This window comes from Wolffia australiana, chromosome 2 (assembly GCF_029677425.1).
Source record: "Wolffia australiana isolate 7733 chromosome 2, ASM2967742v1".
NCBI lineage: Eukaryota > Viridiplantae > Streptophyta > Magnoliopsida > Alismatales > Araceae > Wolffia > Wolffia australiana.
Genome location: NC_135836.1, coordinates 17,366,214 through 17,420,854, shown reverse-complemented (window position 1 = coordinate 17,420,854; position 54,641 = coordinate 17,366,214). Strand labels below are relative to the sequence as shown.

Here is a 54,641-nt window from a genome sequence, read left to right as displayed (position 1 = left end):
GGATTCTCTTTGGTTCCCACTTCCACTTTGAGCTCGAGGAAGCCCATCAGTGATCGGTGCCAATGGACAATCTTTAGTCTAGAAATGCACAAAAAAATTCTTATAAATGGAAGTTTGATCTATGATGAATTTACTACGACTAGATCGAGGATCCATAACTAATGATAGCCGTGTGTTTGGAGGTGTTGTCTTTCGAACTGGTGTGCTGATACTTGCCTTGAGCCATCACCACAGTGCACCAATGATTCCTCTACCACCAAGTCGACATCAGTAATGGTGTGAGATATTCCACAGTAATCTTTACTTTTGACAACACCTTCTATTACCTCCAAAGTCCATCTAAAATGTTTGATGTCACCAATTACGTTCCATGGGGGCTGGCTTTGGATAATTTCTTCATATTCATGGGCTTTTGGCTTTCGTCTCCGATATGACACCATCACTCTAACATTCTGATTTTGAATAATGGTCCATTCAAGATGAAGTAATAATCTCCTGGGTTTTGAAGACTGTTGTAATAAATATTGTTGCTCCTATGCTGCTCATTTCTTTGGGAAAAAAACATCTAGGATGAGAGGCCCTCGATGTACAAAGATCTTTCTAACATTTATCCTACCTTAAATTCTATGAGAAGATATTTTGAGTGCAAAATTTTTCATATGGACTCCAAGATTATTTTAGATGTCTTCGTTGTCTTCTAACTCCATTGGAATTATAAAAGCCTATTCAACAGATTTGAACATGTAGACATGACATTGGATGGAGCTTTTGGTGGCAGTATTTTGGCAGGAATTGATCCCTGCATTCATACTCAGATGTGTATTTCTTAATAAACTGAGTTTATTGACTCTCAATCAAACCTTTTCTTGAGCTCTTTAAGTGGCCTTAAAGCAGGATATTATTCAACTACCTTAATGATTTGGATTCCCAGGTGATGGTTGTCAATAGAAACAGGAGGGAGAGGTATGATCAAGATAATGGCAGTGACAGTGGTCCCATATTCATGTGTGATATTGGTTCACATACTCGTCATGGTCATGACAAGCATCCACTTCCACCATGTGGGCACCATGGCACCATGGCCCTAGTTTAACTGCACTACTATAAGTTTAGGAAAACTATTGATTAGGCTCATGAAACCATAACTATCACTGCTTCCCTGCTAATAAATTACAATAACTATCCCATGCATGGAGTATGAATGATTGCATCAGTTCCAAAATGGGGATTACCATCAACTCAAGTAACCATTCCACCTCCGAGTACTAAGATTTACATGATTACTCTTCCCCAACCTCATGGGTCATTGAGTTAGGGGCTTCAACCCGCATGTCAGAAATATCATCTAAATTTTTTTACAGATTTGAAGCCATTTAAACTAAATCTCCAATTGTAATTTTAATCTCCTATTTTTAACCTGGTGCAATATGTGTCCCCTTACATAATGGATATTATGCGGCCATCAAGCCAAATCACACCACCATGTTTTATTAAAGTTAATTGAATAAAATATTAGTTAATTATTATTCTAGTGTGATGTTTATAATGAAGTCCATGAATACATGCAATGATCTAGTGAATTATGATGAGATCATAATACATTGATTGATAGTTCTTTAAACATGTATTCTAAATATTTCTATTTTGTAGATAGTAGAGATGGGCATCAAATTATCTGGATAGAATTGTAGTAACTGCTCCTACTTCTATGATAAGTATAGTTAATTTTGTGGCTATTATTGTGTCGACACTAAGGACAGATAGTGGATGTGCTCTTTGGAGAAAGAGTTCACTGAATCGATTTGAAGAATCCCAGAACGGTATTATACCTAAACGTCAATCAGGTTGATTCATATCACAGTTGTATAAGTGGTCCATTGACCTGATACACCAAGGAGATCTTGTCGAAGGAGAATTACATTATGATTATGACTTACAAGCCTCTAATCATGGGATTGAAAAAGCCATAGCTCGGATGTAGGAAGAAGCTCACAGAGATGATTGTGTGGTTAAGATGGGATCATCCACCCATGGCATAAGAGGAGATTGAGTCAAGGAAGACGATGCAGTAAATCCCTGGCCACGGTAGTGAGGATATTGGAGAAGGCATTCTCCAATGATCCCCATTACACATCAGTGCTAATCGAACGATGGATTGTAGGGTTTGAAGATAAATCATACCATAAGTCATTCGAGAGTCTCTCCCGAATGATGGATTATAAATATATGATAATTGATGATGATAAAGGTTCCATGGGAAAGTTCAAACACTGCTCGGTATCTTTTAGAGCACAAGGTATAGCTTGGCACCACACGGGGTGGAAACTTAACATATCAATTGGGTTAAAGCAACCCTTAGTTAGTTAATCTATATGTTGATATAGTTAATTAATAAGTTTGGTCAATAATTATTATTGGGCCGATATAGTTATTAAATAGAGGATCACACGCAGAAGATCATAGGGGCATTGGCGAATATATTTTACTTAATGAGTTTTTTAGAAAACCTTAAGTCAAATATAAACAGGAAAAGGGGAACCCATTTCAAGCACCCAAGCTAGCCAGAATTAGGAGCCCCCCTCCCCCTTCTCCACTTTGATCTCTTCTCCACTCAATGAAGGAGAGTGTCTTCATGGTGAGAATATCTTCAAGATTTTTAAGGAGAGTTGAAGAAGAAGTGAAGATCTAAGAGCAGCATTATCCCGTGGATACTCCTAGAGGTCGGGTACATGAACAACTTCAGAGTGATATCAATGTGAGCAAGTAAGGGGTAGAACAAGTTACCCATTAAGTACATATGATTTATTTGTTTAAAGATCAATTTTGAATCAATAAACACTTTCGCATTCATGGAAACCCTATTTTCCATGATTGACCTAAGGCACATAACCCAAAATTCCATTCATTAAACTTTTAGTCAAAAGATTTTCTTCTCTCACCACATATCGCTGCTCACTTAAAAATATTAGGTACATGATTCATTCATTACAAATATGATATCAGAAAATGTGGTAAACTACTATAGTATAAAATATCTTAAAAGTTCTCAAAAAAAAATGAAATTAATCATTTTAAGTGATTATAACATGCATGTATGATCAATTTAATGAAAATAGTTTTCATGTGATCAAAATTTTGTTCCACTCCTTTTAGGCTTCCTCTATATATGACTAAATGGTAACATTAGAAACCATAATTTATAAACCATTTTACCTCTCATTTAATAAAATAATGAGGATACTTTTGTGCATTTACCATCCTCTCTTAAAGATACATTATTCAGGTTAAATGAGGACCTTGAGTTAAAAATCTTTTTTTCGTTGAATTTTTATATCACCCTTAGCATACATTCTATAGGCTGACCTCCCTTCAGTCTTGAAAAAATCAAGGCTCTTCTTTCCTTGGAATCATGTCAAAGAACACAGCCTTTCTGGTATGACGATGAGCTTTTAATGGAAGAACTCTTTGATGGTATTGAAGAGGTAAAATTTGATGATATCAAGATGTTTGGCATAATTATGCCAAGAAACTATCGAGTCTCAGGGTACAATATTGTTTCTAATTAGTACCAACTATTTTACTTCTTCTACCATGATTATTCTTGTTAAAATTGTGTTATCATTGACATTCCAGAGAGGTGAGACATTTTATAATTTTATTATATGTCCCAGAGATATCAGAAGATTTGAATGGAAGGATATTGCAACCTTTTCAACTTCTCCCAACTTTCTTCATGAGTTTTAAGAGAGAGGTGGTGAGCATGGTTACACCGATTGAAAGTAGTGTGAAGAAAGTGTTCTTGTCACCTTCCTCAAGTCAGTTGACTCAATAATTTTGATTCATGAAGACCTCTGTTGAAACTGGTACGTATTTGTCTCAACAACATTAAAGTAATTAAATATGGACTGTAGGTCTTTAGTATACTAGTGCTGAAGAGGGCCATCTATTAACTGGATCCCTTTTACTAGAAGTTCCATCTTATAGTTCACATTTCTATAAACATGTTTGTTCAATCATCAAAGGAAAGTTTCATGTTTCTTAGATGCAATATTCCCATAGAAGTAAATATGATATGGATCCATGTTTGGATAACCTTGAAGAACTGTAGGTGGTGAGTCCGCATGGTTTGTAATTAGATGGTGATGCATGCCTACAAGGTTATTCTGAGGGATTTATCAGTGGTGGAGAATAGCATAAGTGGATTCTTGATAGAAAATGGTCATTGCATTGTAGTAAAATTTAATGTTATCCAAGGATATATCAAGCCTACGGTACATTTAAAGAGCTGTGGCGGCCATTTTACCCTTTCCCATTTTTGAAAAGGGTTGGAGGATCAGCCAGTCTGCATGATCGCTAAAGTAATTAAAGCTATCCATGAATCTAGTGTATGTGGGAGACTCTCATGGATGATGAATGTAATCTATTATAGAATTCAAGAGTTCTACAAAGATCCATGGGTTTTCCCTTTGTTCTAATTTTAGAGATTACATGTGTAAGAGGTCCATCCAAAGTTGTTCCCATTTTTGGCATTGTGAGGTGAAGCATAGATGGCATAAATATGAACATATTCTGAAGGTTATTTTTTGCACATTCTAATATCATTTCCAATATAACTAGATTTCATCAGATTTATATTTCTATCACAAGAAAAAAATATGTGAAACCTTGAGATAATCTAATTTATAAACAAAATGAATAAGTTATAATAATTCAGGGCTTTATATGGCATGGATATTTATCAAAAAATTTAAGTGAGCTGTTTGTGGGTTATCCCCAATATAAAAATATTCATTTTTCTAACATCTGAGTTAGAGAAAAGAAAAATACATTTTTTACATGTTTTTGAGACAATATGAGTATATGAGGTGACTATGTATCTTAGAGTCTGATTTTAATCCCGACATAGTGTATGGCACCAACTCTAACTTCTTAGCCTGATATTTTTATGCCACTGATATATTTTCTTCTAGTATATGAAGGAGAACCTCCACCTATTCTAAAGGAGCCCTATATTTTCAAGAAGCCTCAATGGTCATGTATTTTTTAGACTCCCTGAAATTTCATTTGATCCTCGATTTGAGGGTTTGTACCCAGGACCCAAGTTATAGGACCATAGGCCAAGGATGTGAGTTGGGATCTTGTGTGATCCTATGATGGAGCTTAGTACTTGGGTTGAGCAGGGTGGGGAAATTTTGATAAATTTGACAAGTTATATGAAGACAGAGAATGGAATTCATCAAGGTGGGTTCAATTCAGGAGATGGATGGGAAGATGGGGGTACTTATTGGCTCAACAGAATACACAATGATGTACTAATGATGTTCCTACATGAGTGTGGGGTCTTCTTCTCTGAAGATTTAGGTTGTGGGATAACAATAGGAAGGGATGATGTCAAATTTTGAAATGTCTAGTATTTGATTTGAGTAATTTGATGGAGTTTGGTTTGATGTAGTAGTTACAAGAGAGGATGGTATAATCACATTTTATATTTCTCACTCTCCCAAACATCTCTCGCAGAGAATCAACAAATGTGATGTCCATGGTCAGATCATGAGAGTTTACCTTGGGATCATGGGCATGCAGCAGCTTCATTTTCTTTGGTGTCCATTGAGGCTTATGAAATATTATTTTAGCATCAAGTTTGATTGTGCCTCCTTTAATGGATGATGAGATTACTGGAGCGGTTTATCAGAGACTCCTGAGGGTGTGATTTAGCTTGTTTGGGCTTTCTTGTATTCAATATAGTTATCATAAGAAATGAGAGGAAGCAACATTTTTATAGGATTTTGTATCCATATATCTGAGTTATTATCTATATATGTATCTCTTTTTTATGTTTGGATCTTGTCTGTTATGAAAAAGATAGTCCACTGGGAGAAAAACTTTGGGAGGTTTTGTAGATAATAAATTCATCTCATCTTGTCTATTTCAATGATAATGGCTTGTCAATGAAGTTGTGAGCAAGTCCAGATCAACAAAAAAATTTGAATAGACAATCATGTTATAAGTGAAAACATCACCATCCATGCAAACCTTTAGGTGCCAAAATTGTTTTCAATTTATACCAGATCATTTGGATTGAAGAAATGGAGTGGTAAATATGGAAGCTGATACAAATAACATTCTTAAAAGGTATGTCATTATGTGTCCATGCATATGTATCCCATTTGTATGTGTCCATGATATCACTCTTAATAGTCCATGTTTTACCATTACAGACATGCCTAAATAGGGCTCAAAAGAAATTTTATAATGGCATGTTTTTAATCTATGGATTTGATTATCACTAGGCCTAAGAATTTCCACACCTTCAAATAAGTTTATTTAATGAACTTAAACTGCTTTCAATTCCTGTGAAAACTTCTTAAAATATTCAATGCAGGTTGGGCCAATGTATGAGCTTCATTATCTCTAAATGGTTTTATCCCCAGTTGATTTTCATGTCATTTCATGGGGTGTGCATCGATGTTACATTTTGGGAAGGCATTGCTATTTGAAAACAGGTACTTTTAACTGACAAAATTTTGAGGGATATGGTCACATGCATTTACTCATGAGTTACAAATTTGAGCTCCAGTCAAAGGCTTTGCTTTTGAATGCATTGGAAAGTTGTGATCCAGCATCAATACTTTGGTTTCTATACATCATCCAAATTACTTTTGAATTGCAGACTCACTTATGATTGATTTCAAATCATCTTATCTTATAAAGCACTTGGATACTTTGAATTGGGGAATCTGTTATTTTTCCCTTTTCAAGTTTGCATACTTCCAGGTGATGAAAAAATATGAATTTCCCTTTTTTCAAGTTTGCAATGTTAGGAGATCAAATAATTAAAATTTTCATTTATTAGTTTTTCTTTGATTAAATCCTTTACTAAATTCATCTACAATCCCATTGAATTGAAAATTTCATGATTTTTTTTTTAAAAATTACCCATCTCCATGTTTTAGACCTGGAACACACAGTGGCAGAAAATACTAATTTTTTATATGGATTTTGTGGGTATAAATATAAATCTCAAGTTTTTAATCCCTTATTTACTCCATTTATATTTTTTTATGTTTTCTAGATTCGATCGTATCTTAAACTTGCCCATAATCCCATCCATCTTAAAATTTCGTACCTTTTTCTTAAAATTTAATCATCCCCTTGTGTTCGACGTGGAGCTCATAGGGATAAGAAAAACTAATTCTTAAACTGATTTAATGGGTATAAATCTAAAATCATCAATTTTCTTAATTGATAAAATTCATTTTTTGTGATATTGTTATGCATGCTTTATCATAAAAACTATATTTTGTGTAATTTCCCCTCCACTAAATGTGCCTTTTCTTAAATCAAAGTACAGAGAGACATGGTTTTGACCTGCGATCGTAATGGAAGTTATTTAACCCCCCATTTTTTGTTAAATAAATGACAAAAAGACATGGTTCTTTTAATTTTTAAAATGTCAGATAAATTTTGAGATAGAGCACACTACTATAATTATTTTCTCAAATTTTTGCTTAGAATATTTGGTGGAATAGAATTAAAATATTTATTTATTCCTAATTACGGGACTAACACAATGTATTTTTAATATTAATCAATAAAATCTCATATTGATTAAATTTGAGCCCCCACACTAATTGTTTTGTTATCATGCTATAGTTTTGTGATTGAATAACTATTTTCAAGGCAGCCGAAGGCTACCAATACTGAGTTTATCTAAGAAGCAAGAGGAATCATATTACCTTATGGGAACTTGTTCAAAACTTGATTTTCTCCTAGGGAGACTGCTTTTAAGTCATTCACTTGACCAACCTCTAAACATATCCACATGATCAAAGGATTCTTGGATTATCTATCCTCCTCCGTTTGGTCTTCAAGATCTGACTGATTTTCACACTATTAAGAGCTTATAATGGAACTAAAGGGGGTGCCCAAATCTAAGTGGCATGGCACCTAAAATGAGTGCCCCACTTATTTATATTTAATAAATTAATATTTTCAAAATACACTATGATTAAAGCAGATCCTTTAATGTCATTTTACTATTATACGTGTGACTATATAGGCCCATGTATCTATCTAGTTAACAAAGTTAATGCCTACTAATATTTATTTTCCAACCTTATTTCATTAATTATATTGGCATACAAATTACTTGATTCAAAATCAATCAAACCCAATCAATAGCTAAAGTTTCCACTTGTGGAGTGCCAAGCTACACCTCGTGCTCTAGAAGATACTGGGTAGTATTTGAGCTCTCTTATAGAACCTTTATCATCATCAATTTCTGTATATATAGAGTTATTTGTACACATGAGGCTTCCAAGTGGTTTGAGGTATGGTTAGGCATCAAAATCTAGTCCGCCATTTAGTCAATATTGATGCATAATGTAGATCATTACAGATGCATTTTCCAATATCCCTATTACTCTAGCCGGGGAATTAATGCTTCTTTTTTCCTATATCAATCTCCTTAATAATGAGTAAAAATGGTTTTTCTTGAGAACTCAATTGACTTCATGTATTTCTTTCTATGTTCAAACTGAGACATGTTTGAATCCCATGGTAGAGACTCATACATCTTTGTCAAGACCTGACCGCCCATGCACAAGATGTCCTTGGTGTCTTAAGTCAACAAATCACTTATACAACTTTGACATCAATCAACCTAAATAATAGTATACTATATTACCATTTAGATATTCATAAAATCACATCAGTGAACTCTTTCTTCAAAGAGCACCTACCATTTTTCTTTGTGTTTCCACACTATGGCCACATGATCTACCATACACATTATATGAGTAAGATGAGATAGTGATATTATATACATATAACTTGGTGTTCATCTTGAGAGTCCAACAAATAAAAATATTTGGAATACACACTTGAAGGCTAGTACATATGCTAATTGAGACGAAACATTAATCATTCGCTAAATGAAAGTGTGTGCATAGATCGAATCCATGATTTCTCAATTCCTCAAGTTTTGTATTCAACCTCATGTTCCGATGTTCATGTATCCATCCTCTAGATATATCCGTGTCGTCATGGGCATGTTGAATCTCCTTTTTCATCTTGACAAGCCACGATATTGATTCATCATTGTTGTTACATTTCTTCAATTGCATCGTGAATGGAGAGGAACTAAAGAGAGAAGAAGGGTGGTGCACCTATGAAGTATTGTATTCGGCTTCATGTTCAGATTCGTATTTAGATGTTCATGCATCCATCCTCTGGATGTATTCATCTCATCCCGAGCATGTTGAACCTCTTTTTTCTTCCTGACAAGCCATGATATCTCTCCATCAATGTCACTACGCTGCTCCAATTGCATCATGAGTGGAGAGGAGATAAGGAGAGAATAGAGAAGAAGGGTGGTGCACCTATGAAATATTAGTACATGTGAACTTTTTTAGGGCCTTCCCCTACTTATACATGATGTAAATTTTTAAAGAAACCCTTAAAATTTGAATATGTCTCCCAATATCAAAAATATCATTTGCATGTGACCTTGTAGGCCCATGTATCAATATAATTAATAAATCTAGTGCATAATAAACTTTATCAGGCTTGAAAATTAACTATTTATATCATAATATAGATTAGTTAATCACATATCACTTTAAACCGATCGATAGGTTGAGCTTCTAGTCCTTGGGATGTCAAGCTACACCTCGTGCTCAATATGATACAAAGCAGTGTATTTACTAAATGCCTATTGTGTAGATAGTCCCTGACCTGCTTGCCACTCATAGGATGACCAAGGGTATGGTCAACTAGCAAACCCTACTTGTTCATCCGAGTAAGTACTGATGTGTTTAAAAATCATAGGAGACCTCTTCTATATCCCACTACCTTGGCCAAGGACTTGATCACATCATTTTCCTTGAGTTTTCTCCTCTTTGTGAACAATCCCATCTTGACCGCTCAATCATCTTTGTGAACTTTTTACTGAATCCAAACTAAGACTATTTTTACTTCCATGATTCTAAACTCGTGTGCAATATTGAAAGTACAACCATCCATTCAAGTGATATCTTTGGTGTGTCAGGTTTGAACTAACACTTACACAATCATCATGTAAATCATCCTGATTGAAAGTTTGATATAATGGCATTCAATGATTCATTCTCATAAATTCAGTAAACTCTTTCCCTAAAACCCATCACTATATGTCCTTGGTTTTTTTCCACGCTAAAGACTATGGGATCATCCATGCAGATTATATCAATTGGATCATACAATGTTATTCTATCTAGATATGTTGATGTTCTTCTGTAGAATCCTTTTAATCTGAGAGTTTAGAACATGTGCTTAATAATTATTCATCATTGGTATCACATGTACATTGTAATGAATATATTATATTTATAAACATGAAATTAGATATGAAATGCGTGACTGTCTTACCGACTACATATAATTTCATCACCAAGGAAATATTATGTTGAAGAAATTGTGTTAGAGGCCTTAATGAAGTTAAAATTGAAGACCTCAATGGATACTAAAACACATGATTTGACTAAAAATGACATTGGGACATATATTCCTAGTGTTTGCTATTTTCGACCGCAGACAAGAACCGTTGTTCAGTCTAAATATGGTCAGAGGGTGAAAATGGATTTGAATTAATGCTGATAAAACCCCCCCTAATAATCATAAATCTCATCTATTCTCTAGTATTAATTTAATTTTTTAATGATAAATTCATAAATAAAATAATTTTATAAGTCTGAACAATATAAATTTGAATTTATTTACATACTTTAAATGAATCTGATTATTTGACCACTCCTAGAATTGCACTCCATGCTAGACATCTGCCACACTAATTGGAAATAGAAATGAAAAAGAGAGAGAAAATAAGACGTCTAATACTCCTCGAAATTCAAACAATGATATGTAACGATCTAGGAGGAGTTTCTCATTGAAATTTTTAGGGCAGTTCCGTATTAATAGACTATCCATTCACTATCTTGGACAGATTAGGATTTCATTCATGATAACAATTAGGAGAGTGGTTTTTTCATTCACAATCTCATTTGGGTCCATTCATGCATTCAATGAGAAAAGCATGGAAGGTGTGATGTTTATATTAAGATATGTGGAGAAAAGACACGACTCGGCCTGTTGGGCACGTGACTATGAGATTAGTATGACCTCTGTATTTTGTGACTCAGATCTTTGACATGTTCCTTGCTTATCATCATCAATAACCTAGGTTTCCATGATCACCCACTCCACCTTTAACTCCACAAATTGTCAGTGCATATCCACCTCCAACTACATTTCACCGGCAATGACAAAATCATCATCACTTGCCTCTTCTCTACCACTTTTGAATGCATATCTCCCATCATCTCCATCAGAGACAGTGGCGGTATTTCTTTCACATGTTCCACTCCACTCACATCCATCGCCGTTAATCGTCACATGACACCCCTAAAGGGCAGGCTATGGTATTTTGAATAGAATTAATTGGAATTTTTTAATTATAAAGTTACTTACAGTTTTTCCAAACTTATTCTTTAAATCTTGAATAAGTTAGGTTACATCAAGCTCATATTTTCTGACTTTCTAGAATTAGTTTGAGTAATTCGTCACTAGTTTGCTTTCAATAAATTAGATTTAATTATTTAAATAAATATAAAAATATCCGTAGAAATTAAAGGTAAATTCACTTATTCACTTCTTGCTCATAGTGGATTCAAGCTTTGCTTTTCCAATTCTCGTAAGGAAGATCATAAATATTGTTGCATAAACCATAAGCCTTAAATGCCATTTCTAATCCAAATTTATTTTTCATCAACTAGGGCTTTTGCAGGGGATTAATATTTATCTTCTTCAAGTTTTATTCTTATTTTCATGCTATCCTATTTTCTCTATTGTTGTTTTGCTTTCTTCATCTTTACTTGTTCTTCTCCCTTCCTTTTCTTCTTCTTTACAACTTTTTCTTAGACCTTTTTTCTTGTTTTTCCATGCCATTTTTGTACTTGTCTTCTTTGACTTTGACACTGACTAGCGAATATGACTGGGCTGTGATCAGATCATGACTACACCAGGACAGGATTAGACCAAAACAATATGTAGCTGAGGTTTAGGTCCTTGGTAAAAAGTGAGAGTGGACAGGGATTGTTAAACTGTACTTATTCCCTTACCCTAAGCAAGAATTCTGTAGGATGTTGTTATATTTTCACAGTAAACTATCAACTTGGTATAGATGCAAAGGGGTATAAAGTGTATTGGGTAGGTTAAGGTTATATGCAGCAATAAAGTATAGCTCTAAGGAAACCTTTGCCTCTGTGGCAAACATGAACATACTAAGGATCATTATTTCCCTTTTCACCTATCAACGCCTAGTAGATACAGCAGTTAGGCATTAATAATGCTCTCTGTCATGGACATCTGGGGAATATATATATATATATATATACATATATATGTATATATATATATAATATAGTATATATATACTAGGCGTTGATAGGTGAAAAGGGAAATAATGATCCTTAGTATGTTCATGTTTACCACAGGGGCAAAGGTTTCCTTAGAACTATATATATATCTTCCCCAGATGTTCATGACAGAGAGCATTATTAATGCCTAACTGCTGTATCTACTAGGCGTTGATAGGTGAAAAGGGAAATAATGATCCTTAGTATGTTCATGTTTGCTACAGGGGCAAAGGTTTCCTTAGAGCTATACTTTAGAAATAATATGTATATATATATATGTATATATATATTATGTTCTATCACTTTGGGTTCAAAAATGACCAAAAAAGCTACTTGGTCTGCAACCTAAACAAAGCTTTTTATGGCCCTAAATAATATATGATGACTTGATTTGGAGAACTACAAATACCATTCAGTCAATGGACTATAACCAAAGTAATGGGGGCCACACTTCATTCATAAAGCATGCTTGTAAGGGAATAGCCTTATTACTACTATATGTTTGTAATATGATTTTGACACGAGATGATCAAGAGGAAATTCAGAATGTGGATGAGAGCTTTAATAAGGAATGTGAAAACTAAAAATTGGGCAGACCATAATATTGTTTAGGCATTGAGGTAGCCTATACACATCAAGGTATAGTTCTCTCCCAACTCTATTATAATTTTGGACTTACTAAGAGAAACTGATTTGCTTGAGTGTAAACCATCACCTATACTATTCAGATCCATACCATAAACTAGGCATTTGGTTGAAAAGTACTCGCCCCGATGAAGGACAATATTAATGACTGGTTGGTAATCTTATATTCCTAAATCTTACTCGTCCAAACATATATTTTAAATCTTACTCGTTCTCTCTCTGTCTTTGATTCTCACCTCCTTAATCTCACATCCTTAATTTTTTATTTATTGTAGGAAATGTTATGGAGATTAAAAATGTGAATACAAGTATTTAGGTTATATGATTAAATATAGATAATGTCCATTTTTATCGCATCACAATTCACTCTTCATTGTATACATCTAAACATATATTTTGCGATGTATTCTTGGTGAGTCAATTCACACAGGATCCCTTGGAAGTACATTAATCTTGAATATGTTGCATACTCAGATATCTGAAGGGAAAGAGATGACTCAGAAATATTTTAAACCAGCAGTTTATATTAACATTGATGTTTATACTTATATTTCTTATGCAGGTAATATTATTGATCGACGCTCCACTTCAGGGTACTATGCAATTTATGGGGGTAATCTTATCTCATGATTGTAGGAAATGACACATCTCGGATGAGACATATAGGATGCGATGGGAAGGATGACTATTGCTATTTGACGGAACTATGACTTGTAGTTCATCATGTCTCCCAACTCGTCACACATGCCTGGGTTTTGAGAAAATCCATCGCAGTTGCGTCACACGTCACAGGCCCTCACTTCCCATCTTTGATGTGGCACTAGCCTCTCGCTCTGTAGTTTTGTTCTCTCCGTGGGTATCTCTCTTACTCTCTCTCTCTCTTTCTTTCTCTCTCTCTTTATCTCTCTCTCTCTCTCTCTCTCTTTATCTCTCTCTCTCTCTCTCTCTCTCTCTCTCTTTCTCTCACTCTTTCTCTTTATCTCTCTCTCTCTTTCTCTCTCTCTCTCTTTCTCTTTATCTCTCTCTTTCTCTTTATCTTTCTCTCTCTTTCTCCCTCTCTCTCTCTTTTTCTCTCTCTCTTTATTTCTCTTTCTCTTTCTTTCACTCGCTCTCTCTCTCTCTCTATTTCTCTTTCTTTCACTCCCTCTCTCTCTATTCCTCTTTCTTTCGCTCTCTCTTTCTCTCCCTCCCTATTTCTCTTTTTCTTTCTTTCACTCGCGCTCTCTCTCTCTCTCTATTTCTCTTTCTTTCTCTCCCTCTCTCTCTATTCCTCTTTCTTTCTCTCTCTCTTTCTCTCCCTCTCTATTTCTCTTTTTCTTTCTTTCACTCGCGCTCTCTCTCTCTCTCTATTTCTCTTTCTTTCACTCCCTCTCTCTCTATTCCTCTTTCTTTCACTCTCTCTTTCTCTCCCTCTCTATTTCTCTTTCTCTTTCTTTCACTCACTCTCTCTCTCTCTCTCTCTCTCTTTTCGCTCTCTCTCTCTCTCAGTCTCTGTCGGGGGGCACTCGCTCTTGGCATCTGTGAATCCTTGTGGATCAATCATCTGCTGTTTGATCACACAGATTCCATTAGCAACCTTAACAAGTGAACTGTAACTGAGATATATATATCGTTTTACAATATTGACTAATAAAACATAGATGGCCTAAATAACCGCGCCAAATTCGCTTTTATACTTTTTATGTTTCAAATGAAAATAGGGGAACCTTTAAATTCCGTTTCAAGGTTTTTCAATTCGAAAACGAAATATAAGAAGAAATAAAATTTCAACTTCGTTTTTATCAGATTAGACGAAACAGTTATAAATAATTTCGTTTTTCTAGTTTTAAATGATCGAGCAAAGGTACTAAATTAGATATTTTTGTGGTTTTGGTTTGATACATAAAAAACTAATAGATTTTGTACTGGCCTTTAAACTGAGCGAGGTGGTAGGACTCAATTTACGCTTTTAAAGTAGGACTCAATTTACGCTTTTAAAATTCACTTAACGACGTTGCCAGCGACGCGTTTGTAGAATTACTAATACAACATAGGTTATCGTTTTTACCTTTCAGCGAATGATAACATGGCAGCACTTTTTTCTGTTTTCTCACCAATCTCACTATACTTAATTTCTTTTGCCTTCCATTGCTAAATTACCTGCCATGCGCCGAGTAATTTTTACGTACCTCAATAAGCTAGAAGAAACAAATGCTGACCTTTCTTATCAGCAGTCAAAGTCTAATATTATCATTGGTCTCAGAGAGCAGATAAGCTGGGTGCCAGGTTGCAGGTCAGCAGGTGGCAGACCGTCTGAGGGTGCTCAAAAGGCAATTCACGTTGGCAGCATACAGAATCACAGATGGGCAAAATGTGGCAGATTGTCGCGGGCACTTCTCAATTTTTTGCTGACAGGCTCAGCAGTTTCGCTGGACGCCTCGTGAGCATGGAGAAAGAGGAACGTTTCGGTGGTTTTTTCAAGGATAATAGGGCGAAGGGTAGATTCCAATCGCAGCAGGGCGTGGCGTGAAGAGAAGCAGAGCGCAGAGGCCAGCGGGGCATCTCAGAGTACTTGTTTCAAATGTCTACGGACCGAAATATAATGAGTTTTACGACCCTTTTTTCTAATCATGTATGATAAGATTTAAGAGAAACATCAGACTTTGACTAAACCATCCGAATGGATTGAGATATATCTATTGAACTTACCAGCCTTCAAATAAATCTATCTTTTATTTGAAATAATACCGTACGGTGTTGTTTGTTTAACGATAAACTATACGAACAGTATCCTCCCATAATAGTTAGTTAACCGTAAGGGGTTTTCTCGTTGACCTCATTATTTGCCTGCGCTACCGTTGTTTTCTCACCCTTCCAAGTTCCAATGTTAAAACAGAGAGAAAGCAACTCACGTGGAGAACCGATGGAAGTAATGTTCTTCAGAGCGGTGATAATTTACAACGCCGGACGGAACACGGCTGCCCTCATCGCATATCGCAACGTACGCCCGACATGGGTCGAGAGACTGATTGCGCGGCAAATAGGTCTTCAGTTGCCGGGGGCAAAATTGGCGGCCAAGGCCGAGGCATTGTTGCTGGCGGGGTCCGCGAGATGGTCGGCGAGGTTTTCAAGCGGGCCCTTGCCGGTGACGATGGCCTGCACGAAGAAGCCGAACATGGAGAACATGGCCACGCGGCCGTTCTTGATCTCCTTGACCTTGAGCTCGGCGAAAGCCTCGGGGTCGTCGGCCAGGCCGAGCGAGTCGAAGCTGCCGCCGGAGTAGAGCGGGTCGGTGACTTGGCCGAGCGGCCCGCCGGCGACGCGGTAGCCCTCGACGGCGCGCATGAGGACGACCTGCGCGGCCCAGATGGCGACGACGCTCTGCGCGTGCACCAGGCCGGGGTTGCCCAGATAGTCGAGCCCGCCGTCGGTGAAGATCTGCGAGCCGGCCTTGAACCACACCGCCTCGCCGAACTTGACGCCGTCGCGGGCCAGCAGCTCGGGGAAGACGCGGGCCAGCAGCTCGGGGAAGACGCAGCCCAGGGCGCCGAGCATAGCCCAGCGCGCGTGGATCACCTCCAGCTCGCGGTTCCTGGCGAAGGTCTCCGGGTCCGCCGACAGCCCCGCCGTGTCCCACCCGTAGTCGCCGGGGAACTCGCCCGTCAGGTACGACGGCGCCTTCCCGGAGAAGGGGCCGAGGTACTTTGCGCGCTCCGCCCCGTACCAGGGGCTTCCGGACGACGCGGGCTTGGGCTTCGCCGCCGTCTTCCTCATCGAGATCCTGCCCTCGCCGCCCGGAGGCTCGGAAGCGGCGCCGGGTGCGAGCTTCACGGCTTTGCCGGCCAGAGAAGCGGAGGAAAGGGCCATGCTGGTTGCCATCTCGTCGTTTCGAGGAAATTGACCGAGCTTCACTCTTGATGCTTGCACCCGTCTGGCCTGAGAAGTTGGCGGGTGGCCAGTCTCTTTAAATAACGTTCGGAATCGCCTAGACTAGATAGATATCTTGGTCCGCCCTTCCGTAACTCAGCGGTTCCTCCCATTGGCTTCTCCCAAGAGATAGTTTGATATCCTCCCGTGCGGCCACAAGTTTAGGTACTCTACGAAAGTCTCTTGTAACTTGTGAAGCCCGCTACTAAGAACGGCACGTCTGGGACGTGACGCCCCTGACGTGACGGGATGGATGACGCGACTAATGGTGACGCGACGAAATGTTTGTCAGGTCATTGTCTCATCAGGCGTCCGACGGTTTATAAAAGATCCGTCATGTTTCCGTCATGTCACCGTTGATCCTCGTTCCATCACATCACCATCACCGTGACGCCATCACCGTCACCGGTGGCAGAAATAATGTAATTTATTTTACTATCTTAATAAACATAGTAAAATAAATCCAATTATATGCGTTGAATCCGTCGATTGGTCGAACCGTTGAAGTCCCCTACTCCTCTTAGGTCGAGTCTAAGTATAACTCACCAATCGCCACTCGCCAAGTCGAAGTCTGAAGTCGGAACTCCAAGTCGGAAGCCTGTCGAAGTCAAACTCGAAGTCAGGACTTCGACCGTCGAAGATCATGTTGATCTTCTCTGGCAAGTTGCAATTCTGCGCTCTCTCACTGTGAGTTGTGCAATTTTTTTTTGTTTTTCATGAAATTTCAGATAGGGAGAAAGAGATATAGGGATGTCTGATATTGTATTTATGGATGCATTCGTTCTGTAGTACCTTCGATTTCAGAAATATTTGCAAGTCTATAGGTAATTCGAACGCTCTCTTTTTGGGTTATTTCTGAGGCCGATCCATCGATTTTGTGTCGTAGTCTGTATCTTCATTGGTCATCTGAGTCGAAAATGGTAGGTCGAATTGGTGGTTCTTGTGATGCATTTCTCTGGATTGATTACGATGCAGAATCTTTTTAAAAAATTCTAGATCGGGATTCAGTCGTTAATGATGTCCAATTAAGTGAAGATTTAATTGAGATTTTTTGTAAATTTGTCACCAAATTTCCCTAGATCGTAACTGGTGTTTTGCCCAATCTATTTCTCTTTCTGACGAATAAGGATTTTGGGTTTTAGATTGAAGCGCATGTTGATGTTTCTTTCTGGAGGCATGACGTATATGCATCATGGACTAGAAAAAAAGGATGAATGGATGAATTTTTCATTTGCTCTTGAAAATCAATTCGTTAAGATTTGCTCTTGAATGGATGTATTTTTTGTTTTGTCTTTATTTCAACTAATGTAATTTCGTTTTAGTACTTCCAATCATACAATTGCTTTGTAGATTGACAAAATTTGATGTAATCAATAGGTTCAGGGAAGATTACCAGTTTTTTTAGATTAATTCGTACTTAGTCTGTTTTTTTAATTTCTGGTAAAGCAGGAGGTGATATAATGCCTCCTTTCTTTCAGTTTTTATCGACGTTTTCCTGCTTCTATTTAAGGCTATATTGTGTAAGGTTTATGGAAAATATTAATAAACCTTTTCTCTAGGAAGTTCTATTCATGGTTCTATTTTGAATTCTTGGAAACAAGTATTTTAAAGATTGTGACATCTTCTAAAGAGGATACCATTCCATCCCTTCAGAGACAAAGCCTTGCCTAGACTGCTGTGTAGAAGCATTTGATAAATTTCTAGGATTTGTTGTCGCCAGTGAGTTCTTTTAGTGCGCTGTGTAGAAGCATTTTTTTACTGTCGCCAGCCTGTTGTGTAGAAGCATTTTTTTTGCATTTCTTCAAAAAATGGATGGTACATTTGTGAGCTCGTTCACAGTGTTACTACAATTTATTACTTTATTTTTTCATTTATTTTCTTCATGTCCCAATTCGATTATCATAATTACTACCTCATTTCTTGATATTGATTCAACTATGTTTTTCTTAAATTATTGAGAATTTTATTAACAAATATTTAAACAGGTTTCATAATATTTTCACGAACTGAAGTTGTAGGGATGTTGTCCATGCATTCCATATTAAACCATAAGTCAGTAAATACTTCATTTTTCCAACAGTCTATTAAGTTATTAAATTATTATATTCAGAAATTTCATTATTAAAGTGTAACTATAAATTTTTAATCCGTAAACAAATTATTCAATTCTATTGAAGACTGCGTCAATAAATCCTTAATTTCTCCGTCAATAAATTTATTACTAAAATAATTTCTTTCATTCCCCGGGAAAAAAATTAATTACTTAAATGTATTTAAAAAACAAATAAATGTCTTAACTTTTCTGTCAACAAATTAATTATTACATTCAAATTTTCACATTCATACAATTAATTATTAAATTATTTTCAAGAAAAAACTCACTAAGTATTAAAATTTTCTAGCAAGAACTTAATTATAAAATTATTTATATTCCCAATTCTATTGCATTACTTTGATTATCAAAACATATTAAACCATAAGTCACAAAATCCTTCATTTTCCATCAATATATTAATTTATCAAATTATTGCATTCATAATTCCCATTATTTTAATGTAATTATGAATTTTTAATCTGCAAACAATTCTTCAATTCTATTAAAGAACACGTCACTAAATCCTTATTTAAAACAAAATTTATGCACATTTCCCCAGCAACAAATTAATTATTGAAATGTATTTAATAAAACAATAAAATTCATATCATTTTGTGTCCCTAAGTTCATTAGAAAAATGCATTAAAATTCCGTCACGGGCGTCATCCGTGACTGACCTTTTATCACATCACCCGTTCGGGCTATCCCGTCACCATCACGTCACCGTCACGCACAGCCCGTCATGCGTCACGGTCACCGTCACGCCCCATGCATTTCGCCACAGTCACCATCACGTCATCCGTCACATGACCGTCATGGTGATGTGTGACGTGACGGATGACGTTTGACGATCCCTATCCGCTACAATATCCGATACGGTTGGCATCTGTCTTTGTCTCAAGGTTGGATGACAATATGGGATATCAGTGTCAGACATCAGTTTTCTTTTTATTTCCAACATATGAGTACCACTGTATTTAAAATAATTTATGACGCTAAGCTAAGCTATTGGGAGCTATATATATAAAGTATGTTTGAGCATTTATTAATTTTCTTAAAGGTTTTCAATTAATATTTCACTTAAGTACTTAGTATGGAAAATGGGCCGAATTGTATGAATTTAGGGACCCAATATGGGCCCACCATAGATATAGTAGTTGTAGAGGCTAGAGCGCAGTTTTTTTTCAATAAAATTTTTATGTTCTATTTTTTCAATTCTATTGTAAACTTAATATTTTTATATTTGGGACAATACATGTTTGTATTTTAAACAGGTATCCGGTTATCGGATATCATTATCCAGAAACCGAATTCGATATATGATATCTGGCTATTGGATACCGGATTTGATGTCCTATACCATTATCTGCCATATCCGAAGGCTTACCATATATCTCCCCATAACTGATATCTGATGGATATTTGATATGCATCCAATATCTGATATCTAGTACCAGAAACCGCTAACACATATGTGTATCAGATTTCAGATGGATATCAGACAGGCAAACACTACGCATACTATGATGGTGGTGATGCCGGTTTGGGTTCTTGAAGTGAAAGACGCATATCAATATTAAGTTATGTCGAACGGTTCGTCTATCTGTGAATTGGTTCTAGTTTTTTATCTAAAAGGGTGCAAAAACTACTTCTAGGGTGAAATGGAGCCACACTAGAATCTCAAGTGAAATAGATTCTAATATTAAGTTTCTTGCATTGGCTTTGGCCCAAATTAGATTAATTTTACGGGCGGTGCTGATGTCAAGGGAGAAGTTCAGTTTAATCATATTCTCACATATATTTTTCTTAAAATATTAATCTTTTGATGTTGTCAAGACCGATGCTCCAGGTTTTATGTAATGTGTATTACCCATTTAATGGTGAATTTACATTTTGCCAAAAATGTATTGCATCGTGCAACGTTATTTATTTATGGACATGTCTGAAAAGTAAGAGAGAATCTGACTGATAAATCAAGTGCATTCAAAATGCAAATAGAATTTTTAATATCAACTGATATTAATCTTGTAATATCAAGTAACCCCTTTTTGTCAGTAATGGATAAAGGAGATAGAACAGGCATAGCTAACCGCTTGTGGCGTCTAACTCAGATATACCTTAAATGATGATTTTTTTTCAATGATTATTTTATTTTTTGAATAAACATATGAACGTTTCAAGAAAGATTTCACCTTTTCCTCTCAATATTGAAATAAAATCATTTTTGGCCTTTTGATAAAAAATGAGATCATAAATAAATGCTACATGATCTTGATCTTATTATAAATAATATCACTACCGGATTACGGAAAAATTAAATGTGGGTCAACATAGTTTCTAGTTATGATATCCACAAGGATCAGTTGGCAGATACAGGTGAGCTTAAACAAATAAAAGGACAAAATCATGATGCTGTTTTCTTTATAACATCCAAAAATTTAAGAATAATCCATTCCAGATGTCACTGAATGTCACCAAGTAGATGAATAGATCTTTAGGTTGTTTAAAGATTAAAAAAACTGCTGAGTAATGTCAAAAAAAAAGGGCAAAGTACAAAGGTCCTGTTGGTAAGCTGCATCAGCATCAGTGACAATTGCTGCTGGTCGTGACAGTAATAGTGGCAATTCGAGTGGGATCAAAATTTGTGATGACAATGACCCTGGGTTGTGACAGGAACATAAATCACAATACTGAATAATTGATAAACTCAATCATGTGAAAACACATTACCATTCAAAATCCGACAGAGTTTCTAAATTGGGTTTTTCATAATTTTCATCATCCCTCTTTGTACAAATTAACTGCATAAGAAATACTATATCTCCAAAAATATGAATAACACATAAAAACATAGTTGACAGCATTTCCCTTGGTGGCGATGCTTTGTAGTTTGATGCATTTAAACAATCCTATTGATATCCTGATCATGTAGCCAGCACAATATGCTCATGGTCATCTTTACATTATTTTATCAGCCTCTTATACGTCACAGTCCCACAACCTAGGGAGAAGAGCTGGTTGCATGACATTCTTGGTGTAAATATTAAGAGAAATTATACATAATCTTCTGAAGATTTGGGAAGAGAGGTGCCTGCTAACTTCCACCATTTTTGGGATCATCCCTTTAGCATTATTTACTTAAGTTTCCAGTCATTTATTCTCACACAACTATCCAAATCTTCAGAGCATATCCGTCCATCATGCATTGGTAGAATTTTATGATGAGTGTTGAACATGTCCAGCCTTTTAATACTCGAGAGGGTGTTCCTTATAATTTTGGGATAATGATTTTGCCTTCAAGAATGATGGCACCATCTATAAGACCCTTAATGGAAAGTCTGGAATTTTATATCAGATCCAAAAATTTTGTAATGGAAAACACTTGGTTGTGTTAGGGAATATCAAGACATTTTTCCTACTTGTTACTATCATCATATTTTGTGAAGATTATTTTTCATTCTTATATGGATAAGGATCTATCCATGCGAAAAAACTACACAACCTCTTTTAAGTTGTAAATGCTTGGCATGTGGACCTAATAATTTTTCATATATTTGTCTTTTGATCATTGAAGTTCTTGGAATTTTTTGGTGAACTACTTCACCATCCTGCACTCTTAAGGGTTGATTTGCTATTTGTTTTGTAGGTGTGGAGCCAAAGCATCATGTGGATCAATGGACATATTGATAACATGATCAATACCACACAGCTACATGCATTATATATGAACTTAAGCATTTTCATATTGGATATATCATGTTACGAACTGGATTTTATAAGCATATCTGAGTTTCATATGTATATCATTTTATGTGTGTTTCGGGCCTTCTAAGTAGTCTGGATTGACTTATAGGTTAAGAAATTTTCATATTGATGTATATTTTCAAGTCTCATGGGTTTATAAAAATCCAGGAATTAAATTAAATGATTATCAATGGAGTGTATCATTTCCCTTTGATTATCAAAGCAACTTATTTGGGTCATTGGCCCAAATTGGCCCAATTTGAGTTTTGGACTTTAAAAGAGTAGTTAGAGGGGTGTGAGTCACATCCTAAATCCCAAAAAAGTCCTCTAAGTTCCCTCTTGAAATGGGGCACAAAATTCAAATGATGGAGCTCTAATAACTGAGAAAAGATAAAGGAATGGGAAGGAGAGAAATAATCAAAGGTCATTTTAAATCATGCCCTATGTGTAGATGTCCTCTTCTTCTCTCTATCAGTGGCTAACCATTAGACAAGGCTCTCTAGGATTCTAGTTGTTCATTCTTTGGTACTAGTTGATCGTAGTGTTTTAAAGTGTATGTATAACGATATAAACACAGATAGATTCACCAAGGGCTCAAGACATAAGCAACAGCACTTAAGGAACCTGGATCTAATTTTTCACCATCATGTCCATCAATTTCACCATCACTTCCCTCTATCCGACCCTGTTCTACCACTTTCTCACTTTAGAATCTACAATTTTATCCTAATATAATTTATACGCCTGAAATTTCCTAAACTAATGCACCCATTTTCCTTCCAATTTCTCAACCCATTCTTCTCTGTTTCAATTTAATTCAAATTTTGGTCTACTCTCATTGCATCCTGTTCCATTCTGAGGACCATTTACAGACTTGGGCAAATTTTGGCAAAGGCAAGGTTCCTTTAGGGTGATTCATGACCTTCAAGGATCCCTTGACCCCGGGCATACAGGACTGTGCGCATGTGCCTGAGTCCATTGTGCAATGAAGGTGGAAAGAGAGCAGACTGGCACAGGGGTGCAAACTTGCCCTAGGTTGTGACAGATCATATTATCCTAGCAGATCCAACATGCTGGATCATAATGATTTACCCAATGATCAGATGGTGATCATGATCTAATCCCACCCCAATCCGATCGGATCTGATCAGATAAGTATTACCTGGGTCCAAATACCCTAATTGTGGATAGCAGTAGGAAAATCTCCCCAAGTGGACAAATGTCTGACTACCCCCATTGGTTTGGGGGGTGGCAGTTTCTGAGGCTGAAATCTGAACTAACCACTGCTCAAAACTGTTCGAATCCGCTGTAATTTAATCAGACTGGTAATTAAAAATTGTAATATGTTGTGTTTATTATTTTGATGTCTTATAGGTATTATATGCCTATATTATACTCAGTATGAATTGATTGGGTGTTACGGGGTGAGAGGAAAAGGGGTGTACTTGTAGCTACAGCAGCAAGTTGGCAACTTGCCACTACACGAGAATTGCACAACTGCTCATCTATCAGAAGCGCAATGCTCGTGATCCCTATATATCGCAGTCGCTGCTCATATCATCAAGAGTCAAGACTAAGAGACCCCTCTTTGACCGAAATCGGATCAGTCTCAAGCAGTAGAACTTGGCCCCACAACCATCGACGCCCATCCTTCTGACACAATTTATACACTCAGCCGGTCCCATCCGATCCGTACTACCAATTAAATGCCAATAGAACTCCCAAAGAAAATTCATCCCCAGCCGACCGTGGAGTCCCCATAATCAATCGAGGAAATCTCATTTTAGTACTGAAACCAACGTGAAAGCAGAATATCTTACAGCTATGCAGGCGGAAGCTGTACACCCACATCGTTATCAAAAGACACCCAGATATCATATAGAAATCCCTCAGCTCTACGTCGAGCTCGGAAGCGACTCTCTCTGGCGAGTGAAAAGTCGCCATCATGCAACAGCTCAAACAAGCTAGAGGACAACTCCAAGAACACACCAAAAAGCCAACTAAGTTTTTTCAAGTTTTACAGAGAGAGTCAAGAGCCACAGCGGAGACCGAAGCGAGCCCACCAGCGGCGGCGGCCCTTGTGCCGCCGCCGCCCCGCCGCCGCCGCCTCGCGGAGGCGGCGGTTCTCCGCCTTGACTCTCTCCAGCTCCACGCAGACCCCCCGGACGATATCCGCCTTCTCGCTATCTCTCCTGGTCATCACCTCGTAGCACTCCCTGTTCCTCTTCTCCAGCGCGTAAATCTGGGCTTGCAGCTCCTGAATCTTGCGACCCAACAAGCAGACCCGGCGGTCCTCCCTTAGCTTGGCCACGCACCGGGCGAGCTCCTCCGCCATCCGGCGGAGATACACCGCCTCCGCCGCCAGCTCCTCGCTCTCCTCCTCCGCCGCCACCGCCCGCTGCCCCAGCCGCGCGTTCTCCGCCAGCAAGACCATCCGCTCAGACTCGAGCACCTCCACGAGGCTGCCCTGCAGCTCCATCTTCCTCACCGCCTCGCCGTTGAACTTCTCCAGCGCCGCCATCTCCTGTTGCAGAACCTCGTTCTCCACCGCCCGCGCCACCAGCTCCGCCACCAGCTCCGCCGCTCCCGCCGCCGGCGGCCGCTGCGGTGGGCATTGGAACGAGAGAGAGCTCTCGGCGTCGGAGTCCTCCACGTCCGACAGCAGCGCGGAGGAGGCCTGCGAAGAAGACCGCCGGTGGGCTTGCGGCTGAGGCTTGGGCAGCGTCTGAGAGTAGCGATCGGCGAGGGAGATGTAACGGTGGTAGAGATCGTGCAAGAGAGCGAGTAGCTCCGGGCGCCGTCGGTAGTAGTTCTCCGCGCGCTCCGCGAACGAGTCCGGCCCCTCCGCCGGAATGCTGCCGGCTATGGCCTGGTACTTCTCCTCCAACTCTGCAACCAACCCATCGTTCAAAATTCGAACTTTTGAATTCCAAGATAAGACCAAGAGAAAGATCGATACGTCACATCAACGTTGAGACAGAGCGCTGGAAAGGGTAAGAAAAGTAACCGGGGAATAAGGTTAGGAGAAGAGCGGCGTTCGAGAAGACCCGTGAAAGGGGTTTTCGACGTACCAGAGAGAGCGGCGACGAGCCAAGAGGGTTTGGCGTTGGGTGCGCTGCCGCAGCGGCTCAGAGATGGACACGTCGCTGTCGGCGTTGTCTTCGACACCGCACCGGCCGGCGTCGCCATGGTTCGGACCGGTCCCTGGCGGCTAAGGCAGGCAGGGTTCTTTTCCGGCTGAAAAAGGGGAACTTTTAATGAGCGCGAGCAAACGATCCGCGGTGAGCAGAAAGCTTCCCCGGATCCGCGGATGATCCGTGAAGCGTGAATGAACACATGATGAACATGACGAGTCATGTTTGACATCGAGGCGAAGATGGAGATTTGTGTTAATGGCTGCCATTTAATGGAACTAGAGGGAAGATACTGTTTGCGGTAAATAGCGGAAGCGAAGTGAAAGAGATTAAGTAAAGCTTCGCCGTCTGCTCTTCCGAGTAATTGGAATCGATGATCTTGAAAGAAATCATACGATAGGACACTTACATTGAACAGGGATCGGATGCGAAGATGTTAACCTACATTGAACAAGCACCGAAAGTCAGATCTTAACATGGGTGGTAAAAATTCGACAGTTCTGAACTTCTCTCCGAACAAATATCAGATCTTAGAACCAAGCTGATGCATCACAATGAGAAGAACAAAATCAGAGGCAGAAATCAACCTTTATGAACAAAACAGATAATTTTCAGGCGAGAAAATCTTGACCGCAGAAGGGACAGTTTCGCGCCGGCAGAGCAATCGGCATAACTTGAGCGGAAGCCTTAAAAACAATGAAAGAGGGAAGAGGTTGACAACGAACGAAGGCGGGAAGAAAAAAGGGTTTATAGAGGAGCTGCCAGAAGATCGCCACTGATCCGAAGAACCGAACCAGAGGCCATGATTTTCTTCGAGGCGCGCTGCAACCTACCGCAGAGTTCCAGCTTTAAGCGCAGGCTTGTCCTATTTGCACTATCGTTGTTTTCTAAAAGCCCAGAATCTGCAACTTATTTACTGACCAGCCATGAAACTAACCCTCTTTGTCGAGAATTAATAAAACATTTTCTTTTCAACAGCGGAAGGGGATAAAAAACGAATGAATAAATCATGCAATTAATAATTGCGGAATACCGATGACGCGCACTCAGCGTCTTGCTAATCATTATATAGCTACTCCAGTTAAGTTATCTGGAACTGCTAAATACAAATTCTTAAATATTAATATAAGCAATAATTCTATGCTATGTAAATCAGCACAAAGGTACTGTTGAGGCATTGGGGTCTTCACGATTGCAGCATTGTTCTATTTCTTGTAGTGTTTATTTTAATAAACAATGCCGAAAGTCCATGCATTTTGTTGCTTTCCCGGTTAAGGGGCGAGATAATTAAATTTATGAATCAATCCCATATATTCATTTGACTAGATAGGGTGGATCTAAGGACAAACGCGGAGACACTGAGAAGGTGATGGCGAGGACGCCAACACATCACCATCGGACACGTCGATACGGTCAACCGAAGTCAGCACTCCCGCTACGGACTCAACGGTGAAGTCAACCAAAGTCCACGCCTCCGCCACGGACACGCCGCAACCGTCCTCATGCACGTCTCCACCCGCGCACGTCCCTACGCGCGTCATGACACGTCGCCAGAGGCAGATCAACAACTGCCCTTTGGCGTGACATGAAGCACGTCTTTAATTTTCTCTTCTCTAATTTCTCGTCATTTTCTCTTTCCTCCAAGGCCTGTATATATAGGCCATTGTTTTCAAGAAACACTTAGGCAGTCATATTTCAAGAATTGAGTTTTCTGTTTAACTCTTCTTGGAGGACTGCCCAGCCTCCCTCTCCCTTCAAACCCTAGCCGTCGCCGCTGCTGCTTTAGCGTTTCGTCGTCGACCGTCTCTTCCACTTCCTCATCTCTCTCTCTCTCTCTCTCTCTCTCTCTCTCTCTCTCTCTCTCTCTCAGCCTGGGCTGCCCCCAGCCTGTGCCAGCCCCAAGCTGGCCCTACCAGGGCCGTCCACAAGCAGCCCGAGGCCGCCCCAACATGGCCGCCCAAGGCCGCCCAGGTCGCCCCTGCTAGGCCACCCAAGGCCACGCCCAGGCCGCCCTTGCCAGGGCCGCCCATGAGCAGCCCTAGGCCGCCCCAACAGGAGCGCCCATGGCCGCCGAGGCCACCCTTGCCAGGCCGCCCCTGCCAGGGCCGCCCAAGGCCACCCCTACCAGCACCGCCCAAGGCCACCCAGGCCGCCCCAGCCAGGGCCGCCCTAGGGCGCCCAGGCTGCCCCTGCCAGGGCCACCCTAGGGCGCCTAGGCTGCCCCTGCCAGGGCCGCCCACGAGCATCCTAGGCTGCCCCAACAGGGCCGCCCAAGGCCGCCCCTGCCTGGCAGCCCAAGGCCACGCCCAGGCCGCCCCTGCCAAGGCCGCCCAAGGCCACCCCAGCCAGGGGCGCCCAAGGCCGTCCTAGGCTGCCCCTGCCAGGCCGCCCAAGGCCACGCCTAGGCCGCCCCAGCCAGGGCCGCCCAAGGCCGCCCAGGCCACCCTCGTCAGGACCGCCCAAGGCCGCCCAGGCTGCCCCAGCCGGAGCCGTACTCGCTCCTCCGGCTGTACCCGTCAGCCCCCCTCGCCCTCCGTCAGAACTTCACCACGACATCAACTCACCACCAGGGTCGTTCAACACCTGGAATGCCCAGACCCCTTCGTCCAGTGGGCCGCTCAACACTCGGATTCGCCTTGCCTCGTCACGATCGGAATTTCCCGCATCCTCTTCACACACTACGGTGCCGAGGTACGCCTGAACTCTTTGGTGTCGAAAGTGTTCTCCGTCCAGTGTTTTCTCGAGAAGTTTCCACCGCCGTCAGAATTAGATTTGGTTTGGATTTTCCACTTCTTCTCTCTCTTTCTTGAGTGTTTCTTCGCGACGCGAATTCGGATATTGATTTCGGTGCTTAGGCATCGTCGCGGTGGGGGAAGACAATACTCCAACCCTCGATAAGGGTCGGAGCTGCACCACCAAATTTTCATCGATTTTAAAGTCCGGATTCGATTGTGTGATTTCTGTGGCTGTTTTATCCCTCCAGTATCTGATCCATCCCTAGTCGTCCATCTACCCGTAGTCTGTCCCGTCAACCCAGTCGTCCATTCCTTCGTCGTCCATTCCTTAGTCATCCATTCTGTAGCCATCCTACGTCAGAAGGGGTCTCAGGTCTTCACTTAGATAGAACTGGAAGTAGAGAGAATGTTAGATAGATTTAAGAGGTTGAATTCCGCAAGGATGTCCCATTCTATCTGTTCAAATTAAAAACAATCCGAGCCCATTGCCCATCTAAATAGGAAAAAAAATGGTATACACTGTTCCAAGGGAGAATGAACTACTAGTTTGTGAAATTTAAATGCTTTTAACTAAATTCATGGTCCAGCATTGAGTAACTCCATATCATCCTAAATTGATCAGATAACACCCTCGAGATTGATTTCAAAGTGTATAGACATCATCCCCATTTGTAAGGTCAATAAAGACTGCATTATAGTTCTGTATTTGGATCTGGGGAATTTCATATTGAAAATATATCAACCATTATCTCATTGACCATCATCCATTTCTATGACAATAAGTCTTTAATGTTGTAGACGATCTGTTGGTAGTATCGTTGGTTCAAAAGTTGGCCCTCCCTTGACTCCAAAAGCACTGCAATATATCCTACACTTGCTTAATAAGGAATTGAGTGGTCAGTATTCTTCTCCCACCAATGGCTCATGAACCATATAATTGATGTACATTTCCTCATGTTATAAAATCTTCTCAACCATGCTTTGAGCCTAAAAATGTTTCACATTATCAGCTATCAGGTCCATGAAAAATAATGATTTTTTAAGGCAATCTTTGCACTGAAAATTAACAAGGCTAAGTCATAATCAAAGTCATGGATTGTTTAAGTGCATGCGTAGAGGACACAAAATTATGCTGCAGGACCCAAAAAATCATAAAAAGGGGAAATCAAATAATGCTTAAAATGTTGAACCTTTTAAACGATAGAAATATATGCGGCCAACAAGCCAATCACACATTCTATATCTTGTTCCATGTTCATATTACAAAGTATTCAGTATAGTTCATGTGTAATGTTTATATCAAACTAAGTGACATATGATGATGTTGTTATTCAAAAATCACTAGTCTTTAAGAATGTGTGCCATTTTTTCATATTTGAAGGAGACTTGAGAAGGACATCCAAGTATCCGGGTAGAATCACCCTATCAAGCCTCACTCATATGATGAGTATGGCTAGTCCCATAGCTATTAATGTGGAGACAACAAGGATACATATCGAGTACTCTTTAGTTGAAAGAGGTCCCCCAATCGATTCGTACAAAACTCTGAACGGTATTATGCCAAACTTTCAATCATGTTGTTTCACGTTAGGATTATAAATGTTTTCCTTACACCGGGACACCAAAGACGCATTGTGGGTGAACATTTGTATTATGATTATTACTTACAAGTTCCTAATCATGGAATTCTAAACAATCTTATTTGGGTGCATCAAGAAGTTCACGAAGATGATCGAGTGGTCAAGATGGGATTATCAATCCTCGATATAAGATGAGACAGCTCAAGGAAGACAATGCGATGAAGTCACTGGCTAATGTAGTGAAATTTTGGAGAATAATTCACTGTTTTATTTATGAACGGATCAATACTAACTCGAATGATTGATTGGGGTTTGAAAAATGACGAACTATAAATGCACATTGACCGGGACACCAAAATCTAGTATGAGTGATTAGTTACACACTCCTTTGCATCGTGTAGAGCCGAGGTGTAGCTTGGCACCACACGGATTGGAAACTTGACCTGTCGACTGGTTAAATTGATATGTTGATAATTAATCTATTTGATGATTTTTTCAAATACCAATAAAGTTTATTGGGCACTAATTAATAACTAGAAGGATACATGTGCCTATAGGGTCATACATGAATCGTCTTTTGGATGTCAGAAGGTATACTTAAATTTATTAGACGCTCTTCTCCTTCTTATCCCTTCTCCCCTTAGCTTCTCTACATTCTTGATGCAATCAAGACGGTGTAACAATGATGGTGGTGAGTGAAAAGGGCTCAAAATGGTGGAGGATATTTAACATGCTAGAGATTGTGTTGATACATCTAGAGGCTACACACTTGACCGGCACTACATGTCTCACTCGATGATCCAAGGGAACATGGATTTGATATGTGCTCAAGTAATATGATAGTTCATATTTTTTATGTTATTTTGATTTCCATTCAAAGTTTTTTGCTATAGGAATATATTTTTTTATCCAATGAAGTCCATAGAACCCAACAAAAGATTATGGTGCATATATACCTGTATTCATAAGTTATTCGAAATGTTTAAAAAATTTAGTGTAAAATTCAACATATCACGATCATTGAAAGTTGAAATGTGTGATAATGTTTGATTTTTTTAGTTTTGAAATAGTAAGTTTTTATAATCATAACTAAATATGTAAAATATTCTTATGAGTAAACATTACAATACCCAATGAAAATTCCAATGCTAAGTAAATCAGGGATGGGGATGTGAAAGGATTTATAAATGGGACAAAATGATCACATAATCAAAATTCAGATGAAAATTTAACAATGATGGATATATTAAAGGTAGAGATTATTCAAAACAATTTTGGTTTTGTTTTGAATTATTGACATTTATTTTGAGATCTTATAGTAAATATTATAAAATAAAAAAATAAAAAAATAGATAGATGACTATGTTTGGGACTTTGCTTGCAACCAAAACCAGATGTTTTAATGGGGAAGAGGCTATCTATCAAGTCAATAATAATACTATTTATAATTAAACTAAATACTATTACAACACAATAATGACATATGAATTCTAGCCTTTCTTTTTCAAGATGAGTTTTTTAGTTTCACAGGTACGACCATTCTGAGGGAAATATTGATGGTTTTGGTATCATTAAGAATAATCCAAATTTGATTCACTCTATAGAGTAAAATAAAAAGAGTACCAAAAGCTTAAACATGAAAAATGAAAACTTTGATGATGAAACATTCTCGCAGAATCAACTCTGTAATCCATTTGGTTCTTTGAATGAGTTGTGACAAGCTGCATGTGTCTGGCCTCTAGATTCATCCACATGGTTCTCTACAATCCACCGATGCTTTCTAATAATCTTCTCATGATCCAAGGATATGATAAAAAGAAGGGAAATCCCAAGAATGACTTGCATGGGCATAATTATTTGTTGCTTCCTTATTTTTATACATTATGGGAATTTAATAAAACCCCCTAGAATTTAAGATAATTCTCTAATGTCCATTAATTCATCTCTGTGACCCTAGAGGGTCGTGTACCTGGTTAGTTCAATACTTGATGAGCCTAGTAAGTCTTTAATAACTTACTGAAATAATTAGCTATATCCAACGCATATCTTAACTAATCTTAAATTGATTTACTGGAATCAATTGGTCAAGTAGACAAAATGTGAGGTGCCAAGCTAGATATCATGATCTGAAGCAGCTTGGGGTTCATCAAGCCCGTCATGTAATCCCCTATTTCATTGACTAAAAATAAATAATATGCACATAAAGAGAATACAAAGGATCTGATTACCTTGTCAAGTTTTACTAATAAATTAAATAAAAATATATGTATAATGGAGAACTGAAAAAATTAGAAAATAGATCTGATAAAAAGCATAAAATTTATGTAAAACTATGCATAAAATTTACGTAAATTTATGAATAATGGTGTTGCTCAATGAGATATGTTGTTCCTACAAGGAGTTAGATATTGTCGTTTTTAAAATTGGTCTGAATATGATGAAATTAACGTTTCTAATATGTTTGGCATGATAGAAACTCCCTTTTCCCACATATCTTTCAATGTTCATTACTACAAGATATTCCTTACAATGCACATGTGATCCTTAAAACATGAATTATATAAATGCATGGATTGAATAATTGAATTATGGTGAGATCATACTACATTGATTACTTATCTTTCAACATGTATTCAAAGCATTCCTTAATGAAGGTTTCTATAAAAGGACATAAAAACATCCAACAAGAATAACATTGTTTACTCCCCCACATGTGACTAGTATGTCTATCTCCTTGCCCTTAGTGTGCATACACTAAGGATAGATATCCTAGGCTGAAAAGTATGTGTTCATGTGCATCTTTGGTTCACTTGAGAATGCCTACAAATGTTGTGGATGTGAAGCCTATCAAACTCCATGATTTATTTAAAATCATTCAAATAAATAGTTATTCAGTATCACTCTTGTGTGATGTTTCTATTGAAGTCTTTGAATATGTACAATGACTTCGTGAATTATAATGATATCAGAATACAGTGATCACTAGTATTCAAGTGTTTATTCGAAGTATTCGTATTTGTTGGATACTTGAGACATACATCGAGTTATTAAGATATTATTGCACTATATAGTCCTACTTAAACAATAAATATGGCTGATCTTGTGGCCTTTAATGTGGAGAAACTAAAGACATATGGTGGGTGTTGTATGGAGAAAGAGTTTAATGAAGTAATTCCTATGAATCCCTTAATGTTTTCATACCTAAGCATCAATGAGATTGATTCATTTGATGGTTGTGTAAGTGGTCCTTTGACTTGAAACAACAAGAAAATCTTGTGTAGGGAGGGCTAACCATGTGGTTCAAACATCCACAAAGGTGATTGTGCGATCAAGATAGGATCATCCCCCCTTCAATAAGAGGAGATTGACTCAAGGAAGAAAATGCATCAAATCCCTACAGGGAAGGTCCGTTCGTGCGACTGAACTGGCAAATGTGCGGTTGTGTAATGCGAAATTCGCACTTCACACCGCACACTATTTTCGCACAGCACACAGCACATCGCACACGGGTCTGTGCGGTGTGAAGGTATGCGATTATGTGAATTTTTTGAATTGCTCCCCCCTTCGCCGGCGTCGTCGTCTAGGCAACCCAGAGGCGCAAATCTGCGGTGTGCGGATGTGCGATGTGCGGTGCGGATTACGGCACAAATCTGCGCCGCAAATCGCACAAAGCTTCTCGTGCGGTGAAAATTTTGCACACTCGGTACAAATTTTTGCACCGCACTACAAGCCCTTCCTATTGGTAGTATGGATTTTGAATAAGATGTTATCCAATGATCCTCGTTACACATTCGTACCAACTATATGACAAAATACGATTTGATAATTAAGCATATCATAAGTCATTCAAGATTCTCATGTGGACAACGGATTATACATACAAGGTATAAAAGTTCCATGACTATAAAGGTTCCATGAGAGAGTCATTCAACTTGAGAGGGTCTAATTTGACACAGTTTGGGATGAACAGCCAAATTCAAACTTATTGGTCAATGAACTCTATCAGGAAGCCCATTGTCCCAGTCTGGGAATTTGTAAAGTGAGATCTGCTTTAGTCAGTCTGCTCTACAACCCAAGAGACCAGGACCCACTATGTTGGTATGTTCTAGGATCCAGGTTGGGATCAGAAAAATTATCTGATTAGCCAGAAGTCTTGGACTAAATGAAAATAAAACGTACAGAATATACATTCCAGTCTAAATAAATCTGATGTAGGATGATAGGACTTACACAGGTAGGATATACTAACTCAACTAGGAATGGATAAAACAGACCACAAATCACACGGTCAAATTCGAAGATTTAAGTTCAGTGTAAATACTGATGGTGCAGCCCCTTTCCTCGTCGAGGCCGGGAGTACTGTCTTATAACAACCGCAGTAAAAACAAAGCAACAATTTCAATAAATTCAAATGGGCAATCGCTAGAAGATTCAAAGGCCTAATCAACTAATCGCTAGAAGATTCAAAATCCCAAAGCTAATCTGACGGTGGTGGACAAACAATCGAAGAATACTGGACAAAGAACACTAAGAGCAAAGAGGGCAGGAAGTACCTCAGCACTAGAGTAGTGCGTCGTGGTTATGCGGGAAATTCTAGTCGAAGTGTTTGGCAAGCAAGGGACGAGTATGAAGTTGACGAAGTGTGATGATGATCGTGTGCACACGGCTGGTACATGATAGGCGGCTGGAGTGTGGCGAGCACGGACGGACGACCTGAGGCTGGCGGAGTGAGGCAGACAGCCCTGCGCGCGAAGGGGCAAGGGGAAGCCCTACGCCTGACAGGTGAGGGCGGCGGCCGTGTACGCATGGTGCGACTGGCGCCCGTGTGCGCGCGGGCACCAGCGGCAGTTGTGCGTGCGCGTACGTGAACGGTGGCCGTGCGTGTGTGTGCGCGAGCGGCAGCTGTGCGTGCGCAGCTGCAAGCGACGGTCGTTCGCGGTTGGGTGCGGGCGCCGACCGTGCGTGTGCGTGCAAGTGGCAATTGTCCACGCACGTACGCGAGTGGTGGCCGTGCGTGCGTGTGCGTGAGCAGTGGTCGTGCGCGTGCGGCCGAAAGCGGCGGTCATCCACGGGTGGGCGCGGGCGGCGGTCGTGCGCACGCGTGCGCAAGTGGCCGGCGGGGTGGACAGACTAGTCTGCACGCAGTGGGGCAGGGAGATCGTCCAGCGTGCGGCAGGAGAGAGTAGTGACCGTGCACGCGCGGGCGTGAAAGGTAGGCGAGGGGTGACCTTCCCTTGACGGCGGCGGTGGCAGCTCAGAAGGGAAGATGTCTAGGGCAAATTTTCCTTGAGAAGAAAAACTTCAATTCTTAAAGATTATTCACCAAGTGTTTCTTACAACATTGGCCTATGTATAGGCAATGGAGGAAAGAGAAAATTGGATAACTGTTAATTAAAAAATCTGATATTTAAATGATGTTGGCGATGTGTCGACGTGTCACGTCATAGGCAGTTTTGAAGCTGGCGTTGATGGTGTCATGACGCGGGAGGCTTCGTGTGAAGGTGGAGGCACGTCCGGTACCGATGCCTTGTCGAGGTCGCCACCAAAATCATTTTCTAATGAAGCAAAAATCCGTAAAATTCAGTGAATTTTTTTCCAAAATCTAGAAAATTCATACTAGCTTGAATTTTAATGTTACCCTTAATTGTAATGCATAATATTCTCAAGTTACAAATATCTAAATAATATAAAATGAGAAACAAAAGTTTTATGCATAAATAATGATAATATGTATAAAATAATTGATAACTTGATTTATTTCAATAACTCATATGCATAAAAATGATAATTAACCCATAAATGAATGTTGTGAATGCATGTTATAAAGGAGAAAACATGATGACATTGCCTTATCTCTCTTTGTACTTTGTACCAACGGACTGGAAATTGTCTCGAATTAGAAGCTTCCTCTGGATCCAAATATTTAACCTCTGGAATTAAAGTGCCAGTTAATGTATCAGTATAGTGGATACCAGGAATGGTGCGTTGGTATCGACTGTTGGAAGCGAAATCAAATTTTAATTGACCAAAATGTATAGAAATAAAACATTTTACGTATGCATAAAATTTCATGCTGATATTATGGGTGTTACAAAACTATCAGGTTCCATTCGAAAAGAAAAATAATACTAATACAAACAAGGAGAGTAAACTCCACTGCCCAATTGGAAATATTTTCGAAATTGATCATGATCCAGAGATTTTAAATTATTAGATGATCTAAGGAAGCAGGATCCTGGTTGAAGCGTGATTGCTTTCCCCCTCAAGGACTCAGGAAATCATTGCGTATATATTTTTCGTCCCGCCAATTCGCAACGGATTGTAAGGCGCAGCCTTTGACCCGACCTCATGAAGTACGAAACGCTTACTTATAATAGTTTAAATAATTGGTCTTAAGAGATGAAAATCGATGTTGATAACGCATTTTTTATTTTCCCCGATTCGAAACACGAAGTACAACTACAGATCAAACACTCTCTATGGGGATTTCCAGGGCGCCATTCTAAATAACAGAAAGGTGGTTCCCACAAAGTATAATATTTGTTGCTTGACCATGAGGTGCACACAATAACAGATGTAATTCCTTAACAAAACGATTCATGCTCTAAATTAGCGATAAAATTTTAGTGTTATCACTAATCAGTGGTCTAAGGTCCAAGATTATAATTCAACTGATAGGCTCTTTGTGCAACAATATCCACTCTGGGATACACAAAATACGATAAGGGGGCATATTTCTGTATTTTAATGCGAATAGCCCGACATTGCCCTATCGACGGAGCCTCCATTGTAACATCAATAAATTAAACCCAAGTGCAACCTACGCCCACATCAAAGGGGAGAAAAACCAAGTATGTGGGCCTGACAAGCAAGTGAAAAGGGACTTCCCAAGGAGATCTAAACTTGTGGCCGCGCGGGAGGCTATCAAAATGTCTCCTGGGAGAAGCCAATGCGAGGAACAGCTGAGATACGGAAGGGAGGACCAACATATCTATCTAGTCTACGCGATTCCGAGCGTTATATAAAGAGAATGGGCACCCGCCAACTTCTCAGGCCGGACGGGTGCAAGCATCAAGAGTAAAGCTCAGGAACCGCGAGCTGGAGGTGATCCACGCGCGCTGGGCCATGCTCGGCGCCCTGGGCGGCGTCTTCCCCGAGCTGCTGGCCCGCAACGGCGTTAAGTTCGGCGAGGCGGTGTGGTTCAAGGCCGGCTCGCAGATCTTCAGCGACGGCGGGCTCGACTATCTGGGCACCCCCGGCTTGGTGCACGCGCAGAGCGTCGTCGCCATCTGGGCCGCGCAGGTCGTCCTCATGGGCGCCGTCGAGGGCTACCGCGTCGCCGGCGGGCCGCTCGGCCAAGTCACCGACCCGCTCTACCCCGGCGGCAGCTTCGACCCGCTCGGCCTGGCGGACGACCCAGAGGCCTTCGCCTAGCTCAAGGTCAAGGAGATCAAGAACGGCCGCCTGGCCATGTTCTCCATGCTCGGCTTCTTCGTGCAGGCCATCGTCACCGGCAAGGGCCCGCTTGAAAACCTCGCCGACCATCTCGCGGACCCCGCCAGCAACAATGCCTCGGCCTTGGCCGCCAATTTTGCCCCCGGCAACTGAAGACCTATTTGCCGCGCAATCAGTCTCTCGACCCATGTCGGGCGTACGTTGCGATATGCGATGAGGGCAGCCGTGTTCCGTCCGGCGTTGTAAATTATCACCGCTCTGAAGAACATTACTTCCATCGGTTCTCCACGTGAGTTATTTTCTCTCTGTTTTAATATTGGAACTTGGAAGGGTGAGAAAACAACGGTAGCGCAGGCAGATAATGAGGTCAACGAGATAACCCCTTACGGTTATCTATTATTGGAGCATGTTGTTCGTATAGTTTATCGTTAAACAAACAACACCGTACGGTATTATTTCAAATAAAATATAGATTTATTTGAAGGCCGGTAAGTTCAATAGAAATATCTCAATCCATTCGGATGGTTTAGTCAAAGTCTGATGTTTCTCTTAAATCTTATCATACATGATTAGAAAAAAGGGTCGTAAAACTCATTATATTTCGGTCCGTAGACCTTTGAAACAAGTACTCTGAGATGCCCCGCTGGCCTCTGCGCTCTGCTTCTCTTCACGCCACGCCCTGCTGCGATTGGAATCTACCCTTCGCCCTATTATCCTTGAAAAAACCACCGAACTCTTTGAACTGCCACTGGAAAGGGCTGTTGACAAGCTGTAAACGTTCCTCTTGCTCCATGCTCACGAGGCGTCCAGCGAAACTGCTGAGCCTGTCAGCAAAAAATTGAGAAGTGCCTGCGACAATCTGCAACATCTTGCCCATCTGTATGCTGCCAACGTGAATTGCCTTTTGAGCACCCTCAGACAGTCTGCCACCTGCTGACCTGCAATCTGGCACCCAGCTTATCTGCTCTCTGAGACCAATGATAATATTGGACTTCAGTACTAATGATGTATTGGGGTGGATTAGAATTTAAAATCAGGAACGTAAAAATTACTCGGAGCATGGCGGGTAATGGAAGGCAAATGAAACAAGTGCAGCACGAAGTGTGAAAACAGAGAAAGTGCTGTCGTGTTATCATTATCTGATAGGTAAAAACGATGTTGATACCCTATGTTGTATTAGTAATTCTACGAACACGTTTCTGGCAATCTCGTTTGGTGAATTTTTAAAAGCGTAAATTGACTCCTATCATATCGCTCAGTTTAAAGGGCAATACAAAATTTATTAATTATGGATCGATCAACTTAAAACCAGAAAAATATCTAATTTGCTACCTCTGCTAAGTCAACTAAAGTTAGAAAAACGAAATTTGAAATACCTGTATCGTCCGATCAGATAAAAATGAAATTTACGTTGTCTTTCTTCTTATATTTCCTTTTCGAATGGAAGACCAATTAAACGGAATTTAAAAATGCCCGAAGTTGCATTTGAAATCAAATTTGGCTCTGATATTTTATGATATTTATGTTTTGTCAGTCAAAATTATAGAACGTAGTATATATCTCTGCTACAGTTTAGGTGTTATAAAGGTGAAGGATGGAATCTCTATTGTAAACGAACGTGTGAGAGAGGTTCTTAGGGCCTACCAGAGAAAGAAGGCTCGAGCAATATCAGCGTAAAGCCACCACGTTCAATCACTAGAGCAGCTTCCCGACTATCAGTACATATCGGGTTCAGATCCTAAGATCCAAATCTGGGTTACTAGAACGATTATATTTCTAGACGTTACATGGATATACAACAAATAGTAAAAAAAAAGAATAGGCTTACGAAACAAATAGGAAAAGAAATCTTTTCCCAGCTCGATGACAAGCTGCTTGAGCAAAAAGACTGCACTCCCTTGGTGACAAGATCACCCTATTGTTCTGCAGATGTGACATGAGAGGTACAGATGTTGCCACCGTCAAACTTCTCCTTGATAAAGTGTAGGTCAACTTGCACCTGTTTAGTCTCTCCACTATATTGCTTATAGTGGAGAGACATAGTGATTTTCTAGAGGTAGCCAACGAGGTGAATCAAACTAGTTACATATTTGAAGGGAATGCTGGGAGTTGGAAATGTCCCTTGGTCGACTAGGACACTGTCACACCCAAGGCATAGTTTATTGGCTAGATCAAACAGGTGAGGGTGATGGCTTAAACCCAAACAAATCTGTTTCCCTTTACGAGTCTAAAGTATAGTTCCGTTGGGAGAGAACTATGCCTTGCAGTTGGTAGAGTACTTTGATGCCTTAAACCATAATGTAGTCTACCAAGTGTTTGGTTTCAAACTCCTTAGCAGGGTGCTGATCTACCTTATGAATTTCCACTTGATCATCTCCAGTCAAAATCATACTACTCATAAGGCTATTTTGGTATAAGTGTGCTAAAGAACGGTCCCCATTACTCCACTTGTAGTCGAAACCACACCTTAGAGTCTGTTTGATCCCAAATAAGGCTTTGTTTGATTTGTAGACCACACAGCTAGTTTAATCATTTTAATCTAGGGTGTATATGCATAAAGATATCTTCCTTCAAATTTTCATAAAGGAAAGCATTATGGACATTCAACCAGGGATAATTGCATGGGGAATAAAGATAATGGAATATCTTTATTTCACCATGTTCATCTTTTTCACAAGGAAAAATGTTTACTCGTTGCTGATACCGTATTTTTGTGTAAATATATGTGGGCAACGAGCCAGCCACATATTCCACATCGCATTCATTGTTCATTATTATAATTTATTCATAATAATGCATGTGTGATGCTTATGATTAACTCCATGAATACATGTTCCAACATAGTGAATTAAGATGATATGATACTAGGGATATCTCAAGTGTTTTAGCATGTGTTCTAAATATTCCCATTCTAAGTATACTCAAGAAGGACACCAAAGTATCCAGATAGAATAAAACTATCTAGTCCCACTAAGATGCTAAATATGGCCGATCCACTTGTATCCATTAGTAACGATACACTAATGATAGATGGTACTTTTTGGATTAAAGACTTTACTAAATTGATCCATATGGATACCTAAATCGATTATAGAAAATTTTCAATCAAGTTGATTCAAGTCACAATTGTGTAAGTTGTCCTCAGGCCTGAGACACCAAAGACTTGTTGTGGACAGACAATTGTACTTTGACTATGACCTACTAGTTCTTGATCATGAAATTCTAAACAATCAAAGTTTGGTGAAGCAAGAAGTTCACAAAGATGATTGAGTTGCCAATATAGGATCATTGTCCATTGTTATAAGAGGAGACAACTAAAGGAAGACAATGCAATGAAGTTCTTAGGCAAGATAATGGAATATCAGAGAAGAGTACTTTGATCATTTTTAAATGATTTTGTACTAACTTGGATGAGTGATTAGGGTTGAAAGTTTACAATACCATATGCTTTCCAAGGAGCGCTAACCATATAAGGGACCATATGTACATGGTAATAAATGATAAACATATACCATGAGTAAGCCAATACACTCTTTTTGTATCCTCTAGAGAATTAGGTGTAGCCTGGCATCCCACTGGCTAGAAACTCGATCTATCGATTGGATTAATTCGATCTATGATTAATGAATACACATGATGATATAGTTAGTTTCTTTGAAAGGACAATAAAAATTATTGAGCTGTTATAATCAATAACTGTACAGATACATCGGCCTAAAGGCTCATATGCAAGTGGTCTTTTGGACATCAATAAATATGCTTAAAGTTTGGGAGTTTTTATGAAAAATTCCCAGTTAGTTTACATAGAGGAAGGCTTGAATTACAATTCAACCATGCCAGAAACTTTTAGGGTCCAACCCTTCTTCTCCCTTCTCCCCTCTCCCTTCTCCCTTCTCCCTTCTCACTTCTCCCATTTTCTCCTCTACATTCTTTATGCAATCAAGATGGCGTAACAATGATGGTAGACCAAAAAGGGGGCTCGTCAAGATTAAGGAAGATACCTGACATGCCAAGGATTCCATAAATCCATCTAGATTCTGCATACTTGAGTGGCCCAACATGCCGCAGACAAGGAACTAAAAGTCATGGATCCAATCCTTGCATAGGTTATTTGATCATCAAGGTTTTGTATCCCGTTGCAATGTCATCCAAATTATTGCAGTAAAGGATTCACTTTTGTTTCATCCAAATAAAGGATATAGACCTCATACCCTTTTTCTACCATCACACTATATATCTATCTAAATCTCCATTTGGTTGATAGTTCAGAATGAATAATCCACAACAAACTATATCTGTCTTGCTAGTCGATAAGGGAAGAAGTGTCCAAAAGTTATTATTTATTAAAGCATGAATTCAAATTAAATTTTTTAGAAGTCTTCATATTCAATTTCATTTATGAATTAACACAATTTCCTTAAGGCTACTTTTGATAGAAATGCATGATAATGTTGGAAAAATATCATTGGAGAAACATATTTTTTGGGTGGAAAGAGAGACTCCTCTCATATCCCAAAGTTTGTTTAAGAAGAGATTATTGTGGATTTCATGACTGTTTTATTGTACTTTGGACATACCTTGGCCTAGCTTACCTTTAGTGGAGGTAGTTTCATTCAAAGTAGAACAATGCTCCCCCTCAAGAGCTAGTGCACTATAGAATGTTAATATATGCCCATGATAGAGAAAATCAGGGGTTTCCCGACCAAGTTCTCTAGACAAGAACTTGGATCCTTCTCATAGAGTGCTGGCTCAGACTTCCAATTCCCTTCATTTCTGGGGCCACTGAGACCCCTTGTAGAGCTCCTATACTCATGGCACTATGTTTTCTCCTCAAATGTGACATTTATGGTGACTTGGTTTTTCTTGTTAGGGGGATACAAACAACAATAATCATTCTATATCATCAATCAGCCAAGTAAAAAATACATCATGAAACAGTATGAAACGAGAAATTATGTTGTTGAAGGCCTATGATTTGTGGAAAAAATTATACTAATTTGATTACTAATAAGCAAGTGAGTAAGGATCCAATTCACTAAAGAGGAGTATTGGAAAATGAATTTTAAGATGAAAATTATTTTATTAATTTTAGAATTATTTTTTGCTTTTTTGTGTTTTAATGGATTAATGAATTAGTTTAAATCAAGATGAAATAAAAATAATTTTATATATTTGAAAATTTCAGTAAAAAGTTATTCTATTTTAAAATCATTTACCTCAAGTTTTGGGAAAGTATTGGAATTTTTATGAATTGAATAACTTTTAAACTATATAAAACTACGTTTGGTTGGGTATGGTGGCTTAGTAGAGTGAATTTGGTAGCGGCCAAGTAAACCAGGTTCCACAATATGTTGGTGGGGGTGTGGGGAACCCTTTATTCACTATGGGAAAATAACCAGTAGCAGCTAGAGAGCTACTGAGTAGGGTGGTGGCATGTGGTGGATAAAAAAACACATAGTTTTTACTACATGATAATTTTGTGGAAATTCTTGATGGCATTGGAAATCTCTGAAAATAAGATGCTAATAAAAAATAACCTAGCAAAAATAACAAACTAAGTGGAAGACCTCAAGAATATCTATAGAGGTAGTCCTTTACAAACTTTGATGGTTCGTCACCAGATTTCCTACCCCAAACTTCAGTAGACTTTGACCATCTCTCTTCATGACTCAAAAATGTCCTACTTGAGATTTTGATGTGTGTTTTTCACTCTGCTAATTGAAATTGGGAACAAAATCCAATGGATAAAATGGTCAAATGGGGGGGGGACAGAGAGGGGGTTTAAATAGTAAAACTAAAGACCCTAGCTCGTGCATTAAAAAACCAAATTTTTGAGTGACCAGAAGTACTTTATATACTTGTTTTTACCCTCCTTGAAAGAGCTGACTGCCCATTTCAAATTTGCAGTCATCTCAAAAATAAAGTAGGAACATTGAGCTATGCCTTCAACTCCTAAAGCGGGAAATCTCTCATGGCTTTGGACAAACTCTAGCTTCTCTTTTTTGTGTAATTTCTTCTATAATTAATTTTTGAAATTTCCTAAGAGCCCCATCTGAATTAAAACTAAGAAGATGTGAGAATGGACACACTTGACTCGATGCGTAAAATAGCATAAGTATTGAAAACCTTAAATAGGCACATAACAAAATATCATTGAGGGTGTAGGTATATTTATGATATTAATAGAATGAACAAAAAATATGATTTAGTCATGTGAGTAATGATTACATTATAACAAATGAAAGTATTTTATTACATAACTATTATAAACTGTTCGATGTTATCAAATGCAAAACTAATTTCCTGGCAATAGAGAGGTGGAGATAAGTTACAAATCCAAATACCTTATGTTGTAGATTGGATCGCAATGGTACAGATAGAATATGTTCTGCCCTTTCCCCCATGGGACCTGCAACTTTTAGGAGCTTAATAGGCCCATAGCTAATAAGTAGGGTACTATTTAGGAAGGTCTCACTATAGACAAAGTGTAGGATATGACTGGAAACCACTAGTTATCAAGTCACTTGGAGTAGGTGTTGGTTTTTCATTCAAATAACTCATTTATTTAAGTGTTAAATGCATATTATTTCACATCTGAGCCCTAAAAGACCTCCTATTTATTTTAAATGTCAGGACTCACATAATCTTTAACATTATCGAATTTAAAGTTTTTGATAGCTCAGAAAAAATTAATTTGATCATCTTGAGGAAACTAATTATGATGTGTGTAGATTCTGACTGGAAAGTGAAAAAAATATATCCAAATCATACGAAAGAAGTAACCATTAAAGAAATTGTACCATCATTTCTTCAGACATGTGCTCTTCCGGAGTGAAAACCATAAATATTGATGAAGTCTAGGGGAGTAGCTAGCACGAGTATCCTTAATATTTTAAAACAGATAAAAAAAACCTAATTTTTTGGTTCAAAGGATAGATAAGGAAATAAGATTGTGTATATCCTTGCAATGAAGCCAATAAATGCCAAACCTCCCGATTCATGCAATGAGAATTCTAATGAATCCAACATTGAGTATCAATGCTGTGAGTACTTTCTTATCGTGAGAGAACTTTGTATAATGAGAAAAATAAAATCATGTCAGGAGACATATATTCTATTTCATCTACATATATGATTCCAAACCATGATTTGTTGCCTTTTGTCTTCATGTGATTCTATTAAGAGTCATGTTTTCCTGAAAAATATGGAAAGCTGATAATCAAGAATAACATGATATTTAAATAGTGTTTTCATGTATTTTATATAATTAGTTTTTATTTAAATTATCACAAAAGCATATTTTTAGAATGGACATTTTATTTCCCCAATTTTTAGTATATTTCCATCATTTTTTGAGATTCAATTCTTAAATAAATTAAAATCATTGTTTAAAACATAATTTTCAGTATCTGAGTATTTGTGCTTATCTTCTCTGCCAACTTTTGCCCTCTAAGTTGTTATGATTGCCGCAAGTGATTGGTATTACCAAATCATTAATTCCAACAAATTATTCTCGTAGGCCAATCATTGGCAGGAGCCAAATATTATGAAACATTTTCAATGCTACTAATAATTCATATTATTAGTTTTTCCTAAGAAAGTGCTGAACCAATACAAAATAGTGTCTTTTCTTAAAATAAGGTGTCATGGAGGTACAGGTGGCATCATGTAATTGGATGAAATTTAAAAAATTATCTAAAAGAGCATTTCTGTACAATTTATTTTTTATTGTTAAACATATATTGCAAGGATGATTCTTGGGATTTCATGACAAGCTGATGATCTGTGATGAAGAGAGATGAGAAATCAACATGTATGATTGCTCCAACTTTAACTTACGATATCTAATAATGCAAAAGAAACTTTTGGCTGAAAGTTTAAGATTGATTTGGTATTTATCTCATGTATCCATCCTTGGTCTTGGATAAAAAAATGAACTCCCATATTTTTAAAGAAATAACATTTAGATTTTGTTTATAATTAAGATTCACATGGTGATGTTGCATTCTAAATCTTATTTTGGTCAGTTCTTCAGTTTTGAATCCAAAAGATAGAAAGATCAAATCTTTGATCAAGAAGCTTGAAGAGAAATTGCTACTCAGCCTTTTTGGGACATAATGGCGAGGTTAGTTTAATTTTCATCTGTTTCTGACTGACAACTTAGTCCTTTTTCCATAGTTACCATTTTCAAGGATAACCTAGTATTTTCACTATTCCCATGCGACTATGGATTACATCCCTAGCTGGTGCATATTTGCCTCCATCTTCATTGCTTATCAATGATTTTAAGCCCGCATCACTTCCCATTGCTCTAACGCTTGCTAGTGCAGATCATCCATCGTCATCGTCGCAATTTACAATGGTAAAAAACATTCTCTCTGCTCAACATCATCCCACACGCCCTCCACGACTCCCCCATCAACAACATTTTTTTTGAAGTTTTATTTATGGTAGAAAATCCCGTTGAAATTATTTACATTATTTATAAATTAGGTGAATTTAAAAAATTCAACCTCCTAGAATTGTTTAAAAATAATTGTCACTAGTCTGATTTTATGATTCATTCATAGAAAATATTCAAATGGACTAGAAAAATAGAGAGTTAAAGAAAATTCACTTATTCGATACTTGATTCCTGTGGATTTGACCTTTTTATTAGGTGTATGCTTGTAATGAAATTTTGATTTATGAATAAATCCTAAGCCTTAACTAACATAATTAATATAAATTTATGGTTAATTGTCTGGTGACCTGTGGGTCTAATGGTAGAGATGACTTATCACCCTCCTTTCAAGAGTGTTAGAAGTTATTAATTGATAGGTTGGGCATTGAGCTTATTTAAATGAACTTTTGAAGGTGCACTGACGATGGGAAATTGCATAATTAATTTTTAATTGTCGTTGCTATTAATTTGCCTTCAATCAAATACATTTATAAAATGTATAGAAACTTACTCATGTATAGCGTGAGTAAGGTCGTCTCCACAGGGGCTGGCCTTTAGGTTTGAATTCAATAATTGAGTTATCATTTATTAAGATATAATGATAAACTAAAGTTAATTAGAGTGAGAAGAGATAAGTAATAAATAACTAGAGTGGATATTAGTTTAGTAAGATAAGTATAGAAAAGGGAATGTTAGATATATATAGATAAATCTTTTGTAGCTACTAAGAATACTAAAGAATTAAGATATTAGGTGGCTAGTATAGAAATATAAAGTACTTGATAAGAGTAATTAGTAATAAGAGGATAGGAGAAAGAAGAAGAGTTACATAGATGGGTATATATATACTAAGAGAAAACAGAGGGGATAGAGACTTATTTATATATTAATAAGATAGATAGGAAGAGAATGAGTATCTAATTATTATATGCTAAGCAAGAACTTCTGTGTGTAGAGAGATATTAGGAGGATGTAGAGGATAATAATAGAAGTGAAAAGGTTGTTTATGATTTATATATTTTTTAATGGAATTTTTATAATTGATTTTATGAAATGCAGGTAGATTTAGTCGAACACCTGAGAGGTGTTCGACCAAATGCCCTGAGGAGGGATAGAATAAAGCTGTTTATATAAGATTTACTTAGTATAAAGTTTTTTATACGTTTTTACAGATTTTGTAAAGGGAAGCGAGTGTTTCTGTCGAACGCCCGCAAGATGTTCGACATAATGCACGGATGAAACAGACTAAGAGAGAGAATATATATATTTATATGTTTTCTAAAGTTTTTATAAAGAGGAGAGGGTGTTTCTGTCGAACACCCGTAAGGTGTTCGATAGAATGCCCGATAGAGTACGAATAATGATAAAGATATAATATGAGAGCCGATTCTGTCAAACGCCCGTGAGGTGTTCGACAGAATGCTCAAAAGAAATCGAGATATATTTTTTTGATGTTTTGTAAGATTTAATGACATAGACTTAACTAAATCGAATATTGTTCATCGAACACACTAGGTGTTCGATGAAATGCCCCCAAGAAGACGGTGAATCAAAATGGATCGAAAACGCAATTATATGATGAAATATTGAATAAAATTTTCCGTCAAGCTCAAAACGGATGTATAGGGATAATCTAAGAAACTCAGATCTCACCCAACGCCCTGATTCAGAGGGCAGAAGTGGCGGCGCCACTCGCCGCCACCGAACCTCGGTTTATTGCTTCTTTCCTCCTCCTCCATTTGGATGCGAATCGATGAAGACCTAAGCTTCCTAGACCTTCTCGAGAGTCCTCTGAGCCTTAGAGGTGTGTCACGACACCTCGCCGGCTACTAGGTCACCTGCGAGAGCCCTCTGCCGTCCCTCTTTTCTTGCGGTGGAGATGGCGAAATTGGGGCTCTCAGCCCCTTTTCAATGGCTTGGGAGGGAGCCCTGACGCCCTCTGATGGAAGGAGGCCATTCTAGGGGTCCTCTCGGGCCGTTGGATCACCCAACGGTCCCCCCCACCGGCCGGCAACGGCTTTCGATCGCCGGCGTCGGCGGCCAAGGGCGAGGGTGGGCCAAAATACCCCTGGCCGTCATATCTCTCTCATAAACATCCAACTGCTGCAATTAAATCGCAGCCGTGGACCTCTGTATGATGTACCCCGATCTTCGCCATGTCAGCGATCCATCACCGTCCACGTGAGCAGTCCACGTCGCTTTTGCCGTCTACGACTCATTCGCCGTCAGGCCCCGCATCCTCGTCAGCTACCCCGACCAATCAAGGGCCTGCAAAATGTAAAATGAAAATGTTATATAACAAGAGGCTGATCTCGTCGTCCGATCTTCCTTGAGAAGGTCGGACGGCTGAGATCTAGACCTCTTATTTTAAAAAGCCCGAAATGATACGGGCTTCGGGCCGGGTTGGCTCGAAGCCCGGTATCGATTTCTTCTTGTTTTCTTTAAGATCGCGGTCCGTCGGGCTGCGTTCATGTTTTTACTCTACAGCCCGGCCCATAGCGGTTTAGAGATATGGTGCGATTCGCAATCCCATATGGACAATTTTAAAAACTCACATTAGTATATATGCACTAGCGCGAATTGATTATCCGAATGAAGTCCATACCTCCCTCTGTGACTTCCTTGGGCTTGATATCGACACGAATTTGGGTATGCGCTCTCTGGGCTCCTCGTCCATGGGCCTCGCCGGCAGCTGGAATCTATACCACAAATGAAAATCTCTGTGGGCCTGCGCTGCGCTCTTTGGGCTCCTCGTGCATGGGACTCGCCAGCGGCGGGGCTGGCGCGAGTGTTGTGCGCTCGCTGGCCTAGCTGCTGGCTCAAGGCCCAGTCCTTGGTTGCTCCATAGCCGGCCCAATAAAACAATTTTTTTTATCTTTATATATATACATTTCTTTTTCAATAATATTTCTCCATCTCTTCCTACAAATTAAATACATATTTTTCTCCTGCGATTTCATAGAAAAGATACTAAATAGAACATGAGACAATTAAATATGTATTAAATGTATATTTCAACTAATGAAATATTTAGATTGTATAGTGTGCATAAAATGACATTAAAATGCATCATTTTTATCATTCATTCTATTTAGTGCATGACATGCAATATTTCATAAAATAGGGTAAAATACACATGAATTGATCCCAAAATGCCTTTAAAATATGTATAATTACATGACTCATTTTGGACTTATCATGCACCAATGGTGGCACCAGTCAAAAACTATTGTAGATTATCCAATTCTTGACATAGCCTCTATATATCTTTAGCTAAAGCCCTCGAGAATCATCCAAATTTAGATGGTGCTGCTGAGCTTCCTTAAACAGATTGACATCACATATGAGAGATCATTTGTCCATATCTTGTGCCATGACTAACTTCTAGACTCACGCATTGCTAGCATGGTATACCATGTATTTTCCAGCATGTTTCTTGAACATGTCTAGGTTTCTGAAAACATGAGCACCATATTTTGGGTTTGTGTCAACCGTAGGGTTGATGGCCACATAAGGGAACAGAAAGTCTATAGCCAAGTTCTATGGTTCAACAGAGGTCTGGATATTTGAAGATGGGGTCTGACCTAAAGACGAAGCTGAAATCTGCATCTTCAGTTCAAGTACAAGGCCACTCAAAAAGTTTAATCAGCTACCTCCAGTAGAGCCATCTTAGTTGCATCGATGATGTCAGAAGTAATCTATTTGTTCAGCAACATTTCCATCAAGATGTAAAAATGTGAGTTAATACATGAAATACACTTATGAACTGGTTTTTCAAATACATTGGAAACTTTTTCATACTCAAGGTCTTGACAAGTCAATAAAAATCTAATGCATATTCAAACACCCATATATCACCTTGGATTAAAAAATTGAGATAAATATAAAAAAACTTATGCTCTAGATTCCACATTTCCTCAACAAAAGTAAGTTTTAAGAGGAGGCCACCAATGGGGGGGTTTGGTTCTGGTTTCCTCAATTGATGAAGTGTAAAGGAGATGCTGAATGTGTAATTGGGTACTTATGATGTTCATAGTGATTGATTTATGATGAGATCAGAACAAAGTGGTCGCTAATTTTTTTTGAAAAATTCCTAAATAATAGAGCATTGAAATATCTAAATAAAATACAAAAATACGCCCTTGGTCATATGAAGAGGATGGGTGAACCCTCAACCGCTTGGGCTGTGGACACAAATGAGAGATAATGTGTGATCTTCAGGGAAATAATTCACATTGTTCATATGCATTAACTGGTCAATAACTTATACCTAAATATTAATCCAGTTGATTCATGTTGTGATTACGTAGGCACTCCATAGTCCTAAAAAACCAAAGACATATTGTGGATGGGCAGTTGTGTTTGCACTATGACCTGTCAATCTGTTATAACACATTGAAAATAGTATCGGCTTCAATGAAATATCAAGCCCACAATTATGATTTTATGGCCAAGATTGGATCTCACACACTCGATAGAAGAGTTTAAGACTCAAGGAATATCGTGGAATGAAAAATCCCAGGAAACAGAAACATTATAAAAATAGTTTTTTATGATTTCCCAATGCATTTGCCTTAACTTAGTTGCTAATTTACCATACTCTAAGTCATTCTAGGAATGTTATGCATATGAGGGATTATACATGACTTGTAAATGATGAGATAAAATTTCCATGAATGCATTAATGAAACTTTTTGGAATGCATGTATCTTGTTAGCAGACGGGCGGGCAAATTTGACTTGGTTAAATCTATCCTTGACTAATTAATCTATATGTTGGGTGTGCTTGCTTAATTAGGTTAGTCAATGAGTGCTTGGGTAAAAATTATTTTAATAGGCTTGTACAAGTTGTCATCCTCCTAGCATTAACGGGGTCATCCCGAACCACCAGGATGAACGAATCCTCTAGCAGCCCTCATTCCGGATGATGACCCGACAAAACATGCTTACCTATGATCTGATTGTGAGTGAAGACTGGGCAAGGGGGGAACAGTTATAATGTTACCTCCTCCTCTAGACCTCATCGCTTTGCCCATAAGGATTGATCATCGATAAGAGGGGAGGCAGTCCTATCTATTATTATTCCTTCCCTTCTATTTTCTTGTTGAATGATAGTTCCCATCCTCATTTTCTATGTTTTGTTCTACAACTTCGATTGCAGCATTCTTTCATGTGACACATGCGCCTAGAGGATCACACCCATAAAGTTTATTAGATGTTCGATGAAACCCTAAAAGTGCCAGGGATTTATGAAATGTTCATTAAGATACACACGAGATTTTGGTCATAGAAAAATAGATAATTTTTTTTGATCCAGTAATACATCAAACAAACTTATTGCCTAGACCCATTATTCAATGATTGTATGGAAATGGAATGTAGTGTCAAATCCTTAATAATTATCATTAGGAAAAATATTGCCCAACTTTTGTTAGAAAAAACTTTATATCCATTACTATCATCAAGATTTAAATAGTTATAATTCCTAAAAAATAAGAGAGCACATCATGTATACTATTAAGAGCTTGGGAATATATTTTTTCGAGAAAGGTATAATGGCTCTAGTTAATAAGAATAAAGTCATGAAGATTAAGCTTTAAGGGCATTTTTAGTACAATGCTTTAATGTGTGTTTTGATGAATGTTCAAAGTGATGCATGCCTCAATATGGGTTGTGATTAAAGCACAATAAGCCCTCAGTCAAGTAGTTGACTGATTGTATGTGAAGATAAAATAGGAGCCTTAGATTTTATTAAAAGGCTACTTAGTTTGGCCATACGCTGGACAAGTCAAATCATGTATTTAGGACTTGTATTTTTTATGACATTACGATAAACATAGTTTTTAACACTGTTCAAGTATTTGTGTGAATTTGTCTTCCTTTGACTTGTTGAATAACTTATCCAAAATCCTATTTATTACCTTCGAGTATTTCAGGCTGAATTTGCTGATGATTTAATGAAAAAGAATTCCATGAAGATATTATTATCCAGTGGTGATATCTTTATTTAAATGATGGGGTAAACATATCTAAAAGTTTAAGATTATTTAAAAAAAAACTCAAATCATTGGCATAATAGCTAATTTTGCTCTTAACTCTTTAAAGGTATTTTTAACTGATGGCAAAATTGTAAATATAAAAGATAAAATTAAAATGATTAATATTTTATATTTCTTAATCATAATCAATGTATATATATATATTTTTAATGGCAAAAATGGTGCCAGGTACGTCCAACCCTGCGGTTGTGCCCGTAGACCAATTCAGCCATGCCCTGGATGCCACCTATGGGATTTTATATATGAAGTAGATTGTCTATCAATGTTTATAGGCATGGAGCAAGCATAAATATCCCAATTATACTTGGATCCTACTTGTCCAGGCCATGTGCAAGAAAAGAAAAAGGTATATGAGTGATAACTGGCCGGTGCTCGGAGAAGGCCGCTCGTATCGACAACAGTGATGATGCATGGAGTGTGTGGAGCTCTCCCCTCTGTCAACAGGTGGCATCATTAAGGCACGTTGCGGGACATCAGTCAGGCGAGAGGGCGAGCGCTTCCGCCTCCAGTGCTCCATGCAATACACCAGTCGTGGGGGTCTGTCCTTTGATAGAGTGCAACGCGTACGAAGAGTCGGCAAGCCAAGGAGCTCAACGCGGTGGCAACCACGAGCTACCCGAGGGAGTTCCTTCTCTTCTACGAGTTGCCTTCTAATTCTCCTCTATATTCTTCTTATTCTCATCTTTTTCTTTTTTTCTTCTCCTCCTTTGTTTTTCCTTTTTTTCCTCTTCTTGTGCCTTTTTATTTTCTTCTTCTCTCCTTCCTTCTTTTTTCTGTTCTTCTTCTTTTTTCTTGTTTGGCTACTTCTTCTTTAGTTCTTCTTTCTTTTCTTCTTCTTCTTTTTTCTTTTCTTCCTTTTTATTTTCTTCTTCTACCTTTTTCTTTTCTCCTTCCTTTTTTCTTTTCTTCTTCCTTTTTTCATTTCTTACTCCTTTGTCTTCTCTTCTACGACTTGCCTTCTAATTCTCCTCTTCATTCTTCTTCTCATCTTTTTCTCGTTTTCTTCTCCTTATTTGTTTTTTTCATCTTCTTCTTGTCCGGCTACTTCTTCTTTCTTATCTTCTTATTCTTGTTTATTTTCTTCTGCCTTTTTTTCTCTCCTTCTTTTTTCTGTTCTTCTTCTTTTATCTTGTTTGGCTACTTCTTCTTCAGTTCTTGTTTCTTTTCTTCCTCTTCTTTTTTCTTTTCTTCTGCCTTTTTTTTTTCTTCTACCTTTTTCTTTTCTCCTCTCCTTTTTTCTTTTCTTCTTCCTTCTTTTTTCTTTCCTTCTGCCTTTTTCTTCTCTTTTGCGTCTTCTTTCTAATTCTCCTCTTTATTCTTCTTCTCCTCTTCTTTTTCTCCTTCTTTTTTCATCATCCTCTTCTTCTTCAACTTATTCTTCATTCTTTTCTTCTCCTTCTTTATTTTTTCATCTTCTTCTTGTTTGGCTACTTCTTATGCTTTCTTTTCTTCTCTATTTTTTCATCTTCTTCTTGTTTGGCTACTTCTTACTCTTTCTTTTCTTCTTCTTCTTGTTTCTTTTCTTCTGCCTTTCTATTTTCTTCCTCTACCTTTTTCTTCTCTCCTTCCTTCTTTTTTTCTGTTCTTTTTCTTTTTTCTTGTTTGGCTACTTCTTTTTCAGTTCTTGTTTCTTTTCTTCCTCTTCTTTTTTTCTTTTCTCCATCCTTCTTTTTTCTTTTCTTCTTTTTCTTTATACATTTCTTCTGCCTTTTTTCTTTTCTTACTCCTTTGTCTTCTCTTCTACGACTTGCCTTCTAATTCTCCTCTTCATTCTTCTTCTTCTCATCTTTTTCTCGTTTTCTTCTCCTTATTTGTTTTTTTCATCTTCTTCTTGTTCGGTTACTTTTTCTTGTTTCTTTTCTTCTGCCTTTTTATTTTCTTCTTCTACCTTTTTTTCTCTCCTTCCTTCTTTTTTCTGTTATTCTTATTTTTTTTGTGTTTGGCAACTTCTTGTTCAGTTCTTGTTTCTTTTCTTCCTCTACTTTTTTCTTTTCTTCTACCTTTTTCTTTTCTCCTTTCTTCTTTTTTATTTTATTCTTCCTTGTTTTTTCTTTCCCTCTGCATTTTTCTTATCTTTTGCATGTTTCTTTCTAATTCTCCTCTTTATTCTTCTTCTTCTCATCTTTGTCTCTTCTTCTTCTCCTTTTTTTCCATCATCTTCTTCTTTAACTTATTATGTATTCTTTTATCCTCCTTCTTTATTTTTTAATCTTCTTCTTGTTTGGCTACATCTTACTCTTTCTTTTCTTCTGCTTCTTGTTTTTTTTCTTCTACCTTTTTATTTTCTTCCTCTATCTTTCCTTTTTTTTCTGTTCTTATTTTTTTTTTGTTCGGCTACTTCTTCTTCAGTTCTTGTTTCTTTTCTTCTGCCTTTTTATTTTCTTCTTCTACCTT

The 54,641-nt window shown here is 38.4% G+C and overlaps 3 protein-coding genes across 3 annotated transcripts; 1 reads left to right on the top strand and 2 right to left on the bottom strand.

Moving 5' to 3' along the window:
- Positions 1-15,963: 15,963 nt before the first annotated feature.
- LOC144717072 (chlorophyll a-b binding protein 2, chloroplastic-like) lies at positions 15,964-17,002 on the bottom strand. Its single transcript, XM_078592394.1, has one exon. The coding sequence runs from the start codon at positions 16,953-16,955 to the stop codon at positions 16,125-16,127; it is 831 nt and encodes a 276-aa protein (XP_078448520.1). The 5' UTR covers positions 16,956-17,002; the 3' UTR covers positions 15,964-16,124.
- Positions 17,003-24,818: 7,816 nt separating this feature from the next.
- Positions 24,819-26,826, bottom strand: LOC144717071 (Kinase interacting (KIP1-like) family protein). Its single transcript, XM_078592393.1, has 4 exons — positions 26,564-26,826; positions 26,386-26,417; positions 25,914-26,079; positions 24,819-25,731 (listed from the first exon to the last, which is right to left on the bottom strand). The coding sequence occupies exons 3-4, from the start codon at positions 26,029-26,031 to the stop codon at positions 24,872-24,874; spliced, it is 978 nt and encodes a 325-aa protein (XP_078448519.1). The 5' UTR covers positions 26,032-26,079; positions 26,386-26,417; positions 26,564-26,826; the 3' UTR covers positions 24,819-24,871.
- Positions 26,827-37,356: 10,530 nt separating this feature from the next.
- LOC144715450 (chlorophyll a-b binding protein of LHCII type 1) lies at positions 37,357-38,048 on the top strand. The gene has a single exon (XM_078590374.1). It carries the CDS (start codon positions 37,417-37,419, stop codon positions 37,723-37,725), a length of 309 nt encoding a protein of 102 aa, XP_078446500.1. The 5' UTR covers positions 37,357-37,416; the 3' UTR covers positions 37,726-38,048.
- Positions 38,049-54,641: the final 16,593 nt, after the last annotated feature.

Bases quoted from the DNA above. Each gene is read 5' to 3' on its own strand.
- LOC144715450 (XM_078590374.1), top strand. From the start codon at position 37,417: ATGCTCGGCGCCCTGGGCGGCGTCTTCCCCGAGCTGCTGGCCCGCAAC.
- LOC144717072 (XM_078592394.1), bottom strand. From the start codon at position 16,955: ATGGCAACCAGCATGGCCCTTTCCTCCGCTTCTCTGGCCGGCAAAGCC.
- LOC144717071 (XM_078592393.1), bottom strand. From the start codon at position 26,031: ATGGCGACGCCGGCCGGTGCGGTGTCGAAGACAACGCCGACAGCGACG. The intron at 25,732-25,913 runs GTACGTCGAAAA...GGTTGGTTGCAG, and splicing joins GCTCGTCGCCGCTCTCTCTG to AGTTGGAGGAGAAGTACCAG.